This window comes from Schistocerca americana, chromosome 3, assembly GCF_021461395.2.
Source record: "Schistocerca americana isolate TAMUIC-IGC-003095 chromosome 3, iqSchAmer2.1, whole genome shotgun sequence".
In the NCBI taxonomy this organism is placed as follows: Eukaryota; Metazoa; Arthropoda; class Insecta; order Orthoptera; family Acrididae; genus Schistocerca; species Schistocerca americana.
The window spans coordinates 748,917,811-748,989,899 of NC_060121.1; the positions used below are offsets into that span (position 1 = coordinate 748,917,811).

General features: G+C 42.3%; 1 protein-coding gene across 1 annotated transcript; it reads right to left on the reverse strand.

Moving 5' to 3' along the window:
- Positions 1-16,479: 16,479 nt before the first annotated feature.
- On the reverse strand, positions 16,480-33,129 carry LOC124607228. The gene is made up of 3 exons (XM_047139499.1): positions 32,646-33,129; positions 24,928-25,341; positions 16,480-17,534 (listed from the first exon to the last, which is right to left on the reverse strand). The coding sequence occupies exons 1-2, from the start codon at positions 33,115-33,117 to the stop codon at positions 24,932-24,934; spliced, it is 882 nt and encodes a 293-aa protein (XP_046995455.1). The 5' UTR covers positions 33,118-33,129; the 3' UTR covers positions 16,480-17,534; positions 24,928-24,931.
- Between the last annotated feature and the right edge of the window lie 38,960 nt (positions 33,130-72,089).

Here is a 72,089-nt window from a genome sequence, read left to right on the forward strand (position 1 = left end):
ATAATCCCTTTCTCTACTTTCCCTTTGTTGGATAGTGCATTCGCCACTCTTACTTTCATAATTTTCCCCCACTAATGGAATTCCAGTCTCACTCAACTCATTTGCTTCAGTACTACAGGGATCACAACACTCTTTCTCTTGGTTAGATACACTTTCTCTAATTTCTCTAAAAGAATCTTCATCACAGTCATGTACTCTTGCTGTCACTAGGTACACATCATAATCGGTATGGCTCTCTAACACTGTCATATTCGGGTCCAAATTAATCACTTGAGTGGAAGATCTTTCTAATTGTGCTGGCTGGCTTTTGAGCTGACGTACATATTCTGCATACGAGGTAATTTCTAAATCGGCATGCGTCTCTGCACTATGCCCCTTTTTCTTATCCACCCTTTCCTCTTTAATTACTTCTCGATGCGATTCGTCGACTATTCGTACGAACCTTTTACCATAAGTCACATCACTCCTACCTTGCCCCTGCCTCTCTGCACAGTTGCCATCCCTACCGACAAACAACGCCTTCTCTGACTCTTCCTTCATCAATTCGTCACTCTGACCTCGAATTGTACTTATTTCATTCACGTGAGCCTTCACATCCGACCGATATTCTTTTCCTACTTCATTTCCCTTAATAATTCCTCCCTGCTCTCTCTCCTCTGTTTGTATCCCTGCATTATACTTCGCAAAGTTTCGTTTATGTAACTGCTCTTCAGGCGAACGACGCACTATCCTACTATAGTACTGACTACTCCGATCTTCTCTATATTTGGGCCATTTCTTTCTTTCCGCGCGCGTTAGGCCCTTGACCTGCGCGGTATTTAGTTTTCCTGATTTTGATAATGCATCCCGTTTCCCTGATAGTGTCCTCTCCCTCGCTGAGAGTTACCTCCTCGACCTCTTCCTCTCATCATGTTAATTTGCGGTTCATTCCTACCACCTTTTACTATTCCATTCTGATTTCTGAAACCTCGAAACTCTCTAGTTTCCCGCCACCTATCTTCATTCTCAATCTTTTCTAAAAATTCATCGAATGTTCGATGAGTGCCTCCTACATAACGCTTTGAATCGTCAGGTAGCTTTTTCCACAACTCCCACACTATCTCCGATTCTGATCTACGATCTTTAAGATACTCCAAACGCTTGAACCATCCTTCACAGTATTCTTTCATGAGCCCACGCCCATGTTCTGGCATTCTGGCGACAACGAATTCTCTCCACAACCTATCCCTCTGTTGTGTGCCCCAGAATTCCTCAAGGAACTTTTCTTTGAAGTCTGTAAACTTCAAATTGTCGGTATCCAAATTCAATCCCCAACGTTTAGCATGACCTGCTAAAGCGTCTATTACTAAATTAATTTTTTCTTTATCCGACATGTCTGTTGGTAAGACACGTTCACAATTTTTTATAAAATCCATTGGATGCCATCCACCTTGTTTCTTTTGAGGATCGTATTTTTCCTCCCTACTCAGTATTTCCGATTTTTGCATTACCAATGGGATACCACTACGGTTAAGAAACGTCTGATTCTGAACTTGCTGACTTAACAATTTTATCTCATTACGCAGTGTATTTTCCTGCTCCTGCACACATGCATCAAAACTCAACATGGTATTGCGCAGTGTTTCAATATCAGCTGCTGTTTCTTTAACAATCTCTTTCTTTACAACTGGTACTATCACCTGTAATTTACTTTCAATTATCGGTTCTAATTTTTCACTAACCAAAGGTTCCACTGATTTCTCTATTCTCTGAATTTCGGTATCAAATCTTTTCTCTATTTCTGTGACTTTTCTCTGAACATTTGTTATTTCAGCCCTAATGCTATTTACTGATTTGTTTACCTCTGTGATACGCTGGCTTTGCGTATTCAAAATATCTAAATTGGCTTTTATTTTACCAGATAGGTTTTCATCCAATTGGGATATATGACTAGCCATTTCTGCTTTCAAACTAGCATTCCCTTCTCGAATTTGCGCCATCATACTATTTAACAAACTTGTTAATTCCATATCCTCTCCCTTGTGACTTGCTTCCACAGATACATTGGGTTCACTTTTCACTAGCTTTGGTTTCACTTCCTGTTCCTCCTGTTTTGTGGGTGTGGATTCATCTATAGGATTTTCCAACCCTACAACAGTATCTATGGTCCCTAATTCTGGGTCTGACCTTGTAATGTTTTCGTCTTGCTTGTTACTATTCGACTCCATCTTATGCTGCTGTATTTCGTGCCTAATAGAAATGTTTATTAAACCAAGTATTACTTGTTTAACTCCTACTATTGGACTTTCTGTTGCTGCTTTGCAGGTTGTCGTCTTGAACTTACCAATTGTGGTATATTTGTCTACAACAGAATTTTAAATTTAAAATTTTCCTCAAACTAAAAGTTTATATAAAACACTTTTATTGCAGCCATTATTCTACAAACTTGGTAAGTCCTGTCACGGTCGCCACATGCGACCGCACCGCCGAATCTTTCCATCAGTAAACGGGGTATGTTCTCAACTGGCTCGGTTGTTTTAACCCCCTCCACTGACAGAATGACCCGCTTCCTACTTCCGTATGTATTAAGCCAATACGGACTTGTAGCTGTCACGCCTTTGCGCTTACTGCTACGTATTTTAACCGTAAATAGCTCAGCCCTAATGGCAAGAGGTAGTAGTGAGTTCACGTTATTAATCTTTGAAGACAGCACAGCTGCCACAAGCTCAGCTCACTTTTACTCCACTCCTACCCTCGCCATTACACCACATTAACTAGGTGCTACATAGACCTTGCTAAATTTACTTGCGTATACATTTCTGACCGTTACTCGCCAGTATTTACCTATTGGATTAGCACACTCCTAACCGGACTATTTCTCAAAGAGCTGTGATGATTGAACGGGTTCGATCCACGGCCTACAGTGCCCTACAGTTCACACGGTAACACTGCCTACCTGACCCACTTAACTTGGTAGTGAGCTTATGTATCCAATCACCACTGCTAGCAGCAGTAGATAATCCTATCAGCACGACGAGAGCAGCAGACTTACCGTCGAATCCTCCTGAAAATACTTATAACTACGGTCGCCAGCTCTGAAGGAGCAAAAGAATAAATCAATTTTTTGGCTCGTTTCAAAGTGAAACGGCTTGAGTTGAATTTTAAACTTAATTCTGAATATTACTATTTCTGATCATTCTAGGTGATTCTACAAAGCAAATACTCTCTCAATTTCTGTGAGTTGGCTTGGTAGTTACCACCAAGACAATTTAAGCAACTTAGGTTAACAAACTTCTACCCTTCAACTTATTTAATGGTTTTGGGATATTACTCTTTGGACAATTGCTATAGATTTAGTTAAGTGACTTTACTTGAAAGGTTACTCAGAAATATTTAAGTAACTATAAATAGGCGACTCATTCTGGTGTGCCCATTGCTCTTTTCTGGTTCTTATACGCTAAAGTATTCTACACCCAAAAGAATTGTAAATGGAAGAGGCGATGGTGGCCTCAGTCTGATTTCACTACACTATGTTTCAGGTTACTACACTTTACAATGAACAACATGCGTCGTAATTTTGCTCATTACTATATTCTGTCCTCTGCACTTGCACAAAATAAAACTGGTATTCTCCTTTTACATGTATAGAAAGTTCGACTTAACAATTTCAAGCAGTCTTGCCTTGGGTAGACGTGTCGGTGCTGGTGGTGGGATGCATGTGGCTAACGCAGCTCTTCCTCTTCACGCCTCGTGCCCTTAATGGCGGCTGGAACTACGAGCTGTAGCACTCGTATAAGCTACTGCGCGTCCGCCATAAAATCTGGGCGCAGGAACTCTTACACTCAGCCCCAGTGGCATAGAGACGGCTTCGACAACCATTCGTCGCGTTCCACTCCACAAACGGCGACGATATTCTCCTTTTCGCTGTTGCACAGACACTTTTGCGTGAGCACAGTTATGCACGTCCGCTCACGTCAACACTCCCCAGGCCATTTCATTGTTCAGTCCCTGTGTCTCCAGCTACCTCTAGCTACGCTCGTATCACCAAGAGTGGGGGCGTTCCCCTACCACCTTTTCACCGAAATCATTTAGTATTTAAGGATATTTATATTTATTACCCTGGAGTTCATACCAGTCATAATAATTTACTACTAGCGCCTTATAACATTAAATCATACAGTAATAACTTATAATTACCATCAAAAGGAATACATTTGACTCCGAGAGTTCAGCGCATTGTCTGAGACAGCGCTAATTCCCAGTTTCGCCAATAGATGGCATCAGGGTGCACTCCCTGGCAGTCTCACACCAGCGCGCCCGTTTCCGACGCGCGGGCTCCAAATTACTGTCAGCCCACCATCATTTCAGTTCCGTTACAAACTCTGGACGATGAACAGAATCGGCCGAATAATTCGCAAAATCACCGTAAAGGCTATTTACAAACCCACTAAGAAGATAAAAGAGGTTTCATTCATTTATTTATCTTTTTTTTAAGGTAATATCTCTTCAGTTCTAAGTCCTTTATATATAGACGCGAACGGTTTCGCAGCATTTTGTACACAAAATTTCATGTAAGGCAAGAAAAGATAAAAAAAATGAAAAGATGAACTGGATGAACATATTCACAAAATCAGGTCATGTTCCGAGCGAGAAAAGAAAATGGGATAACCCAGTGTTCACAGTAAGCATTTTTCGCTAAGTAGCGGATGTCAAACAAAAAACAGAAAAAAATAACATAGAACTCTCGTGATACGCTCCCATGATACCCAGAAAGGACGAAAACTAAAAAGAGGGAATTCCTAACAAAAAAAGCCTATCAGACAGGTAAAATACTAATAGACTCCATTCACCATAGTATCTGTATATAGTAAGTGGAATTTATTAGATAAAAGGGTGTCTCAGAACGGGAAACAACGAAGTCAGAAATATAATGTACGCCGTGCTCATGTAGAAAGATCTGCGTTGGAATGACTGGACTAGCTATCAACGCCAGGATAACTTAAATGGCATTGCACCTTGGAACAGGTTGAGAAATCGGCCGGGCAACAGAACACCAGCTTCTCGTTGCGGAGAAGAGCTCGCATGCTCATTGAAGTCATAAAACATCACTAACATCACAACAATTTTAACACGAAAGAAGAGAGCCTCAAGGTAAACGGTTCGTGAATTCTCGTGCTGCAGCGAACGATCCTTACAGGCAACCAGAGGAGGAACAGTGTGGTAATGACCTGGAAAAGCCCCTCAACATTGGCGCGATAACGCATATGATGTAGATTACAGTCCGCCACCAGCAATGAAGGAAGAACTTTTGACGATGTCAGGCATTCGTGTTGGCGAAACGTCAGAAAAATCGTTAAATTCAAGGAATAAAATGTAACTTGCGGAGTCCCGTCAGATCTATTGCTTTGGCATGGGAAAACAGGAAAGGTAGAAAGTCTAAATCTGCATCATGCTCTGCTAGTAAACTAAAGATCTGTGGCGGAGCTTACTTCTGGTACCGCTGTATGATGCCTCCTTCCCTGTTCCATTGGTGAATGTCGCATCGGATGCCTCTATATTAGCTCTAACTTTTCGAATGTTCTCATCGTGGTCATTTCGTGAGATGTATTTCGAAATATGTAATATGTTGTCAGAATCTTCCCGGAAAATGCTCACTAGAAATTTCAATAGTAGGCCTCTCTTGATGCACAACGCCTCTCTTGTAGAGTCTTGAGATTGTTGAGCATCTCTGTAACGTTATCGCGCTGACTAAAAGAACTCTTGACTAAATGTACCGCTCTTCCTTGGATCTCTCTACCTCTTCTATCAGTCCTACCTGGCAAGGGTCCCATACTGATAAACAAGACTCAAAAATCGGTCGAACAGGTGGCTCTTAAGCCAGTTCCTTCGTAGATTAGTTACATTTACTGTAGATACTGTTTACAGCTATTTGTCATCAATAGCGTAATCGTACAATAGTGAATTACTTTTCTTATGTATGCGCGACATGTTACATTTATTTGCATTCAGGGTCAACTGCCAGAGCCTGCAACATCAGTCATCCGCGGGTCATTTTGCAAACCGACACCGTCTTCTGGGGTTGCTACTTTGTTTTAGACAACCGCATCATCTGAAAACGCTTTCTAACACATCATTTATATACCCTGTTAGCAGTAACGGTCCTATCACACCTCTTTGGGATGCTCCGGAAGTTACCTTTACTTTTGTCGATCTTGTTGCAGTAAGTGCGATGAGCTGAGCTGTGTTGAGTTGTTTCTGAAAGGAAGTCTTGAAGCCAATCACTAATCTGGTTCATTACATGGTAAGTTTTTCTTTTTCGCTACTACCACATCTCAACAAGAACTCCCTACTGCCACATCTCGACAAGCACTCTTCACTAAGACATCTCAGCAAGCACTGACTACTACGAGGTCTCAACAAGCACTGACTACCACGAGTTCTGAACAAGCACTGCACTCCGCTACTTCTCAATAATCACTGCCTGTGGAGGCGGCGAAACAAAACTCTCTGGCGCTGTGGCTCAGTGTAGCCACCTTTCATAACTGTTGATCCAGATAGTTAACGGCGATTCGGCGTAAATGCCTCAGAGAGGTTGGTGGGTGACAATCTATCCCAGGTATGTCCGATAGGGTTCATGTCTGGATAACATGCTGGCCACTCTAGTCGAGCGATGTCGTTATCCCGAAGAAAGTCATTCACAAGATGTGCACCTCGGGAGCGCGAATTGTCGTCCATGAAGACGAATGCTTCGCCAATATGCTGCCGATATGGTTGCACTATCGGTCGGAGGATGACATTCATGTATCGTATAGCCGTTATGGCGCTTCCATGACCACCAGCGGCGTACGTCGGCGCAACATAATGCCAGCCCAAAACATCAGGGAACCTCCTCCCTGCTACACTCGCTGGACAGTGTCTTAGGCGGTCTTCCTGACCAGGTTGCCTACAAACAAGTCTCCGACGATTGTCTGGTTAAAGGCATATGCGACACTCATCGGTGACGAGAACGTAATGCCAATCCTGAGCGGTCCATCCGGCATGTTATTGTGCCCATTTGTACCGCGCTGTATGGTGTCGTGGTTGCAAAGATGGACCTCGCCATGGACGTCGGGAGTCAAGTTACGCATCATGCAGTCTATTGCGCGCAGTTTCAGTCGTAACACGACGTCCTCTGGCAGCACAAAACATGGTGGCGTTCCCGTCAGGATTCCTCCGAGCCATAATCCCTAGATAGCGGTCAGCCTCTGCAATAGTAGCCCTTGCGCAGCCTGAGCGAGGCATGTCTTCGACTGTTCCTGTCTCTCTGTGTCTACTCGATGTCCGAACAACATCGCTTTGGTTCATTCCGAGAGTTCTGGGAACCGGAGTTCAAAATGGCTCTGAGCACTATGGGACTTAACATCTGTGGTCATCAGTCCCCTAGAACTTAGAGCTACTTAAACCTAACTAACCTAAGGACATCACACACATCCATGCCCCAGGCAGGATTCTAACCTGCGACCGTAGCGGTCACGCAGTTTCCAGACTGAAGCGCCTAGAACCGCACGGCCGCACAGGCCGGCGGAAACGGAGTGATGCAAAACTTTTTTTTGATGTGTGTATTTGTTCGTGTGTTTCTTCTCTCCGTTTGTAATGGATCTTTCAGATGACAGCCGCTACTCAAAAAATGGTTCAAATGGCTCTGAACACTATGGGACTTAACTTCTGAGGTCATCAGTCCCCTAGGACTTAGAACTACTTAAACCTAAATAACCTAAGAACATCACACATATCCATGCCCGAGGCAGGATTCGTACCTGCGACCGTAGCAGCAGCGTGGTTCCGGACTGTAGCGCCTAGAACCGCTCGGCCACGCCGCTACTCACACTCAAGGCCTACGGGTCGGGTAGATGGGGCGTAGTGCACTACAAAAGTTGTACAAAAAATATTGCGCAACAGAAAATGATTCTTTTGGCAGATTTTGAGTAGGGAGTCATAAAATTTCTAAGGCAAGGAACTTCAGCAAGAGCTTGTTGCGATAACATGTAACATACACAGAATACAGGGAGCGAAAGGCTGTACACATTTCGTACAGAAACAAGACGGCAGTAATAAGAGTCTAGGGGCACGAAAGCAGTAAAGAAACATTTGGAATAGTAATTAAAGTTCAGGTAGAAGAAACAAAAACTTTGATGTTTGCTGATGACATTGTAATTCTGTCAGAGACAGAAAGGATTTGGAAGAGCAGCTGAACGAAATGGACAGTGTCTTGAAAGGAGGGTATAAGATGAACATAAAAAAGTGAAATAGGGATAAATATAGTCAAATTAAATCAGATGATGCTGAGGGAATTAGATTAGGAAACGAGACACTAAGAGTAATAGTTGAGTTTTCCTATTTTGGGCGGCAAAATAACTGACGATGGCTGAAGTAAAGAGGACATAAAATGTAGACTGGCAATGGAAAGAAGAGCGTTTCTGAAGAAGGAGATTTGCTAATATCGAATAGAGACTTAAGAGTTAAAAATCTTTTCTAAGATGGAAGTAAACATGGACGATAAACAGTTTAGACAAGAAGAGAACAGAAGCTTTTGATATATGGTGCTACAGAAGAATACTGAAGATTACATCACGTAACTAATGAGGAAGTACTGACTGTTATTGGGAGAAAAGAAACTTGTGGCACAACTTGACTAAAAGAAGGGGTTGGTTGACAGGATACATTCTGATACATCGAGGGATCAACAATTTAGTACCGGAGGGAAGTGTGGGTGATAAACGCCGTAGAGGGAGACCAACAGATGAAAACAGCGAGCAGATTCAGACGGATGTGGCTTGCAATATTTATTTGGAGATTAATAGGCTTCATGGATCAGAGTATCATGGAGAGGTGCATCAAACCAGTCTTCGGACTGAAGACTACAGGAACAACAATGTGTGTAGTTAATATCTAATTGCTGCGTTTGTTAACATCAACTGAAAATGAGTTACAAATGTGATAACGTTAGTGTACAGCCTGGTATTCGACCTACATGTTTCAGTAAAAGACATTAAACTCTGAGGTAATAATAACGTTGTAGCACGTGACTCCATAGCTTAACTATTCGTTGTAAAAGGTTTCGTTAGATTGTCTTCATTGCGTCCATATCTAATAACGCTACATTAATACTTCGTCAACCGCAATTTCTTTTCCCACTCATATTATGTCAATGATCGTCTCACTGCTGGCAAAATTACACTGGAGAACACATAGCTTCCTTGCGCCCCGTAGTGTTAAGTAGGTAGCGTTGCTACATTTATAACCCGCATTTCAGATACTTTCTTCACCCTTTGTGGCATTTGTCAAATGGAGAATTTTCCATGCCACGAGGTTACAAGATGACCCGTTGGTTTGAAGGGTGCAGTGAAGGTACCTGGTCGTTTTCCTGTCATCCGAATTCACTGTACATTACAGCTATGGAGTTCTCCCAGTGATTTGAAGTTACCCATCGTCACATACCAAGGGCTGGTAAGGTGTCGGGTCAAGCTTACATTACAGCTTTTTAGAATTATAGTTAGTTTATAAAATACGGGAACAGTTTAGCACTGTGTTCTTCACACGGAAAGTGGAAACCCCCAAACATGGAGCATACAGTTCAATAACACTCGAAGCATGGATAAACGTACACTGAGGCGAAAAATGTCATACGATAGTGTAGCATCTGGAGGTGGCATTAACTTAACATGTCTTTGGAAGCTCCCTGCAGAAATACTGAGCGAAAGTGTTGCTGCTGCACTATTTTGTGAACCAACTGACCTTTCGATTATGTCTCATAAATGTTCGATTGGTGGCGAGATCATCGGCTCGATTGTCCAGACTGTTCTTCAAATCAATCGCTAGCAATTACGATCAGGACAAACAGCCACGTTGTCATCCATTAAATTTCCATCTGTGTTTGGGAACATGAAGTCCATGTATGGTTGAAAATGGTCTCCAAGTAGCTGGATATAACCAATCCCAGTAGTGATCGGTTCGCCTGGACCAGAGGACACAATCTATCCCATGTAAACCCAGTCCAAAGCATTACGGAGCCACCACCAGCCTGCACAGTTCCTTGCTGACTGCTTGGGTCCATAACTTCGTAAGGTCAGCGCCACATTCGAACCCTACCACCAGCTCTTACCAAGTGAACTCTGGGCTCACTCAGACCACGGTTTTTCATTCGTCTAGGGTCCCACCGGTGTGGTCACAAGCCCAGGAGACGCGCTGCAGGCGACGTTGCGCTGTTAGCGAAAGCACTCGCGTCAAAGTCAGCCGCCACAGTCCATGAACATCAAATTTCGCCACGCTGTGGTAACAGATACGTCCGTCGTACGTGTTCCACACTGATTTCTGCGGTTATTCCACACAGGTTGCACATCTGCTAATACTGCCAACTCTACGCAAACGCCGCTGCTCTCGGTCGTTAAGTGAATGCCATTGGCCGCTGCGTTGTTCGTGGTGAGAGGTAATGGCTGAAACCTGGTATTCTCGGAATATCTTAACGCTGCGGGTCTCAGAATACTGAATTCCCTGACGATTTCCGAAATGGAATGTCCCATGAGTCTAGCTCCAGCTACCATTTCGCGTTCGAAGTGTGTTAAATCGTGCGGCCATAATCACCTCAGAAACTTTTTCACATGAATCACCTGAGTACAAATGACAGCTCCACCAATGCACTGCCCTTTTATACCTTGTGTTCGCGATACTACCGCCATCTATATATGTGTACATCGCTGTCCCACGACTTCCATCACTTCAATGTATTGTACTCCTATTATGTTGCAGTTGACCAAATTCGCATTTCACTAAATATCGTCTTTGAAATACTTACCATAGTGGCTAACCAAATGGTGTATCTGGCTGCCACATTGGTGATCCCTCGCACTAGCAGCAGTTGTCATATCTGGGAGATATGGGGAAGAATCGAGTCGAATACATAGGGACAACTGAATACCCACTCCGGCTCAGATGAGCCGACACTGATGGATACATAACATATGTGTTGCAAAGATTCTCTTTAATAAATATAAAGCATCGTCCGTTATAGTGCATGTAATGGTCACCTGAACCTGATTGTTTCTTTCTTCCACTCAGTTATTTTGTTGTTAAATTTTAAGATTATTAAATTCTTGACTTCCTCATTTCAAAATACGCAACCATTCTGGAGAACACTGATCCATTTGCCAGAAATTTCCAGTTAGTGGGATGGTTTATAAAGGTTACATCGTGTCGCTCATCAGTGCGAACTGCAAAATGTTGCTCGCTTAAGTACGAACCCATCATAAATTGGAGACAAAATCATGGAAACAGAAATAACTCAAGAGAAACACAATTGATATGGAAATTGGACATTCCATTACCAGAATAATTGTACGCAGTACTTCTCATTGTAGACCAGTCACGCTGCAGTCTGCTCCAGCGATCAGTAAGATTGCAGACAAGGAGGTGTTTAAAAGTAGGGCGTCTGTTGCTGTCAGAGAGAAAAAGTAGCCATATTAATCATCGCTACATCATTTACCGCACAGCCTGCGACACAGGCCGTTGGCTAGCCAAAGGTGGGTCCGACAGGGAAGGAGTTTGCGCGTGGTTCATATCCGTCGTTTTATTTTTCATAATATTCAGCCGTTAAATATTTAGTGCAAGAAATCACCTAATACAACTACAAGCAATCGCTGGTGACCAGCAACGTTTGGTGAATTCATCGCATGTCCCAGAGGGAAAAATTGTTGACGTCACACCAAAATACAGGTTGTACGAAAATACTGAGAACGCTTTTCCTCACCGCCAAATCCCCAGCTCTCTGAAAGCGACAAAAAATTCATCTTTATATACCGAGGAACCAAAATCCGTTATTAAATAAGGATAATATGCTGCCGGATGAAAAAAATGGTTCAAATGGCTCTGAGCACTATGGGACTTAACATCTATGGTCATCAGTCCCCTAGAACTTAGAACTACTTAAACCTAACTAACCTAAGGACATCACACAAACACCCAGCCATCACGAGGCAGAGAAAATCCCTGACCCCGCTGGGAATCGAACCCGGGAACCCGGGCGTGGGAAGCGAGAACGACTGCCGGATGAAAGCGTGTCAACGTCAAGCAATGCTTACACTGGCAAACAGACCTGGTATCATTTATGCTTATGCTGGCGCAGTTGTGTAAAAGAGAACAACAAGGAGGAGAAGGAGATCAATGTCCCGTCGGCAATGAGTTCACAGAGACGGGGCACAAGCTCGGATTAGGGAAAGATGGGGAAGGAAATCGGCCGTGCCCTTTCGAAGGAACCATCCTAGCATTTGCCTGAAGTGATTTAGGGAAATCACAGAAATACTAAGTTAGGACGGATTACTCCCGAATGAGAGACCAGTGTGCTAACCAGTGCGCCACCTCGCTTGGTGAAAATAACGACGGAGTGGATCCGTCTCCCATTCTCAAGCAGAAAATAACTGAAGGAATGCAGTTGACAGTTCGGTAGCCTGTTGAGAGCCCTCGAGCAATGTTGGTAGGCTGTGGGGTGGGAAGCTGTACTGACATTGCTCCTGCACAGACCCTTGATGTTGACAGAAACTTTGGAAGAGTAGTTTTAGCTATAAGGTTACACTGCATACGAACCTCACCAATACAATTATTAAAATGCCGAGCTTTACTACACGTACAGTAATAGTAAAGCGGGTTTATTACACGCCCTACTGATGTTATTTTCGCTATGTCGGACCAACACAACCATTTTGCATATTTTAGACGTGCTCTAAGTTCGAACATAAATTGTTTGTCAGGAATTGTGATGTAGCAAACACATTACAGATTGCGTCTACTAGCCTGGCGTTAGATGCCTACCTATGATTGCCAATGCTTTAATACACTTGCATTAGAAGAAGAAAATCTGACACAATCTGCCAGTAGCACAGTCCAACAACCCGTCGACTATACTTCCTTTCAGCCACAAAATTAGTAGAAATCATCGGGGTAATAAATTCCTTCGGAGTTATTATAGAGCTACGTACAGCTAACTTCTTCGTCTTTCAACATCCACCTTCACATGTCTCCTTTAAATATTTTGCTCGGTTTGCTAAATTATCCTTTTTCGACTTAAGACAGCGATGCGACATAGTGGTTAAGATGCTCTAAACGTGTTTTAGAAAAGCGCGTTTCACATCACCGTAGTGGCATTCAGATATATGTTTTCAGTGTTTTCTTAAGCCAATTTCGATATGATTCCTTGGCATACACATTTTTTTTCTCATCTTTTTTCACTCCGAACTCATTTCCCATCTCTCATGAAGTCGTGGTCGACGGGAGGTTTAGCACTAATCGCCCTTTCATCTTTTTAGAAAATCTAGGTGTCATTCTTCGCTGGTAGACTCAAAGTTTCTTGTTAACATCTATTTCATATCGTCTATTATTCTTTAGTATGAATCATGTGTGTCAACATAAATGAAAATTTAAGAAAATTAGTCGACACGTATACATCTAAATGTTTTCAAAGACAGTCATAAAGTTTGATGCAGCACTCCAAGCTAGTATAGCCGGTGTACGTCTCTTCGTTCCAGATTCGTACTGCCACTTACATCCATGTGAACCTGCTAAGTGCATTCAATCCCTAGTCTCCGTCTACAATTTTACCACCACACTTACTTCCATTATCAAATGAGTTGACGAAGTGTAGGGAAATGGCAGATACGTTTGCTTGCTTGTAGACCGCTATAGTTTAGGACACATAGCGGGGCTACAGAACTATTAACCTTCCGTGTAAAAGTCTTAAGGTAACAGTCTTAACCAAACAGTAACAGTAATAGAGCCGTCTGATGCAGACGTGTAAAATATATTTTTCCTTGACGCTGCGACTTTTTCAAACTTTTTCACGAAGTTGGATGATCCGGTTAGGGGTATGAAATGTATTTCGAAACAATGATTCTGTGTGGAAGCATCTATAGAAAACGTTGTTTCAGTCACGTTCCGTTTATGAAAAGTTATGTCACCCACCCAGACTGCAGTAACATAGTTCTAGAAAATATCAGATGATTCTTGCACCACATAATCTTTTTCCGCTATGAAAATCTTCGTGACCTATGTCATCATTTGATTTTCAGCAGTCATGTTACGTTTTCCTTAATGCGCCTAAACATGTTTATTTTATTCGGTTCCATGTAGTGCAGTACTAATGCAATTCTTATGAAAGATAGTTGTGTTGTGACGGGCCTGTCCGACTCAGGTTTTATGTGTACCTGTACATGTACATATATTTTTTAAATTTTCATTATTTATGTATTGTTTTTCTCTATATTACGTATTTCTTGTGTTGTGATAATTTTGTGTAATCTATGTGTATTTTACATGTTTATGTAATTTCACTGTAATTCTAGACCTCCGTCCGACAGGAAATTAATATCATTGCTTAATGTTAACAATGCAGGAAAAGAGACAGTTGAAGGGCGGTGTAGGGAGTCCAGTGAAGGAATAAGATTATATACTACGGAAAAATATCGCCAAATTTATCAGAAGAGAACTTTTTATCGGTAAGAGAAGAAGGAAATTTTTGATCAGTGCGGTTTGTTGTAGATATTAGACGAGGACAGTGATACTGAGAGATAAGGTGCCATATATGTTCCCGATATATTTATTCTGTGGCTTGTAATGACCAATAATTTACAGAGGAAGGCGTTTACGCAAGAGGAGAAAATCGCAAGTGCAGGAAGAGGCAGAAGAAAGAAGATTTGTAAAAGTGAAGTGATTGGAGATATTTATCGTAGAAGACGACACAGTATACTCTGAAGGTACTAGATCCTCAGAACGTGTCAGGAACAGCCGATGGTAACCTGTAATAATTCAGTTCTGTCACAGATCATCCCGAAGTATACAGAACCCTATATATGAGTGTAATTTGTATTCGAAAACAGCCTCTGAGCCGTGTTATGCCGCCGAGACAAGTTCAGTGAACTATTGTCGTTGGTTAGATGCAGTCATGATTGGTACTGTCTCTACGGGTCGAGCGTCGAATACTGTTTGACTTTGAGAAGTACGAATGAGTGGGCGAGCTGTATTATAAAGAGTATATTAGTTTGTTGGTCGAGGTTAATATTGAGTGGTGTTTTCTATGATCAGAGGTCGGTTGCGTATTATCACGTATTACGCTAGAGCAGAGAAAATTGGTATTATTAGGCTCTGGAATCGGTCCATTGTGTGTATGGAATGCAGCATCGGTGCATTATCTCAAGACTAGCGAACAACGATACAATGAAGCGTCGTCACCAAAGATATCACAGCAGTCGACACAGATAAGGGGCAGCTACAAACACATCTACGCAATCACACCGTACGATATTAACTGGCATTTGTCAACACAAAATTCCCGAGTATAAACATTTAAAGTGTGTCACGTGAATTCACGTCAGTTTTCGATTCATCTCTTTTATAATTCTCTCGCAGTAACTCAGCAGATTAAAATTACATACGAGTATGGACTGTAAATGACCAGTTCAGTGCAAGAACTTTATATAATTTCTCACGTAACAAAGTGGTTGACAAAGGGATTGACGTCGAAGACTGTAGCCTTACTAGTTTGTTGCTCTGAAAACAGTACGAAACTGAGACGTAAAGAACGGTTTTTACAAAATTATTGGGCAGGCTGCTTCCTCACTACTTGGGAACATTGCCTGCGCACATTCCCAAGGACATGGATTATCACATCTCCACTTACTCTCAGATACTAGTACACAATCTATCTACTTCTGTGAATAACTTATATGCATTCATTTTGTTTATGGTATTTGTGTTTTGTGTCCGTAACCTAGATCAAACGAGTTGAAGTGTAGAGAAATTACAGATACGTTTGCTTGCTTGTAGACCCCTGTAGTATAGCACACATAGCGGGGCTACAAAACTATTAATCTTCCATGTAACAGTCTTAACGTAATAGTTTTAACCAAACAGTAACAGTAATAGAGTCGTCTGATGCAGAAAACCATCGCCAGCAATAAAGATTGCTTCAAAGACGCAAGAACCACAGGTCCCCTTCATCAGCTGATGTGTTGATGGAAAGTCTTAAGTTTGCCTAATATGTCGTCTGACTGATCGCTTTAACTTGTATTTTTATAGAACCGATTCCCAAGAGATAAAAGAAGTGAACTATCTGCTTACCTTTGTTCATTCAACATGGAATGCAGCTTTCATGTGATGCTAAGAAAAAATCTGTCAGCTGCCACACGTTTAGAACTGATATAAAATCTGTTTCTTTAAATACTCATTGCGCCTAGATTATTTATGCTCTGAGCACGAGCATTAAGCAACTTGAAGAGGTTGAGGGGAAAGTTTTATCCAAACCAGCTGCTCAAAGTATCTTATGTATATTTCCAGTGGGTTACGTTATTATGTTGCCATCGGAATTATTATTCTGCTCCATTAATCTAGAAGTATTTTAAAATTATCTAGCACAGTAAAATATAAACAAACGTGTGACATAGCTTTAACGGTATCATTTAATTTACGTTTACAGTAACTGCATTACATTCTAAATGTTAAGTGGCGCACTATAACAACACGTTCATTTCTCTTTGACAGAGTCACATATACACACATAATACGGACACGGGATTAAGTATATCAGTTAATAGTAAGTGTATCTCTAGATTTTCGCTACATACATAATAAAAACTTTCACAACTATGTTGTACTAACTAAAAGTGTATAAACATAAGCTGCAGCACTAATCACAGTGACTAAGTTAATTAATTGTAAGTCGGACGTTCGTCTTGTTCAGTCCTTGTCTCACAGTAATCCCTGAATACACAAACATCAACTACATCGAAAATACCTTTTGATGGTATATCACAACAGCCATGTGTCGATATTGCAGGACTAGAAACAGATACATATCGGGTAATGAAATTTTATGTAAGCTACTTTTCCCAATTCGAAACTACCAGAAGCACAATTGTATGTCAGCTCTCATCAGTAGCACACTAAATAATATTGACAGACATCAATTGAGCTAATTTCAAGCCACCGTCTTGACGTGAACTTCCAACTGATCAGCATAGCAAGGGAATCCTTGTATTGGTATTCTCGACACTGAACTGGGCAAATAGGGTCCTTTAATGAGATCAGAGTACCACTGTGTGCAATCCCAGTGCGGCACTTTCATCAGAGTGCCAATGTGTGCTATCCCAGTGCGGCACTATCTGGGTGAACACGAAGTTATGAAAAGGTATAACTTTTGTTGGTTAAAATGAGGCGTTTCTCGCATTTGTCAATTAAGACGTGTGTGTAGGATTCGGCCGACAAATGTTGCATTCATAATACCTCAGTGATATTGACATAATTACAGTCAGTTTGGTCAAACGTCTTCGTCAAGTCGAAAATTATTGCTAAATGGATTACGATAAACATGCATTTGTACAGTGTGGATTTATATACACAGTCAAAACCTGCTATGTTCTGGCTGTCATCGCAGATAATTCACGAAATAAATAAATAACACATTTGTTGAGTGGATGCGGTGGTTTCGACTCTCCTTTAGCTAGAGGGCCATCTTCTGCTGCGACGTTGACGTGCGCCTGAAACAGATCAAGAGTGCAACAGTGTTTATAGACTCGAAACACTACTAAAGTAAACATCTTTCTGAGAAAATCTAAATCTGCTTTCTTTTTTATCAACTAATAGCTTGTGAATCTCATAACTCACTGTGTTTACATCCTCTAACATCTATCTGAAAAATTGGCTATGACATAGCATTACGAAATCATAAAACACCATGTGACAATATTAGAGCAATTTAGTTTTGTCTTAACAATAGAACATTATGTGAAACGTTATGTGATCCTGAGTTATAACAAAGACGACGTTCTTGCCAGGAGTAGAAATTATTGTGGTATGCTGGGAAAATAAGAATCATTAAATCGGTACTATCGTTTAATTTCTTTATGATTGGTGCAATCCCGAGCTGCAGTGTAATCAGAAAGGCAGTACTGGTGGCGTTACTATAAGCAGTGGTTTGAAAAAGAAATACCATAACAAACTGAATGTCCGTAATATGAGGCTGTGTGATTCTTACTGGAGTATGAACCTGATTAACGCAGATGCAATGGGATCAATAGTTCAAATAGGAAATTTTTTGCCTCATATTTGAAGGTCAGTGAATTGTCAACTTTCTGCGCAAATCTAAAAAAGTTGGTACCCAACTTTACAACCTCCAAAAATGCGGCTTATGGAACTGTCATATTGTTAGCAGAAACCGAACGGTGGTTTTCCATCTATTGCAAGTCGGATCGGTGATAGTGATGAATAAGGGTGCTCTGAGCGCCTCTCTGACGACTGCACGGTCACGTTCTTTCGTTCCTCTAGGTAGACCGCATGTTTCACCCACCCCCGCCAATATTGTCGAGTCCTAGCATCGCTCCTATCCAAATGTAGAGCGATTCGGCGATTACTCCAACCGGCTTCTTTGAGCCCAACTACAAGTCCTCTCTCAAATGCTGAAATGTGTGTATATTGTTCACGCTCCTGTCTGCCAGGCATAGTTACTGTCGAACTGAGCATACGGAATGAAATTCGCTAAGATTCTATGCCCTGGTATCGGCGTGTCCTCTGTCTGCTATCCTTGCCAGCTGCAGGGTGACATCGCGCTGCAGCGTCACGTTCATCCATCGGCCACCAAAGTTAACAATTTTGTATTTTCCGTCGAGACCTGCATGAATATAAATGTAGGACCAGATTGAATGACTCATTGGTGGTGTGTTTTCTCGCTACTTAGAGTCTATTCGCAGTTTTTAAGTGAGTTAGTATTTAACGACGTTTTATAGCTGGAGCTGTCAACTGTCGACCACATTGAAGAGCCTGTTCCAAGTATAACATGCTGCCAAAATCTATTTGACTTTATTGGACTATTTGTTTCCACTATCAGTTGCTGAAATACTTTTCGTCTCAGATGTACCAACATCTGAAGGCGCCCAGAGGCTTAATTTAACGCCCTCTATAACAGAAGCAGCCCACCTAGATGTTATGGAACTTCAGTTCTATCAATATAACTCAAGCAATGCATTACACCAAATTAGTGTTCTAGATTGGAAAGTGATCAGTCCTATTCCGTCAAACATATTGACATCCACTTGGCAACAAATACTGTGGAGATATGGTAAATTGTTCCATCCACTGCACCCCACTCTACACCTGCAAGCTTTTCCTGAATTGCATAGATTTATGCAGTCTACCAATTACATAACTAACGGCGAGAGAGTGCGGTAGCTTTCTTGTCATTCATTAATTAACCATCAAGTGACTCCAATGCGGTTACATGTCTTGCTATGGTCCCCCTCCCAGCAGCAAGAAGCCGCATTTATTAATTCAATCCCTTTCCCACCAATACTGCATAGATCACTGACAAAATCATAGTTACAAATTGATCACTTCACAGCCATTGTCTGTAGGAAGGTATTTTACACAAAAGCTCACTTAAGAACTGGAAATAAGAAGTTACGTAATAAACAGAAAGAACCCCACTATATTAATATGAGAGAACTGGAATGGTAATGCTGGGGAGGTGTACTCTGTAAATTGAAAAGCGAGCAGCACCCGTAGTGGGGAAGTTGCCTTTCCCTGAGGGACGCTACAGACGCCATAGAGCATGACTAAGAATCAGTTTCCCCTCCAGCAGTGTAGACGAGTATCCCGTAATTACGTATCTGTCCATATGCTTTTCTTTCGTTAGTACTATAACTCGACTTAACAACTCATCTTTATTCAGCTAACACACTTCGTTGCAAATAAACACTCCTACCCCTCCTCCCCCTCCGCGAGAGTGTTTGCGTATTTCATCTCAGTAATTAATAAGGTGTACTGCGGAAAGATAACTACAACTCTGAGAAACACCCAGCAGTGGCTTTTGGTGTCGCAGTGAGGCTGATATAGAGCGGTATCGCCAGCTCGCTCTTCAGATCCCAGATGAACAAATGAGGGATGTGCATGACTGTAGTCTTCCAACCTCAAACGTGTACTCTACATTCAACCTCCCCCGCCCCCCTAACCTAAGGCCTTTCCTGCCTGTCACACTCCCAAAACACATTTTATCACATAACACGATTCTACTACACTTAGATTTGGTACACACATACAAATGAGTTATGTGCATGACTATAGTCTTCCAACCTCAAACGTGTACTCTCCATTCAACCTCCCCCGCCTCCCTAACCCCCGGCCTTTCCTGCCTGTCACACTCCCAGAACACATTTTATCCCATAATACGACTCTACTGCACTTAGATTTGGTACACACATTTAATATTTGTTCTTAGGCCACATCATTTAACAATAAACGTCAATTTTATACCATGAACACACAACGGGTAAGAATCTGCCACTTCCCACGACTTCGAGCGCTAAAACTCTTAGTCCTAGAAAAAAACGAATAGGCCCCTCTTTGTAGAAAATTCAGTGCAGTTTAATTTTGTACTGGGGAACATTTATACTAGAAGTCGCAATTTTCGAGATATTCGGTAAAAACGTGAAAAACTGATCTGTAGCGGCCGTCCCCCACACAACTCTCAACCGCATGCCCCACTCGTCAGAATTTTTATTATATTGTTCACGACACTTCCCCTCACCGCTTCACAAAAATTTCGGACCACATGTACTTTTTCCCCCGTACTTGAATTCCCCGCCCCCCCCCCCCCCTCCCAAGCCTTCGTTGACTTGGCTAGTAATGCAGTATATACGGTGCTGTGGGATATGTTGATTAAAATATCACAAATATGTGAGCTTTCAGTATTCTGAGTACAAGAAGTGTGCCCAATGTTACAGGAACTTTCCACGGGAAGGGTGCAACACAGCATGCTCAGAGGACGAGAACGTTCATCTTACTGCTAGACTTCAGACTTCCAGGGATGAGGAAACATCACACAGGCAGATTATACAGACAATTTGCCGTAGTTCACTGACTGCAAGCTTAGAGATGACAAGATGGACTCGGGACAACACAGTAGCAAGAAGAATAGGCACGAGTCTTTCCAATAGGATAACAACAGGAGAATACGCAGAATTGTTCCCCTGAATGTGACAAATATCTGGATGGCAAACGCTGGAATCCGAGCAGATGTCAAGGCTGATTGTCACCTCTAGCTGAGGGAAACAGATTACTGGAAGCTCAGTAGAGATCTCGAGTTGCATTACTCCGTTTTCTGTTGACACTATACCACAGGCAACAGAGTTGCACGTTGTACAGCCAGAGTCAACCGGAACAATGAAAGGCATTCTGTGGTGTTCCGCAACGGGTCCCGCTTCTGTTTCTTTCTTTCTCTTTTTTTTCATCCAAAGTTTTCCAGACATTGGAATCAATAATGGGGAGTCTCAGATCTGACCACAGAACTAATTTTGTAATTGTGGAAAGGGAGGATGAATGCTCACCATTATGTCTGATGTTGTTCCCACCTGGGCACAGGTGGCAAAGGCTAGAACGTTTAATTTCGATTTTGACTTGAGCATACCTGCTCTAAATTCTGACCACTGCTTTTTAGCAATGTTATTTTATGATTTAGTAAAAATTTCATTCGCATGAAGACACCCCTAGTAGGTCAGCGTACCTACCATTTATGTGAAACCGGTTGACGGTGTAATCCTATGTTGAGATTATGTTTCTAGAAGGCTAAAATCTGTTGTCAGACCCTTCATGACAAGGAAGACAATGCAAGACCCCACAGTGTAATTCAAACCTCAATGTATGGATCCTCGACTCAGCTACCCACTCCCTTCATTTGATGTCCACATACCATATCTAGGACGCGATGGGAAGAAGTATACTTTCATACCAGCCTCCAGACATCAGTTTGCATGGATGCTGAACCCTCTCCATTCTTGGGGAATGAATGGATCCTTGACTTGCCTACCCAGGCTCCTGATTTTCTGTCCAGAGACGATATTACAGGATGCTATGGATAGATGTGTACTTTCACAGCAACCTCAAGCCATCGATATGCTAGGACATTTCATGCACTGCTTCCGTGAGGAATGTACAGATCCTTGACTTGCCTACCCAGTCTCCTGATTTAGCGTCTACATCAACTATCGCTCATTAATTTCATACATAAACTATCGCTCATTAATTACAATACACCCCGGTATTTCAGATTTAAAACACAAATCAAACGTAATTTGTCACAAAATATAATTATATTAACTTCCACATATATAATACAGTCACAACAATTATATTTTACTTTCATAAAAGTATTCTCCTTTGGATTTAATGACTGCCTCAAAAACTCGAAGCATGTGGTCAATCAGTTTTTGTAGGTATCGTGAATCTATATGATTCCACACATCCTTAACAATATTTCAGAGACGTACCTTGCTGAATATATTAACTTCCCTGATACGTCTGTCCACTTCGTCCCAGCCATTTCAGTGGGATTACAATCGGGGCATACCATATCATTCAGTACTTTCTGTTTTTACTTTGATGCAACGCAGTTCGTACAGTATGCGGATCGATGTTTTGGGTCATTATACTATTGTAAGGTGAACCCTTTGTCTATAAAACGCATTCCACATCGTATTGCATGATACTGAAGTATGGGGTGGTACTGCTTCTGATACATACATCCTACTGTTTTCACAATGCCGCCAACACTATCTCTGGCAAAACATTCCCAAACCATAATAGTACCTCCACTGTATTTAACCGTAGGCAGAAAAAACTGCTGGGCTACCCTTTCCCCTACAAATCGGCGAACAAATAGTCTCTTTCTGGTTCCAAAAATCTCGAAATTTGATTCATCGGTGAATAACACCTTCGCCCACTCTTCCGGTGTCGAAGTACGATGTTTTCTAGCCCATTCAGGTCTCTTCTGTTTATTTATGGTCCATAGAAGGGGTTTCCTTGGTGTGACACATCCTGTCAATCCGGCTTCAGTCGAGTCCTTTTTACTGTTGCAACAGATATTGTAGGCGTGTTAATTTCTACCAATTCTGCATGAATTTGGGGCCGCGCTGGGTAGCCTTGCGGTCTGAGGCGCCTTGCCAGGGTTCGCGCGGCTCCCCTCTGTCGGAGGTTCGAGTCCTCCCTCGGGCATGGGTGTGTGTGTTGTTCTTGGCGTAAGTTAGTTTAAGTTACATTAAGTAGTGTGTGAGCCTAGTGATCCATGACGTCAGCAGTTTGTTCCCATGGAAACTTACCACAAATTTCCAATTTTCCACGAATTTGGGGCGCTGGTTTGAATTTATTTCTCTTACTGGTAATTCTGATATATTTATCATCACTTCTAGTTGTTTTACGAGGTCGTCCTGGTCGTGGTATGTCCTTATTGTTACCTGTTGTCTACTAGCGGTGAAAGGTGTATTGCACTTCCCCTATAGACACACTACACCGTTTCGCAATTTGGCGAATGGATAAAACTGCTTGGCTAAGTGCTACAATTACAGCACGTCTTTCCATATACACCTCCACTCATGGAGCATTCCTACCGACGCGCCCACTTCAGTGTCACGAAAGAACTGACGTACAGGAACCACATGTTATGTATCGTAGCAATGTTTGCCGTTCACTGTGGTCATTACATCACTACAGGGAACAACACACGCGCACCAAATGCGGCGTCTGTCGGAAAATAGGTAAACAAACATATCAAGTACATAACGTTTATGTACACAACATTGTTTCTTGGATACTATTGAGCACAAACAAAAATCATGACATGTGTACAACTGTTTTACTATTCCTTTGCTTCCTCAACCGTACCCACGGTATTATCTTTTTCTACAGATAACTAGATGTCATTTATTGGATGTATAGAAATTAATGAGCGGTACTGTATCATATGTAGGACCACCGATTGGCTTGGACATTGGACTCATTACATTCTCGAGGAATGTACGGATTTTCGACTTGCCTACTCCGTCCCCTGATTTACCGTCTTTCATACCAGCCTCCAGTCATAGATCTGCATGGACATTGCACTCACTGCATTCTTGAAAAGTGTACACATCACTGACTTGGCTAACCAGTCCATTGGTTTTCTGTCCACAGGTGGCCGGGGTGGCCGAGCGGTTCTAGGCGCTACAGTCTGAAACTGCGCGACCGCTACGGTTCGAATCCTGCCTCGGGCATGGATGTGTGTGATGTCCTTAAGTTAGTTAGGTTTAAGTAGTTCTAAGTTCTAGGAGACTGATGACCTCAGAAGTGAAGTCCCATAGTGCTCAGAGCCAATCTTTTGCTCAGAGCCATTTGAACCATTTGAATTTCTGTCCACAGACCACATGTAAGATGCAATGGGCAGATGCGTACTTTCACACCACCATCCACCCATCGATTTGGATGGAAATTGCATGCATTGCTTTCTTGAAGAATGTTCGGATCCTTGACTTGTCTACCCAGTGCCCTGATTTACCGTCTACGTACCATATCTAAGATGCAATGGAAAGATGTGTACTTTCATAGAGCCTCCAGTTATCGATCTGAATGAACATAGCACTCACTGCACTCTTGAGGACTTTATGCATCCTTCACTTGCCTGATTTGCTGTCCAGAGGCCACATCTAGGATGCGATGAGGAGATATGTACTTTCAGTCCAACTTCAAGTCATCAATCTGCATGGATTATGCACCTGTTTCAGGTATGGCAAGAGATTCTTCAAAATGATGTTATAAGCTTGTTTGCTTCCATGCCACATGGAAAGTTGGAGTGTATTCGTTTCATTGGAGGTCACTCGGTTGATGAGGGTCATCAGTTCCGAGTTGTATAACCTTTATGTGACGAACACCTCCACAAAGTTCAGTAAGCATCAAACTGGTGCTTCATGCTATAAAATTTTTCGTTTCCGTGAGAGTGTACTTGGATATCGACGCAACGTTATGTTCAGATAGTATTCAGATATTTCTATCCAACGCCGCTAGAAGGAAACCTCCCCTCGAAGAAAGAACAAATGTAACAGAGCAGTGTGTAGGCATCGGAGTGCCTCTTACCTGCCTACCTCCGCACAGGTTTGTGGGCGCTGTAGGCGAGCGAGTGCGCCGCGACGGGCGCCGGGTGCGCGCTGAACTCGCCGTGGCTGTAGCCGGTGCTTTCGTAGGCGACGCCGCCGCCCACCGGGTAGCCACCGCCGCCCACGGTGCCGTAGCTGTAAGGCCCGCCGACGACGGCGGCGACAGGCACCGGCCGCGCCTCGTGCACCTCGTGCTGCGGGTGGCTGCTCTGCGACACCAGCTTGAGCACGACTAGCGCGCCCGAGACCAGCAGCGCCAGCGTCGACACCAGCAGCGCCTTCTTGGCCAGCAGCGCCAGGCCCAGCACGGACAGCGCCACCGCGCCCGCCGCCTTCACTCCCGCCACCAGCAGGATCGGCAGCAGCACCTTCAGCGCCTTCTTCTTCCCTCGCCCTGCAACAAACCCGTTCCTTTACGCGTCTGGACTCTAGACAGACAGTAATCTAGAGTGCTTCCATTTTCGGTTCCCTTGAACTATCCTCAGATCTAGCCCGCCCGGTTGGCCGTGCGGTGTAACGCACGGCTTTCCGGGCGGGAAGGAGCGCCTGGTCTCCGGCACGAATCCGCCCGGTGGATTTGTGTCGAGGTCCGGTGAACCGCCCAGCCTGTGGATAGTTTTTAGGCGGTTTTCCATCTGCCCCGGCGAATGCGGGCTGGTTCCCCTTATTCCGCCTCAGTTACACTATGTCGGCGATTGCTGTGCAAACAAGTTCTCCACGTACACGTACACCACTTTTAGTCTACCACACAAACATAGGGGTTACACTCGTCTGGTGTGAAACGTTCCCTGGTGGGGTGAGGGGGGGAGGGGGGGGGCACCGGGGGCTGAACCACGCAATAACCCTGAGTTCGGTGTGGGGCTGCGGAGGGGTGAAGTGGACTGCGGTGGTCGTCGTGGGGTTGTGGACCACTGCGGCTGCGGCGGGGGCGGAGCCTCTCCGTCGATTCTAGGTCCCCGGTTAACATACAATACAATTCAAACAAATCCTCAGATCTGTTCGTATGCGTTACAAGAGTAACCAGGCAAATTTTTCACTAAAAATTAATGTTACTCTAAACGTCTGTGGTGGAAGCCCGTGACTAGACTATTGATCTAACTGAAGGCAACCTTTGTTCGCTGCGGCACTGGGAGCGGCAGGATAGCGGGCCCATCGCCCCGTCCGCCCTTCACCTCCGGAAGAGATGCCCGGTACTCAACTGATACCAGACTGAGTCGATCTGGAACCTTCCTGGAGGGACTGGAACGAGGCAAAATCCCCGCCTCTAACCGGGTCTGAAGTTTGAACTTCCAGAACCGAATCCTACTGCACTACCGGCCAGACCACCATGGTCACAAAAATTTACATACGAGGGGCGTTCAACAAGTAATATAGCACATTTTTTTCTGAAATCAGCTTGGTTTTATTCACCACTTTATACGCCACCCCTTTGGCTACAAAACACTTTTTTTCACCATAACCACCGTTCTGTGCGGTGGCCTTACGCCACCTTACTGACCTGTGCGTCTACATGGTCCACTGTAATGGTCGACATCGGAGCCAACGTCTTGCTGCATCAATAACCTCCACATCATCCACGTACGGCTTCCTGCGCAGCGCATTCTTCAATGGGCCAAACAGATGGAAGTCGGAAGGAGCGAGATCCGGACTGTAGGGTGGATGAGGAAGAACAGTCCACTGAAGTCTTACGAGCTCCGCTCGAGTGCACATACTTGTGTGAGGCCTTGCATTGTCATGGAGAAGGAGAAGCTAGTTTGCATTTTTGTGATGGTCAACTCGAATGACTGCGTCCGCACTTTCCAACACTCCAGGAGTCACAGCTGTGTACGGCACGTGAAACTTGGACAGGTTTGCGTTACCTCGTTGCGATGATGACAGATGCCTCGCCCAACGATTCACCGTGCTTTTGTTGACTGTCATTTCTCTGTAGACATCTGCAAACGCCTATGACTATCTGCAGCGCTCTGGGTTTCCTCCAAACGAAACTCAAGGACGTCTCTTTGCTTGCAACGCACCTCCGTTACAGACGCTTTTTTGAAGGCTACGTATAGTGCCGCTACCGAACTAAATTTCATGAAACTACAAGGGCTGAAGCGGGAATAACCCACGATATCCAGCCGGCCGGGTGGCCGAGTGGTTCTAGGCGCTACAGTCTGGAACCGCGTGACCGCTACGTTCGCAGGTTCGAATCCTGCCTGTGGCATGGATGTGTGTGATGTCCTTAGGTTAGTTAGGTTTAAGTAGTTCTAAGTTCTAGGGGCTCATGACCTCAGCGGTTAAGTCTCATAGTGCTCAGAGCCATTTCAACCATTCTTGTAATCACGTGTTTGCTTGTGTCTCCTTAGCCGAATGCCTCCTCATTTCACAGATCACAATGGCCCACTGGTCGAGTGGCGTGAGCACAATGTTCCGCAGCAAAGTAAACCAGTTCCAAGACAGAACACTGAAGAGCGGCAGCGTAGGAACACCACGAAGTGCACCATACTTTCTGTAAAATGTAATTTCTAGTTACGAGGCTGATGGCTGTGGTAGTTATTTTCCATATCGATTGTAGGGCCGGATCTTGTTCACGTAGTTCATACAGAGTTCTCCATTAGCTATGCAGTTGTTTAAACGGAAGGAAAAGGTTTACAGCTTACTGTCACTCGACTGGAGCCTCGAGAAGTCTTTCCTAGTAATTCCCAGTATCTAACAGGTAGTTTTACATTAGATTTACTATCCATCCACGTCGGAAATTTATACTTCTTCAAAACCGGATTCGGCTCTGAAAAACCATCGTCAGATATGCATTTCATTTCTAACAGAAATAACCAACACATGCAATGGCATGTATTTTTAGCTTAGACGTCACGAAAGGGATATTGATTAAATACTCATAACACTGAAATTGACGTGCTACGAGTGTAACTAACGCAATTCAGTCATGAAAGCCCTCATCAAGGAATGTAAAGAAGGAAAGAGGTTGATGAAGACGGTGCATAAGCTCTCATTCGGAAAGCATGGGTAAGGAAATCGGCATCTGGCCTGGAGTAATTCAGGGAAATCGCGGAACACCTAAATCTGGATGGCCGGACGCGGATTTGAGCCGTCATCCTCGAGAATGTGAGCCAGAATCACTGTGCCATCTCGCTCGGTATGAAGGAATGTAAGTTTGCCGTTAGGTGAATAATAGATTTTTTGCGAAAGTGTAATAAATATGTATTGTAGTTTCCAAGAAAGTGTCAAATTTTATACATACAGGCATTCCTCGTAAGTCTAGTAAAAATCAAGTATGCTTTGTGATATGGTGCTGGTTAATCACAAGTATAAGGAAGTAAAAATGTACTTCCTACACTTATCAGATATAAAAGGCCTTCAGTGATACTATTATTTTTATCCAAGTCTACATCTGCACTCTACTAACTCTGTATTTCATTCTTTCATCCTGCATGAGATAAACGACTGTCGGTAAGTATCGGTTTCCGTTTAGATCGAATCTCTCTCTCTCTCTCTCTCTGATTATAGACTTACAATCATCATCCAAGGTATATGAGAGCGGCGATAACATGGACTCATTTTGGATTGTCTGTTGGGAAACATTTTGTTGCTTGCCTCTGTGTTCGGCCAGTATTATGTTTTTCGACTTAGTCCGTTCATTGACACCTTTCTGCTGCTTTAGATTTTATCTCTTATTCATCCCATCAGAAATGCGTATCTTCTTTCCACTTCAGTCCTACTGTGTCCTCACTGAGCCTTTGCATTTCCTTATACCAATTTTACAGATGCTCAATCTCATTCAGATATCCGTCATTCAGCGCCCTGACTAACAGAATGTTTCCGTTTCCCTGACACTGCCATTTTTTTTTCTCACAGTCATCAACACCTTGCCGCTCTCCTCCAGGAGATTCGATTGGGGGACTAATCCGGAATATTCTGACAAAGGAGAGATCAGAATTAAAGGCCACATTCCTGTAGCTACACATTATGTGTCCCCAGAACAGCGAAATTAATTCAGTCCTTCAACCCCAAGCCGTTGATGGTTGGCTATTCTTATGATTTTCAGAGCAGTTACCCAATCATCTCCGCTGGGCTTGACAACGCCATTGGCAGAAGTGTTTGCTTGCCATTGCCTATAACCATTATTCCGATTCCAATCAACAGCTCCGATAATACTTGTGATTTAGAGCATTTCCGTTTTCTGCCAAGGTTGGCCCTTCCAAATCACAGTGTGAACATTGATGTTGTTTAAATCTATGAGCACGTATAAATTTGAAAGCACGCTTTCAGTGGCCACGGCTGTTCTCAAGAGAGCTATCTTACTGCTTCAGTAAGCTCTCGTACACTGCAATTTACTCAAAAGTTCTGCATCACCTGTAATAGAAATAATGGCACAAGAATGATAGTCATCTCTTAGGAATTGTTTCGATTCTTTCGATTTGAGTGAAATTTAGAATACATAACAATGTGCAGCCAAAAATACGTTATCCGTTGTGTCCTGCAGGTACGTTGCAGGCAATCACAGCTGAGAAAAGAGAAAATTTATGCAGTCAGCTGTCATGGCGCTCATTGGCAGTGATTATAATTGAATTTATTAAACGAGGATCCTGACGTAGATGTCGTATCATTTCGTAAGCTTTACATTGTTTCAGGTGAGTATCGGGGCTACATTATAACGTATGGTTTAGCTCACTGGCTATTAAGTTTTTTCTGTATAGGCTATTTCCACGAATTTAAAGTGATTACATAAATCCACGCCAGACATACACCAGGTAATTTAAATGTGCATCAATATAAAGACGACAGGTATGTTCAAGAAATATTTGACACAATGCGTATAACTACGTCAAGTGGAAAATGCACGTTGAAAACTTCAAAGCTACAAAAGCACACAAAAACATGAAGCACATGCCATTCTATACAGTCGTTTTCAGACAAAGACGATACATTTTTACAATTTAGTCATAAGAGCTGTAGCTGATTTGAACCAGTTCAACGATTCAAGTTATCCTGTTATGACATCAGAATATTTAAACTTTGGTGTTTAGGGAATCAATGCCAACTATTCATTAACACATTAGTGTCTATGACACATATTGATAAACTACGATGGTCAATTGCTGATAAAGAAAAGCAACTTATGTTCTATACCTAAGCAACAAACCGAATATTATTCTGATGGCAATTATCGGATTAAATAGACATGTTTATTGTATTGCTACAAGTATACCTGAAATCAATTTCCATTCTCAAGTAGCATATAATTTCCATTTTATCACATTTATCACTTTAATATGGGTGATTTAGTACATTAAAATTACGCTGAGTTCTACCTTCTGCTATTAGCATCTATTGCGTATCTACTGTTTCGACTGTTTTCTTTTTCCACATCATCAGTCGTTTAACGTCAGCACTACTATCAGCAGTAGACTACTACTAAAAATACTTCCATTACATCAAAGCAGACCACAATCAGCATTCTTATATTATTGTTAATTCACCTACTGGCCACCGTATGCTGCTAGAGGCTATGTATTTCATCTCATTCAAGTTTGTTCGTCACGTCTAGACTCATCTTGACATTATCCCAGCCAACAACCGCATGCTACAGCTAGGAACTTGGGTTTTTGTTCCTCCTGACATTGTTATTGTAGGACATAATACTGTCGAGAAACGAACAGATGGGTATTTTAGTAATGATGAGATTACATGTAAACTTTGCAGCGATTTCAGGAATCGGAACTTCACAAAAAATTTCGATTATAATACAGTAGAAGAAATAAATATTATACCCTAGCGTTAAAGGTTTCAACTTGCTACTGTTACAAGTTTTCATTATCTTCTTGCAGTATCTACACAGATGATACATCTCCGGCTAAGTATTTCATGCATAATAGGCCATTGCATGAAACGATGCTGATTATAAGGAAAATTTTCGAGGACTCTTTAGTTGATCAAAAACCTGTCATTTTCTGGAAAAAGCAGTACTGTGACTCTGTTTTAAACAGAATGAATACTTGAGGAGGTGACGTGCAAAGACGGACATGTTCCCTAAATGCAGTTTTTTACAATCAAAATGTTCAAATGTGTGTGAATTCCTAAGGGACCAAATTGCTGAGGTAATTAGTTCCTAGACTTACGCACTACTTAAACTAACTTATGCTAAGAACAACACACACACCCACGTACGAGGGAGTACTGGAACCTCCGGCGGGAGGGGTCGTGCAATCCGTGACATGGGGCCTCAAATCGCGCGGCCATTACGCGCGGCTTTTACAATCGACTTAAAGCTTATTTCAGGCATACATATGAATGAAAATGACACAATGCAATGCAAACGACTGTAGTTTACAGCTGTAAATTAAACCTAGAACGGAAATATTCTTTTAAAAGTATAAATATGGACATGTTCTCATTAGCAGGAACCATTTTGAGGTGTTCAGCGTTGAATGATTTCTATAAGCAAATACCTTTTTTTTTCAAAGTTACTGTTGATTGTATAATACTTCCAATACTGTAACGTATTACATAATTCTAACAATTTAGTGTGTTATATCACGGAAAGAATTATAATCTGGCAAATGTGACATTGATATTCAGTGTACTACCGAATGTTCTGATTTCATTGTTGATTCACAATTATTTAAAATATTCCAAATCAGCGTAAGAGAATACAATGATATAACGATAGCATTATCTGTTAATAGAAAGGTCCTTTGAGGTAATTTTTACATTTAAACATATAAACCAGAAGCATCTTCTAAACAGTGTTGAATAAGGCGGATATATCGTCAAAGGTGGGTGTGTACCAATTTAAGTTTCCTAGAATTTGCCACTCTTCACAGAAAATAGTTTGCAGTAAAGTATAACCATCTTTCTTACTGACATCTGAAATTAAATGGCTGAGAAATACTTCCGGTCATGGTTAAGAAAGGAGTTTTGTGATGGTCCATCCGCGTTTTTGAGGAGACTTCGACTGTTGTACATCTTTCTGGGGCCTCTAGAGCGCAGATGCCTTCATATCAGCATGAATGTTTCCCGTAGTTTCGTACTTGTATAAGAAAATTCATTCATTTCCTTTATGTAGTCTAATTTTCGTAGATAGGAATTTCACGTCTGTCACTCTCCAGTCTACATCGAGGTTTATTACTTAACCCACTGACTGGTAGACCACACTAGATTCCTCTTTTGTTCCATTTGTCGTCCTTTTTCGTAGAGATCTCTTCACTTTTTGAAAATGTGGTGAGTAGGTAGTGTCCTCGTAATAAAAACTATTAATATTAGGGCTATGGAATATTATTACGAACTGATGCTAACAGCTGCTCGGCGTGGGAACGTCTGACCGTCACTGGAATTGAAATCACGTGACTGAATTCAGCGTCTTCTATAGGCCGTAATGGACTAGTTCTTCTTTGCACTGAATGTATATGTGGACACGTTCGTGTTTACTCTGAACCGTGTATTTTCACAGGTTTCCGCGATTGCACACGTTCGATTTCCCTTGTGCTGAATGATATTTTAGATTCTGCTTATCGTATATGTACCGTTCCATTCCGTATCTAATTTTTTTTTATTTTGGGAACATGTTAAGCTTTGCGTATCACCTCCTCAATTGATAGTTAGCTTGGGCCTCAACGATGGAGTATTCGGCACCTTGTTGCTGGAGGGTAATTTGTATTAATTGAGTGCGAAGACCAATGGAAGAGTGAAAACTGGACTCACCTTCAGTGATGAGCTCGGAGATCTTGGTACGCACATCCGTGGGCAGGCGGTCCGCGATGGCCCTGGCGGTGGCCCTCGCCAGCTGCGGCAGGTCGACTCGCAGGCTGCGCTCTCGGACAAAGGCTGCCGCCTCGCCCAGAGCGAACTGCTCTAGGGCCTGTTCACGCGACGACACGTCTTGCGCTTCTTCCACCTGGCGACCCAACTCTCGTGCTGCTGACGTCGACGACACAGCAGACCCTACTTCAGCCTCGCGCACCAGTGACAGCCCAGTCACCAGTGGGATACTGTCCCGGTCGAAGAAAGCTCTAATGTTGCGGTACGCCACTAGCTGCATACACTGTATCGAGTCTTTCTTCAAGCAGCTGTCCCAGGTCGAGGCGGCATCGCCAGTAGAGGTTTCGGCCGCGACAGCCTTACACTCTGCCCGTTGCATCAGCAACGCCGTTAAAATCAGTAACGCCGATTTCATTGTGGTTATAGTCCGCTCTACACTTGAGGCGAAGAAAGATGCAAAAAAAAAAAATGAAGAACTGGCCGATTCACTTTCACTGACGCTGCGCGTTCGAGATGAGCATACGGCACTCTTAGCGATGGAAAACGGTGTGATCAGCTGCCGACCCAACGCTCCGCTTTTAAAGTCTCTCTCTCTCTGTCTCTGTTCACGCCCTTAGACGGCCCGGGTGACGCCGCACTGGAATCTCCAGCAGCCAGATGGCGCCCTGCGGCCGACTCAGTTGCGTTCCAGGGACCAGTCAGGTCGTCCTATTACTCCCCTCCCTCTCTTACCGGCCCACCCGTTACCCCACATGAGGACACGGGCGGTGGTCGCCACCTGCCCGGGAAAGATCCGAGCATAGGTAGCGGCGAGACCGTCTGGGCGGGGACGCAAAAAGAGAACGGAGAAGCCGGTACTGGACTAGCAGAGACCCCAATTTGTCCCCCTGTGCTCCCGCGCCGGATGCGCCGCCGCCGTATCGACATCGGCGGGACGAGCCGGACATCCTGTCCCTCTGCCGGCTACTTTGCGCTGTCTGACCACCAGCCCAGTTAGCCGTGCGGTAGTTACAGCCGTGTCGGTCGGCTCGAGCCACGTGATCGGGGAGGGCTTCTCTCTTCCTGTTGTTGTAGCGACAGGTTGCCCGCTACAACGGAGACGCATACCGGGCGCTACGGGTCAAGGCCAGCGGGGCGGCTGCACTTGTTGATCTGGGAAAGAAGCGGGGCACGGGCTGTCACACTCACGCACACACACGTACGCAGCATCCGGCTCGAGCAGAGGCGTAGAAATGCAGTCCTTCCAGTTTCGGGCCCCGCGGTAAAAGCTCGCCGAACCGGATCGCCGGACTGGAGCGCGCTCCGTGCGTACAGTGACGGACGACGCGGCGCTGCTCGCCTCCGCCACGCCCCTCCTGCCGCGCTGCCGCTCTCTTTGTTGCCAGTGGACCGGCTTCACACCCGTGCTGTGAGGCGAGGTCAGTTCTGCGTTCTAACCGCACAATTTAACACATACCTAATTTGTACAAACAACCTAGCTGTTTCACTACTGTTCCTGCAGATATTTTTTGTTTTCCTGCTTCTAAATCATTGATCGTTATAGTGACTGTGTATATACAGTCTCCGTGTCTCATCAAGACAGTGTCACTCAGACACGTATGCATTTCTCAGGAAACAGGACCTGTCAGCGACGATTACAGCTGTTTTGCAAAAACAGACATAATGTCTATTGGGTAGCAGCAATCAGTGACTGTATAATGTGACTTATTATCCGTCTTGATTGCAAAATATTTTATTCATATGACCGGATTATAAGCAACAGATTACATCTGTGGTTAACTTTACGAAATAGCTTCGCATTGCGCGACACATTAAAATTTGTGCCGGACTCCGACTCCCGCATTTCCCACTTGTCGTGAGCGATCGTCTTAACCATTTCGACTCTCCGAGCAATCCAACACTATCGCCCCAGACTTCCGTATGTCTCGTGGTCACGACCCATATGTCGCACAATTCGTGATTTCCGCACAGGGAGACAAATTTTATGTATGGAAAAAATCATGTTTTGTTTCAACAGCTGTACAATTTTATTTATTCTCTGTCGGTTACGGTACTGGCTACCATCTCCAAATGATGTAATAATATACATCAGCTGATATAACGGTACTTTGCGGGCAGGCGTGTCATTTAGCATCATAGTAATAAAAATTGGGGATAAATAGACTTTCTTTTGCAAGAATTAAAAAGGGGAAAGTAATACGAAACTTTAATAACTGCAAGTTAATGAAAAGTAATAAAAAGCAAAGTAGCAAAGACCAAGCGGGACAGAAAGATATTGGGGCGCGTTTGTTTTTTAATACATATAAAAGAACATGTAACACATTATCGAGCTCTCTACCTTCAGTTATCGTGATCGGGCTAGTCGATGAAAACGTGGTACGCGACTGCGAAATTCGTTAAGGAGATTATTCTCTTCAAGCACGTTTAAAATACATTACGTGTGACGAAGTGATCAGAGACGTTTATTGTCGGGTGAAGTGAAAATGATTCCGGCAACATAATTCGAACTTTGTGTTAGCTGGGAAAAATTCTCTTGGGAAACTATTATGGTTGTGCAACCCACGAAAGTTGTACGCAGCGGAAAGCTATAGTTTACGTAATTCTGCATTTTATAAAATTGTGAAACGCGTGTGCGCGGAACATTAGGAGAATCTTATCCTTGGACGGTTGCTGGGGTAACTGATACAAACAATGCACCAACATAAAAATAGTTCGCTTATTAACTACCAGATATTAATTAACGGGGATCTAAAATACTAAAAACAATGCATACACCGTTAAATTGAACCCTGCGTGTAAAAGACAATCACATCGAACTTTTCGAGAGCGAAGAATAGACATTTAAGTGCCTAATTGGGAGCCTGGGTGGTGTAGATATTTGGACATTATATGACACGCGTTATTCAGAACACGATATCGACCATTCTAATACTGAAAAGAAGGATAGGATCATCACTTCCAATCCCGATTCATATTTCATATTTAGTTAGTGAAAAGAAATGTATTAATAAACAAAATACATTTCAATTTTATCCACGATTTTGGCTTCATTACGTAGTCTTGACTACATAAACAATATCTGTGGAAGTTGTATGCAACGTATCGTCATAATATTTAGCCAACCAATATTGTGGGACACCAAAAATGTAAATGCATGAAATTGTTCTTACAGCCTACGTATAATATGTGAGTGCGACGAACTATATTGAGAAACTGAACATCCATTACGTACTTGCGTGTTTATCTGCGAAAATGGTCCTTGTCGATACATCAGCATAGAGTTCGAATAGAATCGCTGGAACATTGCAAACCATTCAGATTAACCGAACATCTAAATACCCATAATGCTGGTATCACCAGGATGTGTTCTTTCTCCCCACCCCCGTGGCAGTAATTGAATTAAGAGTCAGCCGCGAATAACATTTAAATCAATTGACGACCATTGAGCTAGCGTCACAAATTTTTAAACGTCCACTGCCATGTATGAAGGCGAGTGACACCACGAGTGCTAACGTCGATCGAGGGGTGTCGTCGTGCTCGTATTGAATGACATTGAGCCGTCACACTGATCAAAAATATCTCCAGTCAAGATGGTACCCATACCGAAACTGGCAGAGACTAGACAAAATTGTACAGATGTTGGCATAAAATTGATTTTTTTCCAAATAATTATGAGCTGTACAGAAGCACTCGAAGAACGCTTTATAAATTTTATATCGTCATTTTAGAACGTCGAGGCGTGGATTCATCGTTCATGGCTACGGATTCGAGCCCTGGTCCGGTCGAAATGCATACATGCGTGTCTAGACATGGTTTTATCAAGATATAGACACTATTTAAACACATACATTGCAGCTATCAATGATTTGTCCATGCGTGGACGGATCAAAATGACGATATAAAATTTGTCTCTCTGTGCAGGAATCACGATCGGGTGTGAGCATAAGGGTTTTGACTACGTGACATATGGCAGTTTATGTTGTGCTTGGAGGTGTGCTCAGATAGCCGAAATGGTTAAGGCATCCGCCCGCAATAAGCGTGAAATATAGGTTCGAGTCCCAGTCCAGCACAAATTTTCATGTGTTCCAACCAGTTGACATCAACGGATAATCACTGAATAAGAAACTGTTTCGTAAGGATCTTGGTTTCACCCGACATCTCCGGGTATTCAGACACGTCCGTCCTCATCGGAAATTTATAATACGTTTATGTAGGCGCCTCCCATAGAATGCAATATCTCCTCACCAAAGAAAAACAGTCACGTACAAGTACGTTGTGTCAGCCTGCACTGGCTATGCTTTTTAAATTAGAGGCCTTACTAGTAAACAAAGCTCCATCCGTTACACAACATTATGTGGCTCATGTTGGTTAAACACCATATAGATGGTAGGAGATCTCTATTCGTCATGAGATCCAGAGAGCTGAAGACAAAGGCGCCCAAGTTGACACCCTTCCTTGATTAAGGCGCTTAGGGTGCCCAACACCGAAGTTATTGACGTCCTTTGATTAAAGGAAGCGATTTGATACAGTTGCGAACTATTAACAACTGAACACAATTGAAGTTTTTCGAGTCTCAAACCAGATTTAGGATGGAACACAACACGTTGTTCGTAACGGAACGAAACCGGCAGATGTAAAAGACAACCGGTAGTACTCCCAAAGAAGGTTGCAACGACAGACGACTGCAATGAGATCTAGGAAGACTTACGTCGGATCGATGTTGGTGCAACGACTAGGAGTTAACCCTGAACGTACCGAGTGGTTATAATGGAGGTGCAGGTACTCGCGAAGGTCTAGTGTGGGCTGTAATTATCGTATAGCAGCGAAACTTGGTAGGTATGCTAATGCGTTGATGCGCAACTGAATTACGTTGGGAAAAAATTAGTTCCAATTTTGGTCACCAGGTACAAACCTGACATTCTGCAACATCTCGTCGACGTCTCCAGTGCTCATACTGAATAAACTGTGTAAACGGCGGTTATAATAAAATCAATAGTTTGCGTGTCTGACTTCTTTAACTTTTACAAGTTACGTCCTGTTCCTAATCCGTTACATATCGAAATATTTCTACACGTCTTTCTTGCATTCCCAGGGCCAGATGTGCATTTAGTGACTAAAACTGACCACCTTGTGGCCGGCCGAATTGGCCGTGCGGTTAAAGGCGCTGCAGTCTGGAACCGCAAGTCCGCTACGGTCGCAGGTTCGAATCCTGCCTCGGGCATGGATGTTTGTGATGTCTTTAGGTTAGTTAGGTTTAACTAGTTCTAAGTTCTAGGGGACTAATGACCTCAGCAGTTGAGTCCCATAGTGCTCAGAGCCATTTTTTTGACCACCTTGTGCATAAGTGTATATACTACGCATGCGTAGGCAAATATATCCATTACTTTTCGATTCTGCTAGTGGACAAATCACTGGAAAGGAAACCTATCTAAGGATACCTAGCAGAAACCTGCCGAAGCGATCTAAAGTGGAACAACCATAAAAAATTAATTTCAGGAAAGGTAGATTCTAGGCTGAGAGTTAGTGGAAAAATCTTAACGAAATGTTATTCATCCACAAAATAAGTGGCTAGCAAAACATTTGTAAGACTGATTCTTGAGTATCTCTTATCGATCTGGTACCCATACAACACCTACATCTATATCTGCATGATTACTCTGCAATTCACAGTCAAACTATTTCTCTACCTTTCTACTCACTAAGTCTTTACGGGGTTGCTTTGATTTTTCTTATTTTGGTGATTAAGATTATTCTTCCGTATGTAGGTGGGCACCAACAAAATATTTTCGCATTTGGAAGAGAAAATTGGTGATCGAAATCTCATGAGAAGACCCTGTAGCAACGAGAAACGCCTTTACTTTAATGACTGTGTAGCCTCCCCCTCACTTATCGCCCTTAATGACAGTGAAAAATTAAACCGCGTGTACCTAATGGAAATTTGGGAAACGCAATCGCCACCGAAGTTAATCTGTCGGTAAAGAGGGAGGAAAGGGTTACATCTGAATGAAAGGAAAAATGCAAATGAAACTGGTGGAAATTAATTTTGAAAAGGGGTAAAGTTAATAAAGAGTAAATGTGCGGCCGTTACGTTAACAATTAACTAGCGGTAATTAGATATTTGAGATTTGGGGGAAATTACGGTCGCCAGTCCCAAGGACAATTACTATAGTAACTGAAAAAGAAAGGTTATTACACATATAATTAGCACTAGAAGGGTAGCAACTGAAGGTTGACACGTGTTGTGTGAAAGCTGAATGTTTGTCAAAAGTAATAAATTTCGCTACACTCTGACTTAATTTAGCAAAAGAATTAATAAAACCGGAAAATCGAAAGTTAATTTGGTGACTGAAGTTAATAGTGAGCTTTCTTTCTGAAGCACATCGAAATTCAGTAAAATACGGTTAGTCTTGGACTACCTCAACAATCATTTCAAAAGCTACTTGAATCTACGCAATTTAGAAATAAGAGATTTAACTTTGATCTTGAATTAAATGATTCTGAACAATTAACAATAGTAAAATTTAGTACGTACCAAGCTGAGCTGCAGTCACAGGTAAGCTAAAATACGGTAACAAAACTCGCACTCTTAATTTGTGATTGTGTAATCTAAATATTGTAGCCAGCTATGAATACCTTAACTTAACTCTGAAATTAAAGCAGTGAAATCGAATGATGCTGGCGTTTGAATTTCAACGACACTCGGGTTCATTTCGGAAAAGGAAGGGACCCTGCTTGGTAATGCAACTGGGACAATGAGCAATAAAGGTTCATGCTACGTTGCTGTAATTTAGTTATGAAAATGGATCAGTTTGAAAAGCTGAGTTCTGCCATACAGTTCTAAAACTTTACGTGCTTCCAGTCTTCCTTGTTGGTTGATTGAAGGTTTGAAGCCGTCGATCGAGGAGATGGCGACAGTCACTCATTGTCGGCCGTCGCTGTTGCAGAAGCTGGATGTTGGCGCGCCTTCTTCTCGACACTGTCACCAGGCGAAACGGGCTCTTGATGTGCGCCAGCTAATGCTTCTTGTCCGCGACACCGTGTCAGAAACTATCATAGCAAGTCGAGCACAATTACATGCTGCCAAACCCCGAAAGCGCGGCAACTCGCGGGAGCGTTACAGAACACACCTGCTCCACTCGCTACTCCAGGCAGACTCTCCCTCTTCCCGCGCTCCACGCGACAGATTTAACACTACCAAAGATCCTAAACACTTTTGTTCTCCACACGACCTATCGATGTATTCATTCGATAGCATAGTTTTCCCTAGGCCAGACCCAGCGTATAAATACAAATAATATTCACAAAACAAATCAACATAAATGCATAAATATATATAAATACAAACAGTAAAACAATTACAATATATAAAGACACAGAAATGTCATATCTTGAGGTAACAAATAAAGGAAAAGAATTTATAGTACAATAGATGGAAATAGGAGGATATGCATTTCCGGCGTTACAACTGCCACCCCAATCGCGTGTCATATCCTTCGTACAGTCTCCCCTATATCGCGATAATGCCAAATGAGCTGCGCTTCTTTGGACTTCTATGTCGTCTGTCAGTCCTATCTGATGCCGATACCATGTCGCACAGCAATACTGCAGAAGAGGACGGGCAAGAGTAGTGTAGGCTGTCTCTTCAGTAGACCTATTGCATTTTCTACGTGTTCTGCCAATAAATCGCCGTGTTGGTTCACTTTCCCAACAACATTATCTGTGTTATCGTCGATATCTAAGTTATGTATATAGTTGAATTCACCGCTTTTAGATTTGTGCGATTTATAATGCGACCAAAATTTAGCGGATTAGGTCACCCAATCCGCTAAATTTTTTCATCGTTTGGAGTCAGTTGTCACTTTTCACATCATACAGATATCCTATTAAAATCGTTTTGCGATTGGTGTTCATCATCTGATGATTTTACAGAACGTTAAATGATAGCATCATCTGCAAACAATCTGAGAGGGCTGTTCAGATTGTCTCCTAAATCGTTTATGTAGATCAGTAACAGCAGAGAGCCTACAAATCTTCTTTGGGGAACACCAGACACTATTTCTGTTATATTTGATGCCTTTTCGACATTTATTATGATTTGTGACCCTTTTGACAAGAAGTCATGGATCCCGTGGCACAACTGGGCCGATACTCTGTAGACACGCAATTTGATTAGAAGTAGCTAGTGAAGAAAGGTTTCAAAAGCCTTCTGGAAATTTAGGAATATGGAATCAATTTGTTGTCCCCTGTTGATAGCACTCATGAAATCGTGAAAGTGGTTGTGTTTCACAAGAACGTTATTTTCTATCTGTCAATAAATCGCTTTCTTCGAAGTAATTCATAATGTTCGTCCACAGTACATGCTCCAAAATCCTACTGAAAATAAACGTTATTGATATGGCTCTGTAACTAGTAGTTTACTCTTATTTCCTTTCTTGAGTATTGGCGTCACCTGTGCAGCATCTTTCGACGAGCGAGCAGTTGTATATGATTTGCTAAGTATGGGGCTGTTGTATCAAACACTGTGAAAGGAACCTAGCTAGTATTCAATCTGGACTGGATGCCTTGCCTTTCTTAAGTGATTTAATCACCTTCGCTACATCAGTGATATCTCATTCTCAGTTACTCTTGTTGGCAGCTGTTCTTGATTCGAATTTTGGAATATTTACTTCGACTTCTGTGGTGAAGGAACTGTGAAAAACCGTGTTTAGTAATTCTGCTTTAGTGGCACTGTCACATTGAGATTACCATTCTTATAGTGCATTGGAGGTACTGATTGCGTCTTGCCCCTGTGTTCTTCACATTGATCAGGTTTGGAGACAAAGTTTCGCTGTGGGAACTATTAAAAGCATCTGTCATTCAAGATCGCGCTAAATTTCAAGCTTCTGTAAAACTTCAATAATATTCGGGATTTTTTATTACTAGGTTGGATTTATATAAGAGATAAAGATAGGGTGAAGAGCGAAAAGAGTTGTCACGGGATCGTTTAGCAATCACGCGAGCGTAACGGAGATGCTCAACAAATTTCATTGGCAGACGGTAAACGTGACATGTCCCATCACGGAGAGATTTGCTGTTGTAATCCGATCACTTTACAGCTCAGCAAAACTATGCTGATGTCTACATTGGCATAAACGGCTGATTTAATTGATCTCCAAATATGTACATCTCCTCGTTCCTCGTTTGGATAATAATACTTTCAGCTTTCTGTAACAGCGGACAAATCGTAGGAGTTACGTATCAACACCATTCCAAGTGTTTTCGGCTCCAGCTTCAGTTTACAAACTTATCTCAACTCCAGAATGAGATTTTCACTCTGCAGCGGAGTGTGCGCTGATATGAAACTTCCTGGCAGATTAAAACTGTGTGCCCGACCGAGACTCGAACTCGGGACCTTTGCCTTTCACGGCCAAGTGCTCTACCATCTGAGCTACCGAAGCACGACTCAGGCCCCGTCCTCACAGCTTTACTTCTTTCCTCAACTCGTCTTCACGATCTTTCTGCTCAGCTTCCGACGGCTCATATACTTTTGCAGTACACTTCAGTAGAGTTATTCCGTCTTACTGAATCAGTCCAATACGTTTTACCTTTCCTGCACTCCACTCTCGCTCTTGCGGCATGTACCGTGGGATTGGAAAAACCGACTGGTTAAACCTGATACTGTTAGTTTTTGTATGTACTCGGTCATAAGACGCTTTTCCCCATTTTCACTAATAACTATGTAAAAATGAGAGACACAGTTATTTTCTATAGCAGCAGTACAAAAATTTTTTGTTTTTCAATAGAACTTTTTTCAGAAACTGAGTAGTATTTATTCGTAAAATTTCCAGTGCTTTGAAATATTGGGTTATTATAAAATTGGAAAAAAGGTCAGCAAAATGCCTACAATTATAAACTGGAAACAAACACGTGTCATGAGAAGTGGTAGAACATCGTAGAACATTGCAGAGACAATATTGTACCTGTTGCTGTGTGGAATGACCTATCAGCTGGTATGCGAGTAGGTGCAGTGTGCAAGACTTGTCTGACCTGATGTATACTGAAATTCCTCGCTGTCGTCCTCGGACTTTAGTACACCGGTTCATCAGTTGAATTGCGTAATGGAACTGTCCCTAGTTTGGAAGTATTCCATGAACTGCGGTAAGAATGAAGTACAGTGCTCCGTTTGCCTTAGGATAATAATTGAACCCATAATCTTGCGGTTGCTACCATCCAAAAGTGGCGACGCAGAGAAGTCATCAACTTATGATCTTTCAAACCTGCTGTCACTGCGCCCAACTTCTTCACAATCACCATCTTTGCTGCCGACAATGAGACCGATTTCTGCCGCAGCCTCAGTCGTATATCGATCGTGGTCGCTTAGTCCATCACCTTCATCAGAACTTTTCAATCTTTATTCGAGGTCTACGTTTATTACTGGAAGTACTAGGAATGAAAAACCGAAAATCGGTTATTTCAGAAAACGGTTATTTTCAGCAGTTTTAACAGTCACGTTAAACTACAGGCGAAAAGAACCGGTGTAACCGAAAGCTGGTGGTTTCAGTGACAACAGCCATCCCATTCTACCACTGCTATTCACATTTATTTGGAACCCTGCACATTATTGACCTCCTGTCAACAATGCTCATAGTAATGCGAACATTACAGACGCAGTAACACAGGAAGTGTCATCAACACAGTTATTCTATATATATGGAGTGGTACCATCATATTGGCCAAAATATTATCAGACTTTCAGCATCGTTAAGTGTTGCAATATGTAGATTTGTAGGGCATTTAATTATAATTGCCGTCCGATGTTGGTGTGCATGGGAAAGTGAGGGCATACATATTGATCGTGTCTTAAAGTTTTCCGTAGCCCACATCTGACCGCCACAAGGGAAGATCGCTGTATTGTGCACCAAGGTCATAGTAACCTTATCTCATCTGCGCATGCCGTCCGAGAACAAGCAAAGGTCTCTCTGCCACAATATGCATCATCCCGCGCCTTTGATCGCATAATAGCAGCAGCCGCCGACTCATTCGTAGGGGAAATACTGACTCATTCGTAGGCTGCCTTCAACAACACAACAGAGACGGTAGCATTTGGAGTGGTACGGTGACCGGGAAGCACGAACCGAAGCTGAATAGCGTCGTATTGTGCCTATCGCTGAATGACCGTCCTACGCTACCCGACTGACCATCGACGGCGAGCACGGCGGCGACTTGGAGAGAGATCCAGTTGTTTCCATATTTTGGAGAGGCACAGTAATGCTACTCCTCGCGTGAAGATGTGGGGAGCCATAGGGTATGACGTCAGTTGACGGCTGGTAGTGGTAGAGGGAACTCTGGTGCCACAACTGTACGTCAATGACATCCTGCTTCCTCATGTGTTACTTCCCATGCAACTGTAGCATGGTTTTATTTTTCAACAGGACAATGCTTGTCCATACATAGCGCGTGTCTCTTTAAACTACCTGCGTGATGATAGGTCCGTGGTCAGCGAGATGCCCATATCTGTCTCCGATGAATCATGTGCGAGACCAACTCGGACTTCATCCCAGTGACAGTATCCAGGATATTAGGGTCCGATGAAAACTGTTCCGGGGCAGCTTGCTTCAGGAGAGCGTACAGCGGCTTTATGGGGCTCTTCCCAACCTGGTCAATTCGTGCATCGAGGCTGTAAGCCAAGTATTCCGCGGGCTATGTTGTGCACAGTAGAGCAGTAAGTACAGGAACGCGATCGAGACTATCTGTGATCCATTTTTAAAGTTCTTTTAGGCAGACCGCTGCTTCTCCACGGGAAATGTTCTAAAAAAGTTAGTTCTCAAAATTACCTTTTGAGATACTATCATGAAGTATTCTAGGATGGCTGTGTGTGTTATGTTATAGGATCATGACATCATAGTATCCAAACGTGTACATTGATCAGTAAATGGACTAGGCACCAGTGACGCAACGATTGTAGGCATCTACCTTTGCATTACAAAATATTATTTTTAAATACTGTATTTTGCAGTTGTTTTATGATTTCTTTTGAGTCATCAGTCTTCTAATTGGTTTGAGGCGGCCCTCAACGAATTGCTCTCCTGTGCCAACTTTTTCATCTCAGAGGAGGACTTGCAACCAACATCCTCAATTATTTGCTGGATGTATTCCAGCCCCTGTCTTCCTCTGCAGTTGTTACCCTCTATAACTCTCTCTAGTACCATGGAAGTCATTCCCTGATGTACTAACAGACGTCCCATCATCCTGTCCCTTCTGCTTGTCAGTGTTTTCCCTATGTTTCTTTCCTCGCCGGTTATCCATTGATCCTCCTCCTCTCCTTATGATATGGCTGACAAACCCGGCATTGTCCGGGCATTCATATTGCCAATTTTCTATTAGATACGAAAGCAAAACTGAAATGTGCTTGCAATTTAATACAGAAGAAATTTTATTTCCATGTATTCGTGAAAATACCTTTGAAATTATGAAACAATCGTACAAAAAATGTGCATAATGTACAAATGTACAGCAATCCGGACCATCTCCATAGCGGACTCAGTTTCTACATGTGTATACAACGTGATTTTGTAAACTTCTCAACAGCAGCCCCTCTTCGTAGCTCAGTAGATGGCTATTACTGTCACCCACAGCTGATTGCTCTTCGCAGTTGAATGCTGTCAACAGCGCTGCCAACTCTCAGGGCTTTCCGTAAGCTGATTTGATTGTATGATTGTCCTAGTATTAAAGCTGAAATGTTTTACAACTTTATGCATGATGAGGCATTTTTAACCCATCTCAATTTTTATTATGTCTTCACTCTTGGACTGTGTATCGTACAATGATACATTTACGTAACTACAGTCAGCAGCATCTGTGTATAGTGTTTATGAAATATGTTGTGGATAGAGATCGTAGCAAAGAGGTAATAAATTTAAACGTCATGCATGATGTGGCAGTCTTTCGTCCACTTCATTGTATGTCATCATATCCCCTAAACTATGGTAGTAGGTGGTTCTTGCAACCAAAGGAATTGATGGCTGACAGTAATGGATAAGTGTACCATGTTTGGTTCAAATCGATCCACTGGCTTACAGCGAGATGTCGAACATACGCATACATACCTCCATTTTCATAATATGGCTTGATTGTTGCATCTGCTATTAAAAAAATTTGTACTGGAAAATCGTTTTTGTCTGAAACCGAATGAACAATTAAAAATCCACAACAAATTCACGTGCAGTAATACATCATTTCTAAGATTATTTTAAGCGATTGTTTTAATGGTGCTCCTCCGTTTGGTCAGCTGATTCGAATGATATTTTGCACATTCTGTTGAGTATTGTTCTATGGTAAACCACTTTGTGGTTATCTTCGTGACATTTTGTTTTGTTGCTTGTGAATTTGCAGGTTCACTTCCTAGCGTCTTAGGTAGGGCAACAGAATGTGTTCAATATTATTCTGGATGTAAGCAAACATTATTCAGTTTTCTTGCAGTAAACAAGAAAATAGTACGGGTAATACAGTCTGTGCTCCATCTTCGTTAGCACGAAGACAGAAGCAGACAATACGCAGCATTGCTCATTTCTCTCAGATAACTGTCGCTCTCTCTGGCGACCTCTCATAAGCAGTCGTCACTGATGCCAAGGTATAACCTGGTCTCGTTATCATGAAACGCAATTTATAGCCACTTCATCCTCTTCAATATCTTACTTCACTGTTTTCGAGGTGTGAGCACGGTGAGTTGAGTTTTGAGAGGAGATTAGCCAGCAGCACTGCTGCTTGTATCACAGCTACCAGCAAGTGGAGCCTCGTAATGTTAACTAATGCTCTTAACTGAAACATTAATTTGCGTTACCGTCGCAACGCAGAAACAGATGGTTGTTCATTTGATACAGTGATCGAAGCCTGAAACTGTATTCCTCACCGTCTGGAACTGAAAAAGTATCATGATCGGCATAAGCTTTCGGATTAATCCCCTCATTCGGATCATAGGGAATGTCAAGGAAGAGATGACCATGAGAAAAGGTGGTATAACCAACGGAGGGATAAAATTGTATGAGTCGGAGCATAGAGTGTCAGATTTGAACATATTAGGAGTCGTGGAAAGTCTCAAAAGGGAATGCAAAGGCTCAATATAGGTATAGTGGGTGCCAGTGAGGTGGACAGACGAGCGTGGTTAATATCGAGAGGAGAGTACGATTCTTTAAGAACAGGAAAGCACGGCGGAAAGTGAGCTACGGATAACAGAAAGTGATAAGAGTTGTTCTCATCAGTATCGACAGCAAACCAAAATGTGGAGGTAAGTGGGATACTGAAGTACTGAGGAAAGATCAGACGCATCTGAAGTTCGCTAAGGATGTGGATAGTGCCAAATGGCTCTGAGCACTATGGGATTTAACTTCTGAGGTCATCAGTCGCCTAGAACTTAGAATACTTAAACCTAACTAATCTAAGGACACCACACACATCCTAGCCCGAGGCAGGATTCGAATCTGCGACCGTAGCGGTCGCGCGGCTCCAGACTGTAGCGCCTAGAGCCGCTCGTCCACCCCGGCCGGCGATGGTGCCCTAAGGCAGGAAAAATGCGAAGATAGAAAGAAATGATCGTCGGAAGGACAGAATTAACATATCCGAAAGTCAGAATAATCTTCGGTGGAATTGAAAACAAGAGTGGTAACGTTAAAAGTGCTATGATAGTTCCCCTGCTAAACGCAGAAGAAAGAGGGGGTAGATCGAAAGGGTTCGGTGAAGGCCTCTTTGGAGATAGAGGACCTGTCTGATGACAAGATATAAGACGAAACTGGATTCAATACGGAAGAGATAGGGGATCCACTATTAGAGTCAAAATTTAAAAGAGGTTCGGAAGCCTTGATATGGAATAAAACTGAGCGGAAAGATAACATTTCATCGGAATTTATAAAATCAGTGGGGAAGTGGCAACCAAACTGCATTTGTGAGACTCGATACGTCCATCAGACTTTCAGAAAAATATGGCTCACACAGTTCCGAAGATAGCAAGGGCAGATAGGTGGGAAAAATATCTCACGGTCAGCTTAACATCTCCAAACTGCTGACAAGAATATTATACAAAAGAATGGAAATCAAATTTCAATTCGTGTTAGATGATAATCACCTTCGCCTTAAAAACGATAAACGCACCAAAGAGGCAGTTCTGGCTTTGCAAGACTGAACAGAATATTGATACGCTCATCGGATTTGTCGATCTACAAAAAACCTTCTACATTGTGCAAGATGTTCGAATTTCTGAGTAGAATAGGAGAAAACCATAGCAAAAGATTAGTAATATGCAATATGTACAAGAACCAAGAGCTATCAGTAAGAATTAAAGACCAAGAATGGACTGCTCCGATGAAAAGGGTGTAAGGCAGAGATATAGTCTTCACGTGCTGTTCAACATCGATGAAGCAGTGAGAAAATAAAAGAAAGGTTCAAGAATGGGATTAAGATTCAGGGTCAAATAATATCAGTGATAACATTACTGACGACATTGCTATCCTCAGTAAAAGTGAAGAAGAATTAATGGATCTGTTGAATGGAATCAACAGTCTAGTAAGTACAGAATGTGGGTGGAGAGTAAACTGAAAAACACTGAAGTAATGGGGAGTAGCAGAAATAAGAACAGCGAGAATCTTAACATCAAAACTGGTGGTCATGGTCGCGAAGTAGACAAAGTAGAAGAAGGGGTTCTATTAGTTTGGAAGCAAAATTACCCACGACGGACGAAGTACGGACATAAGAGCAGTATAGGGTAGGCAGAGAGGGCATTCCTGAACACGAGAAATCTACTGATATCAAACATAGGTCTCAATTTGAAGACGAATATTCTGAGAATGTACGTTTGGAGCACAGAATTCTATGGCAGTGACTCACTGACAGGGGAAAAACCAGAGCACAAGAAAATCGAAGCTTTTGAGATGTTATGTTACAGAAGAATGTCGAAAATCATTTGGACTGATACGGTAAGTAATAAGGAGGTTCTACGCAGATTCGGCGAAAAAAGCAAAATAGGAAGATCACTGACAAGAAGAAGGAACAGGCTGATAGGACATGTGGTGAGGCATGAGGGAATAACCTCCGTGGTACTAGAGGAAACTGAAGAGGGTAAAAACTGTAGGGGAAGACAGAGATTGTAATTACTTACAGCAAATAGCTCTGAAATTAGGTGTAGTCCTAATATTCTGCAATTACATCTTCTTGATATGTGTACAGTGGTTATTTCACTATTTAAATGTTATAGCTTAGAGACCAGTAATTTAGCAGTTATATACTATGAGATCAAAAGCATCCGGACACTCCCAAAGTGCTGTACCAACTGCCAAGTACTCCATATCAGCAACCTCAGTAGTCATTAGAAATCATGAGAAAGCAGGATGGGGCACTCCGCGGAACTCATGTACTTAGAGCGTGGTCAGATGATTCGTTGTCACTTCTGTCATGCTTCTGCATGCGAGATTTCCACACTCTGAAACATCCCCAGGTCCACTGTTTCCGATGTGATAGTGAAGTGGAAACGTGAAGGGACACGTACAGCATTAAAGCTTACAGGCCGACCTTATGTGTTGACTGACAAAGACCGCCGACAGTTGAAGAGGGTAGTAATGTGTTTTAGGCAGACATCTATCCAGACCATCACACACGAATTCCAGACTGTATTAGGATCCACTGCAAGTACTATGACATTTAGGTGGGAGGCGAAAAAACTTGGATTTCTTGTTCAAGCGACTGCTGATAAGCCACAAAACACGCTGGTAAATGCCAAACGACGCCTCGCTTGGTGAAAGGAGCGTAAACATTGGACGATTGAACAGTGGAGAAACGTTTTAAGGAGTGACGAATCACGGTACACAATGTGGCGATCCAATGGCGTGGTGTGGGTATGGCGAATGCTCGGTGAACGTCATCTGCCAACGTGTGTAGTGCCAACAGTAAAATTCGGAAGCGGTGGTGTTATGGTGTGGTCGTGTTTTTCATGGAGGGGGCTTGCACCCTTATTGTTTTGCGTGCCATTGTCACAGCATAGCACTACATTTATGTTTCAAGCACCATCTTGCTTCCACTGTTGAAGGGCAATTCGGGAATGGCGATTGCATCTATCAACATAATCGAGCACCTGTTCTCAATGCACGGCCTGTGGCGGAGTGGCTACACGACAATAACATCCATGTAGTGGACTGGCCTGCACAGAGTCCTGACCTAAATCCTAGAGAACACCTCTGGAAAGTTTTGGAATGCCGACTTCGTGCCAGGCCTCACCGACCGACATCGATACCTCTCCCCAATGCAGCACCCCGTGAAGAATGGGCTGCCATTCCACAAGAAATCTTTCAGTACCTGATTGAACGTATGTCTGTTAGAGTGGATGCTGTCATCGAGGTTAATGGTGGCCCAACACTTACTGAAATCCAGCATTACCGATGGAGGGCGCCACGAGCCTGTAAGTCATTTTCAGGCAGGCGTCCGGATATTTTGATCACATAGTGTACTATGAACAGCGTACTCAACACGTTATAATACACAACATAGATATAAAATCAAGACCCATCATAACAGTACAGTTAAATAGGCCAACTAGCTCTAAAGAGGAAACTAGAGATTAAAAAACTCTATTACGAGATAAATGAATTTTTTCAAATATCTAATAGAGAGGAAGATTTCAGCTGTGGGACTGGAATTAGAAAGCAGAAAAACAATAAAAAGAAAAAATAGTGTAAGAACTCGGAATAGTGTGAAGAATGCTAGGGGATGTCATCTGGTAGAGTTTTGCACCGGGCATTAATTAATGTTTGGTAACGTAAAGATTAAAAAACCATGAAAGAATGTTGGATACCTGGGCGAAACCTGGACACACTGGTATGCAAAGTATCCTCCACCACACGCACGCGTGATTTGTGGCTCATGAGTAGCCGCTCGACCATGAAATCCAAGTTTTCTCACCTCCCGCCCAACTGTCATAGTACTTGCAATGGATTCTCATGCGGGTTGGAGTTTCTGTGTGATGGTCTGGATAGATATCTGCCTATTACACATTACGACCCCCTTCAAATGTCGGCGGTCTCCGTCAGTAAACTGACGAGGTTGGGCTGTACGCTTTTGTGCTGTACGTGTCCCTTCAAGTTTCCACTTCACTATCACATCGGAGACAGTGGACCTAGGGATGTTTAGGATTGCGGAATTCTCGCGTACAGACGTATCACACAAGTGACACCCAAAGCAGCTGACCACGTTCGAAATCCGTGAGTTCCGCGGAGCGCCCCATTCTGCTCTCTCACGATGTCTGACTATTGTGGTAGCTGATATGGAGTACCTGGCAGTAGGTGGCAGCGCAATGCACCTAATATGAAAAAGTATGTTTTGGGTGGTGTCCGCTTACTTTTCTACATCTACATCTACATTTATACTCCGCAAGCCACCCAACGGTGTATGGCGGAGGGCACTTTACGTGCAACTGTCATTACCTCCCTTTTCTGTCCCAGTCGCGTATTGTTCGCGGGAAGAACGACTGCTGGAAAGTCTCCGTGCGCGCTCGAATCTCTTTAATTTTACATTCGTGATCTCCTCGGGAGGTATAAGTAGGGGGAAGCAATAAATTCGATACCTCATTGAGAAACGCACCCTCTCGAAACCTGGACAGCAGGCTACACCGCTACGCAGAGAGCCTCTCTTGCAGAGTCTGCCACTTGAGTTTGCTAAACATCTCCCTAACGATATCACGCTTACCAAATAACCCTGTGACGAAACGCGCCGTTCTCCTTTGGATCTTCTCTATCTCCTGTGTCAACCTGACCTGGTACGGATCCCACACTGATGAGCAATACTCAAGTATAGGTCGAACGAGTGTTTTGTAAGCCACCTCATTTGTTGATGGACTGCATTTTCTAAGGACTCTCCCAATGAATCTCAACCTGGCACCCGCCTTACCAACAATTAATTTTATATGATCATTCCACTTCAAATCGTTCCGTACACATACTCCCAGATATTTTACAGAACGGAAGTAACTGGTACCAGTGTTTGTTCCGCTATCATATAATCATACAATAATGGATCGTTCTTTCTTTTGATCACATGGTGCAGCTTACACGCATTCATATTTTCATATTCATTTTGCATTCTACTCCTGCATTACCCCTATTTGATGTTTTGTTGATAAACATATACTGACCACATGGTCTTCTTCCTCCTTTTTCTGCACTTCAATAATTCCCACTATATCTGACTTCAATCTAGCAATTGCCTTATTAAATTTCCTAAGTCACCAACATGATTAACGGATCTAACATTGTCTGCTCCATCCTGTAGAATAGTAGTTTCCTTCTCCTGGAGGCAAAATTGCTTCTAGCTGTAATACTGGAGCTAGTGCAGAGCAAGCACAATCCAGTAACGTGTAATATTCAAACAGCTACAGTCCACAGTCGCATAGGCCTATTATTCTCTTCGTCGTTAGTTTGTCTCTACCAATGTGAGCATCTTCAGATAGTCAATACCGTGATGGCAAAACGCAGGAAGTTCACAACTACGTTGAGCACTATTGTCAAACACAAAGATGATGTGTCGCCTGAAGACGGTGCCAGTAATGTTTTCCCGCCTGTGCAAGACCCATCAGTCAACAAGAGCTCCATTATAAAACACTTTCTCACGGTGCACTACCGGTCTGTCCATCCGTGATTACTGTACAAGGATAAAACGTGATGACTATGCCTCAAGGTGTCTTCTGCAATCCTTCTTTGCTGTAGTATCGATTCTCTCGTTTCACATCTCATAGAACCTGCCACTCAAACAAGAAAGATAGACTCATTTGAATACTTAAGCCTTATATTTAGGATTTCTATAGTTAACCGTATCTGCGTAACTGTATTCAGCGTTGCACGAAGGTCGACGTTGGAGGTACTCATTGTAGTTTCCTGCAGTAGTGCTCATTCAAAGCAAACTTATTACAGTCCTAAAGAGTAAATAAACATTATTAGTTTCTTCGCTATCATTAATGCTCTCTTCCAACGCAAGCATAAATTCTTGATTTTAAATCTGAAAAATACTTGATGGTTTCTGATACAAGAAATCGTCACAGTCACAGTTATCGAAGTATAGGAAAAGTGTCTTAAAAGAAACGTGGATATCTCAGAACGCAAGACTGGAAAACCATCTCAGAATAAACATCCTGAATAACTGCTTTCGCTGCACGGATGCCTGCATTACCAGTTTGCAGCTGCAATTGCTGCATTCTTCTCTGATTTCTCCTTCAGTTATAGAGCTAAGACGTCTGATTTGTTGGTACTAAACGCCAGAACTTTAGGCTACATTCTTGGTAAGGTATTCGTAGTATCCTATACGACTCATTGTTTCGTTCACCGGACACGTACAAAGGTGCTAAAGCTTTTGTAAGGTGCGTTGTTTACATTTTGCTGTTCAGCCATTTCATGTTGACATAAAGCAACAGAGTCGCGCCGTGACGCATAACCATGCACTCCGAAGAGCAGTGTTGTTCATGAGCTTCCATCTAAGAAGAAGGTAGGTACAGGATGATTTTGTGGTGTTTCACTTGAAGTGTATGGTATCTACAGGCCACAGACTATTGTCTTTGGATTCCTTACCACAAAGTCCTGACTGCAGCTCAGTTATCATGGGTAAAAGTATTCAGTATGTGCCCATTACAGCTCTTCCACTGTATCTAAAGTGCTGAACCACACATAGCGCCCACATTCTGAAAGTAATATGATGATCTCTCCTTTGGCAAAAGATTCCTTATTGGTCCCACTTTCAGATATCCGGGAGGGACGGGCAAGTGGGAGGTGACCATGAGAAAACGATTCAATGACAAATGGAAGTGTAAGATCCTATGATTCAGGACCTAGAGTGTCAGAGGGATAAACCTGGTAGGCAAACCAGAAAATGTGAAAAGGAAGTGCTATGGCACAGTCAAGATACAGAGGGTGGTCAATGAACTGTAATGTAAAGATGAAAATCATATCTTGTTACGCGAATATGGTGTAATATCAACAGCAGTAGAAAATGGTTTAACACTAGTAGGACTCGTTATGCTTAAGCAGGTAGGGCGGAGGGTGACTTAGTGTGAACGGTTCAGTGATAGGGTTGTTCTCATTAGGTTCGACAACAAACCAACGCCGCTTGCATTAGTTCAGGTATACATGCCGACGTCAGTCAGAAGGTGAAGAGGTAGAAAAAATTTTGAACGGGTAACTCAGTATTTAAAGGGAGTCGAAACACGAATAATCATGGGGAATTTGAGTGCGCTTCCAGGGGAAGAAGTATAAGAAAGGGTTATTGGAGAATATGGGCCTGGTAGTAGGAATGAAAGAGGAGAAAGACCAACTAGATTCTGCAATACATCTCAGATGGTAGTAGCGAATGTTTTGATCGAGAATCACAAGAGGGGGAGACAGGAATGTAGCAATATCAATCACTTAGTAGTGAACTAAACACGAAGTTGCGGATAAGCTAATGTGAAATGGCTACAGGAAAAAGATGAAGAAAACTATATTGATAACACAGAAAAATCAGAACAATCTTATGTGGAATCATAAGCAAAGGCGGCAAAATTAAAAATGCTATGGTAATTCCACTGCTAAACGCAGAGGAGAGAATCGATATGTGGAAAAGATACATTGAAGGCCTCTATGAGGATGAGGAAATATCCGATGACGTTATGGGAGAAGAAATTGGAGTCTATAAGGAATAGATGGGGCACCCAGTATTACAGACAGTTTAAAGGAGGTATGGACGACTTGTGATCATATAAGAGTAGATAAGATCCACAGGAATTTCTAAAATCAGGGTGGCGGGAGTGGCAACCAGATGAATATTCAAGTTGGTATGTACTATCTATGAGACTGGCGATAAATACCAGACTTTTGGAAAAATATAATCCATACAGTCCGAATATAGTAAGACCAGATGAGGGCGAGAACTATCGCACAATCAGCTTAAGGGCGAGAACTATCACACAATCAGCTTAACAGCTTGTGTATACAGATGACTCACAAGAATAATATACAGAAGAAGGGAAATGAAAATGAGGATCTGTTAGATGATGATCTGCTTGCCTGTACGAAAGGTGAAGACACCAGAGAGGCAATACTGGCGCCACGCTTCTTAGTGTAAGAAAGGCTAAAGAAAAATCAATACATACTGTAGGATTTGTATAACTAGAAAAAGCGTTCGGCAATAGGAAATGTTGAAGATGTTCGAAATTCTGAGAATAATAGGAGTAAGCTATGGGGAAAGACGAGTGATATACAGTATGTAATACCAGACACAAGAAGGAGCAATAAGACTGGAAGATAAAGAATGATGTGCTCATATACAAAAGTGTGTAAAACGCGACTGTAGGCCATTGCCCCTACTGTTCAATCCATACATCGAAGCAGCAATGGCGGAAATAAAAATAAGATTCAAGAGTGGGATTAAAATTCAGGGTGAGAGGTTATCAGTGATAGGATTTGCTGTTCTTATTGCTACGATCAGTGAAAGTGAAGAAGAATGAAAGAATCAGATGAATGGAATGAACAGACATAGAATATGAAATGCAAGTAAACCGAAGAAGAAAGAAATTACCAAGAAGTAAAAGAAAACAGAATAACCGGAAGCTTAATAACAGAACTGATGATCATGAGGTAGCAAGCAAAATAACCCATTCCGGAGGAAGCAAGGAATATATAAAAAGCAGACGACCACAGGCAAAGGTGGCATTCCTGGTCAAATGAAGTTTACTAGTATCAAACATAGGTCTTAATTTGAGGAACAAATTTATGAGAATGTACGTTTGGAGCACTGCATTGCATGGTAGTGAATCATGGACTACACAGGAGAACTGGAACAATAGAGAATGGAAGCGTTTGAGAATGTTGAAAATTTGGTGAACTGAAGAGGCAAGGAATGAGGAGGTTCCCAACGGTTCCCAACCCGGTGAAGGAAAGAATGTATGGGAAGCACCGACAAGAAAATGGGACCCGACAATAAGACGTTGTCAAGGCGTGAGGATACAACTTACGTTGTACTAGAAGGAGCTGTAGAGGGTAAAATCTGTAGAGGAAGACAAGGATCGAAATACATCCAGTAAATAATTAAGGACGCAGAGACACGGTGCAAGTGCTACTCTGAAGAGGTTGGCACGGTAGGAATTTGTGATAGGCCAGTCAGAAGACTGATGACTCGAAAAGGAAGGAAGTGCAACTAAGGAAGTGCAGCTGAAATTTGGCTCTCAACTCTAGAAAGAAAACTTTATTCGTCTATTGCTGCTGTCATACTACGTTATCTATTGCCTACGCGTGCATTTGCAGTCACGTTAACATTTGAAAAATTACGTTAGTATTTTTCGTGACATATTCCATTTTTAGTATGAGAGCGAACACATTACGTGTCTTTTTTCTTTCTTTTATTTTAAAAAATGCTGTCATTGCTCCTCTAGTTAATTACAGATAGTGTCAGTTGTTAATGTAATAACAGTAACACGTTCTACATTTATCCACACATTATAGTATCACCAAAACTAAATATTAAAGTGATGGAAGAAACGTGCAGCAAGAAAATTATGCAAATCGCCCGAATTCAGTCATCTAATGCAAGAATATGTGACGTAGTTATGGACAAATGATGGCCGTTTAACACAATGTCTTTCTCAGGCCTTGTTTCTTGTAGCCGCCACTATCTCTTCTCCAGCGCCAAGCTCTAACTTTCACCAAGCGTGCTCTATTATTAGTTGAATAAATACCAATCTATATTTTTCCCAATAGTTTTTCTACTATAAGGCTCCTCACTTCTTATCAGTACTCTTAATTTGGATCATCCTTCTGCAAAACATCGTAAGCGCTTCGATTATCATCTTTTCTGACCTCCGCAGATTCCACGATGCAATTTAACACAATATTGCGCTCCAGAGGTATATTCTCGGAACTGTGTATGTCAAATTAAGCCGTATGTTTTATATTACTGATTTCTTTTAGCGAGGAACCTATAAACCCCTAACTCTTTGAGGAACAGAACTCCTGTGTGTAAAACAGGTTCTTTACAAATGAGATAATGTTAAATGTTCGACGCTAAACACGTAATCGAGAGAAAATTTTGAGAGGATGGAAATTATGCTTAACGTTTGTTAAAAGTCGCTAAGTGCTCTTGTTATAAAACCTAGATGACTATATTCTGGGTATTTTGTGCTCCGTTTGATGAAAAAGCAAGTTTCTTTGAGCATTTTAGTGTTTATGACGTCACTCGCCTTCATTATATGTCGTACAATGATGTAGTTTTGCAGGTAAATTCAGTGGTACATGTGGATGCTGTCTGAAAACTGTGTTGCGAATAGGCGGTAGAGAAGAACTAACATATAAAAACATGACATCTGTTGCTGACGTTTCTCTGCTTGAATAGCTATATGTAATAAGCGATAAAAGTATTTCCTTTCATGATTTTGTGGGGGTATCAGTAAAATCACGTTTCATAAAAGTCTGAAATTATGTGTTAAGTGTTTTGAAACCGATTAAGTGGTCTCATTCCCTAATAATGGTATGAATACATTTCGGATATTTTGTGAATAGCCTGTTTCAATTTTGGCAGTGCTATAGACTGTCTTAATATCGCTGACAGCGCTCTGCGCCCTCGGCAAGAGATTCTGTTGTTGGACGGACTAGCAGTTAGCGAGTGGATAGATAAGTTTATGGGCATGTTTTTCTTCGTGGAGACTCTGTGTTGGTAGGTCATGCATTGTAAACTGAGACGCAAGGAAATGTATGATGATGGATGTTGTTGATAATATTTGGGCATTGGAATGATTGACAACCACATAATTTTTGGAACTGGATGTCACATGAATAACGTAAAATTTTCTAAATACATTGTTTGCTCTTCAACAAATCTCTATTTTGCCAACCATATGCCTCCTAGTAGTTAGAGTCTAAAGTAATTGCAATATTTTTATTTAGCTGGCCTTAGTTGCTGCTTGCTGTAATTCGTGTTATGAAGATTTTCTGTGAGGTAAGTGACTTATGAAAAAGTATGGCTTATCGTTAGGATTTCTTGCAATACGGGGCTATTCTTTTGTGTTAATTATTGGACGTCATATGAACAGGTTAAGTATGAATTGTCTTTTTCACGGAGAATTCTGTAGGTCAGTGTTTAAATGAAAAATGAGTAAAGACACAGTTTCAACTTGTGCGTTGTCCGTTAGGCTACCTCTAGAGAAATAGTTTCTAATTGTAATACTGATCTTCCTGTGTTAAACTGATAAACTTTTGTAAATTCGGTCAATAACTACGCAAAATATTGAACATCAAATTTTTTGTTCACTCTGAAGCCACTAGATAGGCAACCTGCAACAGGCATTGGGTCCCGAGATAATCATTCAGTAATATATGTGAACCGTTTTCCTTTGCTGGTCTTCTACTTATATATCCTTGCTTTGGCCGTCACGCGTTTTTTGATTCCCTTGCGGTATTTTGCTTCCCTTGCAGCACAATTCCGTCACTTCGTCTAGTCCATGATCCCTAATTTTGACGTTACGTTTATTCCTAACCGATGGAAAAAGATCCATGTCACTTGGTCTTGATTTTCACTTATTTTATGAGAACTTTACAGAGCAAAAAAAGGTGTAAATGTAAATCTGAAGTACCCTTAAGCCCACTTCACTGTTCAACAATATTCTAATATGAAATAAAATACCGAGGACATTCCAGAACATTCTCGGATACTCCAAAACGTTCATAAATATTCGAGAACGTTAAAGAAAATTGGAATTTCCTGCAACATTTCTGGACCTTATGAAATATTGAAGCACATTCAAAAGTGTGAAAGAGCATTTCTGGATAATGTAGAACCGTCTGGAGTATGCTGGAACATTCGAAAATATTTTAGAACATTCGATAACACTCTTGAATATCTGTAAAAGATCATGAACTTTAGAGATAAATCTCGGGCTCTTGCCATTGAAATATACATACACCGACGCGAAAGATATAGGTGTTTTGGTCACCACCACATGTGATAGCGAATACTTCAAGCAGTCATACGTCCACAATCACGACAAGTACAACCGAACTACGAATATGCTGGTACCGAGAATAGTAGCACACACAAAAACCAGTGATCGGCGGAGGGTGGGTTTGGAGCTTGCTCAAAGCCAGCCAGATACCGTCAAATGTGAATTAAGAAAATGAACCTCTAAAAAGAAAAATAAAGCTAAACTACGTCATAGACTAAGTTCTAATGTTTTTAATTTTGTGAAAGAAAACTCTGCTTTGTTTTCACTGTATTTCATACTTAATTAACTTATTCTGTTAAAATACCTGTTTGTTGAGTAGATACATAAATCTTCGGATTTCTCATTCTAGAGAAAAGCATCAGTGCCATAAATTAGTGCCACAATCTCTTAACTTCTGTTCTTGTGTCTTATTTATAACAGCACTAAATTTTTGTCATACTGGAAATTGTAGTACTTTGAACCGATGTGGCATTTCTGTAGAAATGAGCGGAATCGTCGGAATAAGTACTGTTTTTTTCCGTATCTTTTCCTGACATTATTTTTGCTTCATTTATATTGCCTGTAACTGTTTCAGTGTCATTCGTTTTCCATTACATCATCTCATGAGTTAAATTTCTCAGTATGTAGTAGGTGATACTCTTTTTAATCTTAAGCCATGTACAGGCTTTCCTGGTATTTGGATCACCTTCTAAAACCACTTTGATTCGCATAACTTATTGAATCGATCGATTTATATACTCTTTCCTCCCCATAATTATTCGACAATGTTTGGATAAAATATTATTTGCCAATTGAGGCACTGAGAACCTTAAAAGCCCAAAGCACAGAAAAAAGTTTTGAGTAACATAGATGTTTGTAGAAATCAAATTTATAGACAAACCAGCAGTCACGTAAACCAGATTTATATTTTAACCAATTCTCAGCACCTTATACTTCCTATGATAAAATAATGTACACCATTTATTATATGAAATATTAATTAATATTTAAGATTATTTCCGTCATTAATGTAAATTCATAAAATTTACATACATACGCTAGCGACAGCGGTTTCTTTTAACAGTTGTAAAGACTATAATTAATGTGAAAATTGAAACAGAACATACATAACAGATACTAAATGCTTATCATACTGGAAACTGTAGCGACATAGTGTTTGTTTCTTCCCCGTGCTGTTCGAGAGTGTGATAACAGAGAATTATTGCGAAGGTAGTTTGATGAACCCTCTGCCAGGCACTTAAGTGTAATTTGTGGAGTATCCACGCACACTCTTATGACCTTTACCAACACTTCACGATCTTCGTTGTCATCATTTTTAGCAAGCATATTATGTGCCTTGAGCTGGAGATAAAAATGTCGATATAAGTCCAATTTTGAAGTATAACTGTTAGGTAGTTGCCATAGATGTTAATTTATGTTGTCAACCCTAGGTAACAATGAACCAGTGCAGAACAACAAAATAAATCTTTGTGTTTTGGGCTCTTGTGGAAATGATTAGCTCAGAAATCGGCGACATAGTTTGGATCAACATTTGTGGGGAGCACGTGTACATGCTATTATCTCAAAATCAAAGACTGTATGCTTTAGGCCCTTATAGTTACCAGCGCCTCAATTCAACTGGCATTTTACAGCAGCGTATAGCAACTTCTTGCAAATGTATTTCTTTGACAAAGAAAAATGGCTGTAATGTCGTATTCACAAGTGGTTCACTGCAAATTTCTCTGTAGTTTATTTTGTAAAATATACTGGTGGACCATTTGTTAAACGCCAAATGAAAAAGTTCTACTTCTCGGTAGAACTGCATCACTACAAGCTATATCTGCCCATTTGATACTGAAATATTTGATGTTTCTGGATTTGTCCTGTGTTTCCTCTGGTTATTGTCAGTGCAGTCTTAGCAAATTTACAAAAAATTTTAAATGATGTAACTGAGTTGCAGGGCTCGCGTTTTGTCCGCTTGAAACATTTACAGGAGAACCAGATTGTATGTCACCACTCATTAATTATTTACTGCTTTCCTTTGACCAGTTCGTATTCGTAAAACCACCATTTTACTGAGATGATCTTTTATAGTTCGGATATTCATATTGTCCTGTTTGTGACTCGTTTAAGTATTTTCTTGGATATCTTTTGTACAGTTGCCTTCATTCATTCATATTTTATTTTCCGCAGAAAACGTGGTTCATGTTTTCAACTACTATATACTATAATTCTGGATCCTCTTTTAGATCTCAAATTTATTTTGAATTATTGAGCCGTTTTATTTGGACGGTCTTTCTCATATAACTGTGTGAACGAGAGTCTCGTTTTTGCCATTCGACTGTGTGCTTCCAACATCTAACGCTTTCAAAGTATGAAATTATTTGATGTGATCCATTAAACTAGTTAGCTTCTGTAGAAAACTCGTGGTATTATATCATGACGGTCCATTGGTGCTTGTCCATAAATGATATCTTCTGCTATGACAAAGAAGGGAAGGCAGAAAGGTGGAAGGAGTATATAGAGGGTTTATACAAGGGCAATGTACTTGAGGACAATATTATGGAAATGGAAGAGGATGTAGATGAAGACGAAATGGGAGATAAGATACTGCGTGAAGAGTTTGACAGAGCACTGAAAGACCTGAGTCGAAACAAGGCCCCGGGAGTAGACAACATTCCATTAGAACTACTGATGGCCTTGGGAGAGCCAGTCATGACAAAACTCTACCATCTGGTGAGCAAGATGTATGAGACAGGCGAAATACCCTCAGACTTCAAGAAGAATATAATAATTGCAATCCCAAAGAAAGCAGGTGTTGACAGATGTGAAAATTACAGAACTATCAGTTTACTAAGTCACAGCTGCAAAATACTAACGCGAATTCTTTACAGACGAATGGAAAAACTGGTAGAAGCGGACCTCGGGGAAGATCAGTTTGGATTCCGTAGAAATGTTGGATCACGTGAGGCAATACTAACCTTACGACTTATCTTAGAAGAAAGAAGGCAAACCTACGTTTCTAGCATTTGTAGACTTAGAGAAAGCTTTCGACAATGTTAACTGGAATACTCTCTTTCAAATTCTGAAGGTGGCAGGGATAAAATACATGGAGCAAAAGGCTATTTGCAATTTGTACAGAAACCAGATGGCAGTTATAAGAGTCGAGGGGCATGAAAGGGAAGCAGTGGTTGGGAAAGGAGTGAGACAGGGCTGTATCCGCTCCCCGATGTTATTCAATCTGTATATTGAGCAAGCACTAAAGGAAACAAAAGAGAAATTCGGAGTAGGTATTAAAATTCATGGAGAAGAAGTAAAATCTTTGAGGTTCGCCGATGACATTGTAATTCTGTCAGAGACAGCAAAGGACTTGGAAGAGCTGTTGAACGGAATGGACAGTGTCTTGAAAGGAGGATATAAGATGAACATCAACAAAAGCAAAACGAGGATAATGGAATGTAGTCAAATTAAATCGGGTGATGCTGAGGGAATTAGATTAGGAAATGAGACACTTAAAGTAGTAAAGGAGTTTTGCTATTTAGGGAGTAAAATAACTGATGATGGTCGAAGTAGAGAGGATATAAAATGTAGACTGGCAATGGCAAGGAAATCGTTTCTGAAGAAGAGAAATTTGTTAACATCGAGTATAGATTTAAGTGTCAGGAAGTCGTTTCTGAAAGTATTTGTATGGAGTGTAGCCATGTATGGAAGTGAAACATGGACGATAACTAGTTTGGACAAGAAGAAAATAGAAGCTTTCGAAATGTGGTGCTACAGAAGAATGCTGAAGATAAGGTGGGTAGATCACGTAACTAATGAGGAGGTATTGAATAGGTTTGTGGCACAACTTGACTAGAAGAAGGGATCGGATGGTAGGACATGCTTTGAGGCATCAAGGAATCACAAATTTAGCATTGGAGGGCAGCGTGGAGGGTAAAAATCGTAGAGGGAGACCAAGAGATGAATACACTAAGCAGATTCAGAAGGATGTAGGTTGCAGTAAGTACTGGGAGATGAAGAAGCTTGCACAGGATAGAGTAGCATGGAGAGCTGCATCAAACCAGTCTCAGGACTGAAGACCACAACAACAACAACAACATGACATATTACAAGCGAATGTTGTGAAAGTATCACGGTGACCAAGATTTTTTATATACTTCGTGTATACTCGTGCATGTGTGGTAGGCTTCCTATGTAAGTTGATGGTAAAATCATTAGTCTGCAGTGCTGTCAACGTTGCCGTCATTCAATATTACGTCTCTCAAATGAATGTACTATTCTGCTCGCAATTTCCTTTGGTTCCGCCGCACAACTATCTTCCGTTCTGCCTCTACTTTTGCATACATATAACTTAAAAACAGTTGAAATAAATGGCTAGGCGGTATGCATAAAATTTCTTCGAAGTAACGTTCCTATTGGCTTCTGCATCTGTATTCGGGTTCAATTGTTTTAAATTGAAATAGTAATCATTGTCTCGTCTTCTAAAAATTAGTGGATACTGAATTGCATAGTATTTACGATGTGTTTTTACGTTAGGAGCTCGTCTCTTCTTCTTTGAAAAATCATTATATTACGCCTTGTTCATTTACCATCCACAGTGAAAACGGCTGATTCATACTCGTTGGATATCATCTGATCGATGGCCGTTCTGAACACATGAAACAGTTTATTCTACTTATTTAAAATACTCTGCATTTCTTTAATTGTTTCCCGTCTCAATCCGCTTATGTTTTCCCAATGTTGATCGGCTTCTGTTTGTTCGGTGCTAGTGAAATACACTTGCCAAAATTTACAAGATTCGTTTGGCAATAGCAATAATGATCCCACTGTATGGTACGCTCGTCCTTTAATTGAAAATACAGTACTTGATATTCTTTACTGCCCATGGAAGTAGCAACAAATTACGTCATTTGAAAGAGACTATTGTGTGTTTCATATCTCGTAGAAAATATTTCGATCCTGGAGTTTCTCCAGTCATGTAATCAAATAATTGTGGTGGAGATACTTGTAATGGAGCTAATAGAATTTTTATATTCATGAAACAAGTTACTGGCGTTTCTCTTCTGAATTTCTTGCCACCAAAGAACTGACACTGTAGATCCATTTTGCTAATAATGTCTTCGCGGATATTGCAGTCATTAGGGTAATTATAACAGAACTCTTCAGCTGCCGACCTGCAATCTCTATTTATTCTGCTTTGTACTTCTTATTCACTAATGTAACTTGATGCTTGGGATCATCGTCTTCCACGAACTTGGCTCATTGTAACTGCACTTAGTTCATTCCATAACGTTGTCCCTTCAGCAGTTTCTGTACGTCGTTGTTACTCAGCGTCTCACCTGATCCTCTTCTCTAACTTCATCTCGTTGTCCTAAGTTTCCTCTCAGTATATTCATTTTTTCCGTTGAGAAGCTAAACGTGCTTCTCGATTGTCATCTGCTTCGTTTCTTCGCTGTTCTTTCTGTTTCCTTCTTTCCGTTCCACCAATTCCAGATCTCCTCGTCTCAAATGTCAAATGTTAATATTATTCTAGACACAAAAATGACACCTAATACAGTGTTCACTACTTTAAGAAATTCACTTTAACATAAATTTATTTGAATTTCTTTCACATTCACATCACTAAAAATGTCCGGAGCATGAGTCATTTATGAATACAGGAAAACAGATGACAACCGTCTGTGATGTGTCCATGGTGAGGCTTACCACTGTCTAGTGTTCATTAACAGTTTTCGAATGTCAAACATTATGCATCACAGGAACTTCCTGACATGCATTTAATCGATGTTGCAGGAGCATGAAGTGCGCCGAAAGTCGAACGAATGCAAAGGGAGAGGCATCCTAATCGGAATAAATTTATCGTTGTGAACTGAAACGAATAATACATTGAGTCGTTCGAGTAAAAGAGAGAACACCAAGTTTCTCGACAAATAATTTTTTGCACAGTAGACTTTGAGGATACGATGGAATAACATGTAAAATCAAGTATACTTCAAATTGCCCATAGTAAGATACTCCAAAGGACACAATGTGGAGGCTACTGGCGAGGAAACAATACATCCGTGTCATAAACAACGGATAAGAGCAATAAGACCAAATTATTTTGAACCCATGCAGTTGGGGCAGGTGGCATGAGGATGACAATAAATTGTCTCCACAAGCTGTGAGTTGTCTTTGCCAATCAAACAATAATAGTCCCCAGTTTAGTTGATAAATATTGCCTCGGTACACGTAAATCATCGACTGCAAAATAATATAAGTATCGAATTTCGTGTATGAAGTTCTCTTACATTCCTGACAGTTTCTCCTTGAAAACTTGTGTGCAATCGCAAATTTTCTTTTGGATTTCGTTTTCGTGCTTTTTATGGAAACATTAACAAATACTACGTACTGACCATTATTTCTGTTTATTTGCAGCGTAAGTAACACAAAATTTGAAAATCATAAGGTTTTCGACTAAGTTCTCGATCCCACGACCTTCGGATTCGCCTTCTGTGTTCTTTCCAATGCAACAAACTTTGCTTGGGAACTACACTACTACAGATGGGTCATGCCTCACCAGAGCAGCGCCAAAAATACTATCTTTTCCTAACGCTTGGCCATCTCGAGCTCCCATTTCTGTCACGTGTATTTTTGACCAAGCTCTGCATGTACCATAAATTTGGGCGAAACTGGGGATGACAGGTAGGCGCTATCACCTTGTCCGTCAACCTTTTTACGTTCTTTCACGCATCGTCCTGAATATTTTTTTGATGTATATCTCTTTCTACTTTTTAAATTATTGATTACAGTCCATATAGAAAAAAGCGGAACATCTCAAATCGGTTTTGTATTACATCGCCTGCCACCCAAGATGGTGAGGAAAGTGCCACACGCCGTGGACAATGTACTAATGTCTTTCAATGTGTGTGCGTGTGTGTGTGTGTGTGTGTGTGTGTGTGTGTGTGCGTGTGTATGAATGATTCACCTGCCACTTTCTTACAGGCTTTATGCTGCTCTAACTGCATTCTTATTATCGTTACGTGAAAAGTAAAGTTGGAAATATGGACAACCATCAGCTGTATAACTGAATGACGGTAGTGAAAATTCCTGCCAGATCGGGACTCGAACCTGGATATACACTCCTGGAAATTGAAATAAGAACACCGTGAATTCATTGTCCCAGGAAGGGGAAACTTTATTGACACATTCCTGGGGTCAGATACATCACATGATCACACTGACAGAACCACACGCACATAGACACAGGCAACAGAGCATGCACAATGTCGGCACTAGTACAGTGTATATCCACCTTTCGCAGCAATGCAGGCTGCTATTCTCCCATGGAGACGATCGTAGAGATGCTGGATGTAGTCCTGTGGAACGGCTTGCCATGCCATTTCCACCTGGCGCCTCAGTTGGACCAGCGTTCGTGCTGGACGTGCAGACCGCGTGAGACAACGCTTCATCCAGTCCCAAACATGCTCAATGGGGGACAGATCCGGAGATCTTGCTGGCCAGGGTAGTTGACTTACACCTTCTAGAGCACGTTGGGTGGCACGGGATACATGCGGACGTGCATTGTCCTGTTGGAACAGCAAGTTCCCTTGCCGGTCTAGGAATGGTAGAACGATGGGTTTGATGACGGTTTGGATGTACCGTGCACTATTCAGTGTCCCCTCGACGATCACCAGTGGTGTACGGCCAGTGTAGAAGATCGCTCCCCACACCATGATGCCGGGTGTTGGCCCTGTGTGCCTTGGTCGTATGCAGTCCTGATTGTGGCGCTCACCTGCACGGCGCCAAACACGCATACGACCATCATTGGCACCAAGGCAGAAGCGACTCTCATCGCTGAAGACGACACGTCTCCATTCGTCCCTCCATTCACGCCTGTCGCGACACCACTGGAGGCGGGCTGCACGATGTTGGGGCGTGAGCGGAAGACGGCCTAACGGTGTGCGGGACCGTAGCCCAGCTTCATGGAGACGGTTGCGAATGGTCCTCGCCGATACCCCAGGAGCAACAGTGTCCCTAATTTGCTGGGAAGTGGCGGTGCGGTCCCCTACGGCACTGCGTAGGATCCTACGGTCTTGGCGTGCATCCATGCGTCGCTGGGGTCCGGTCCCAGGTCGACGGGCACGTGCACCTTCCGCCGACCACTGGCGACAACATCGATGTACTGTGGAGACCTCACGCCCCACGTGTTGAGCAATTCGGCGGTAAGTCCACCCGGCCTCCTGCATGCCCACTATACGCCCTCGCTCAAAGTCCGTCAACTGCACATACGGTTCACGTCCACGCTGTCGCGGCATGCTACCAGTGTTAAAGACTGCGATGGAGCTCCGTATGCCACGGCAAACTGGCTGACACTGACGGCGGCGGTGCACAAATGCTGCGCAGCTAGCGCCATTCGACGGCCAACACCGCGGTTCCTGGTGTGTCCGCTGTGCCGTGCGTGTGATCATTGCTTGTACAGCCCTCTCGCAGTGTCCGGAGCAAGTATGGTGGGTCTGACACACCGGTGTCAATGTGTTCTTTTTTCCATTTCCAGGAGTGTATTTTTATCGCGAGCGGTGGACTCACCTTATGGTATCTGAGCACGACTCACGGCCAGACACAAACTTTCATATGTCTTAAACCATGTGTCTACAACCTGCACTCGTTTCACTCTTTATGTATTTTCCCGTAACGGTGAGACCTTTTACTCGAAAGTCACTTTCTAGGTGTCGACGGACGAATAAACACGATATTACAGTGTCAGTGTTGTTCAGAATTACGATGCGTGGTTGAATGTCCGAAGGAATTTCGCACCGTACTTCTGTACAATACAGGCACTGGAATATCGTACTTATTATTGTTACCCTGGATTTTCCGTCTGCTAGAAGTCTAAGACATCTAATGTCTTTCATCTGGCAAACGTGTGTCAGCAGCTGTTTCGCATCTGATTTCTCACGTGGCCCACATTAATCACGTATACACATTACCTTAACGAATTACCTGCGTTAAAAAACTATGCTTCGATACAGTTTGTAAAACCATCGTAATTTTTAGGATGGTATTAGATATTTTATCCCATCTTTGTCCGCTTTTATTCTCGTTCTATTTGCGTTTTTATCTTCATTATTAGCATATTTACTAGTTATAACAACTAATTTCTCTGTCAGATAGACATCTACATATGACTTTATCGTCAATGTCGCGAGACATAAGAGGAATAAGTAATATGTCGGAAGGCCTGCTTTCATAATTTCAGACCTCTCAGCAATTCATAAAACCTTCTTGTATCGACTGCCACTGGAGATTGTTGAGCATCCCCGTAACGTTCTCATATTCGCTACACGAACCAGTGACGAAACGTGTTGTTTTTCACTGGATCTTCGTTACCTTTTCTATTTAACCTGCCTGCTAAGCATCCCAGAATCATAGAAATATTCATTCCGCTACAGGCCTAAGTGCCTTCCAGAAGTCAAGAAACGTACGAGAATCTGTAGAATGAGGCAAAATCAATTATTTGTAATTTTCAGGATGTGTATCAAGTATAGCAACATCGCTACTAGTCAGCGTATTGTAGACACCAGTTTGCCCTTCTGCTTACAAGGGGAGGCCGCCAATTGTGAAATTCAGATTCGATTCACACTGCGCATAATAGATGCTCATGGCCAGAGGTGTATTGTGGCAAAGCACCAAGATGCACTTCCCAGCCGTTGTCGAGAAAATCGACAGTTAAAAGAAGCCGTTGCGGTGAAATACTTTCTACGATTAATAGATTTCTGCAGCGTCGTGGCGCAGCGGTAAGCGCTCGGGTTCGTAATCCGAAGGTCGCCGGATCGAGTCTCGCGTCGTGCAATTTTTTTTTATTATTAGATTTTTGTAATAATATATATATATATATATATATATATATATATATATATATATATATCTACTATTAATGAATTGCTTATGCATGTTGGTGAAGGCGGATCGCTCTCCAATTGTACCGCCTCCATTTTTCCGTTTTTTTAACAGGGTGTACCAAAGCTCTCCCATCCGCACTGATTTTCGACGATGTTATAAGTTGCGCTAGGGACCGCATCTACCTTCTTTCGAATTTAGCAGGCAACTACGCTGTTATGCGGCGGCTCGTTTCGGCCCATTCAACATCTGTCTTTCAAGTGTAACGAGCGGGTAACGGAGTTTATATTTCATACCTGCCACAGCAAATTTGTGTTCGTGGGGTCTCTATTCTAATTCGAACGTTTGACTTACGCTATGCGTATTCGTTTCGGAATATCGTCTCTAGGTCTTCCGTTAACTAAACGTGGTTAACATTATGAAAACAATTAATAACATTTGTGAAATACAACTTTGTTTGCGGAAAACATAATGATGTTCGAAGTCGCCAGTTCTTCCACGACAAACGACTTTCAACAACTTATTATATGGATAATTGTTGCAACTGATTGCCGGGAATTATATATATATATATATATATGTATATACATATATATATATATATATATATATATATATATATATATGTATTTGAATTACAGAAAACAAATACTAAAAAAAAAAAAAAAAAGGTTGCATGGCGTGAGATTCGATCCGGCGACCTTCGGATTACAAACCCGAGCGCTTACCGCTGCGCCACGACGCCGTAGAAAGTCATTAATCGTAGAGAGTATTTCACCGCAACGGTTTCTTTTAATTGTCGATTTTCTCGACAACGGCTGAGAAGTGCATCTTGGTGCTTTGCCGCATTACACCTCTGGCCATGAGGTTTTTTTTATGCGCAGTATGAATCGAATCTGAATTTCACAATTGGCGGCCTCCCCTTGTTAGATAAAATTTCTTGTTTCATCCTAGTCGTTTGGTATATTTGTTATCTTATCTGTTAAGTAATTTCAGCCTGGCTCCACCAGTGATTATTAGAGGAATCACAGGTGTTTGCTGCATTGGCATGATTGTCACGCTCTAGTGGTGTTATGGTACTTCTGGCCGGTTCCGTAAACCCCTTTCCCTTGATGAGAAAGTAATCTGACTGTTTCTCGAATGTGTTAGTAGTGATGTGAAAGCAAGGTAACTTTCTTGAGAGGTGATGTTTTTTGAGACTTTTGTTGACGACCCGTGTCAAATACGTGAGTATATGTCTCGTAATACGACTAGTCACCTTGACATTATATTTGCTGTAGGCTAGGAGTGTAACATTGCTGACGCAGCACGCTAAGAGAGCTGGGCGACTGCAGTGGTGACGTGCATTACACCATGCCGTGGCCTGATGCCACACTGCTTCCCTGGTCTGCGCTGTTATAAAAAAACCGGATCGAGCACCTACCCCCCCATTCCCAGTCACGTGTGCAGGCAGCTACAGACCATACCGAGAAGTACTCCATGCCAGCTGTTGGCCCGAAGTTGGTCATCCCATCTCACCTACAACTAGGTGCTCCACCTACTGGTCGCGTGTGTATTCTTGACGCTGCTGGGTGAGTAACTGATGCCTCCCCGTTGTGGGCTACTGTTGACTATCAGCCGACATCAGGACGCCTTCTGAGGGTCCTTGGTTGGCAGTTAATACTTGGGCGCCTTCTCCTCCACGTTCACCGCTGTCTGCTGGCTGCTCGCTGGCTGGCTGCCGGCCTGGCGTCTTCGTGCCGGTGTCCGTCTCCTGCTGCCGCTGAGGCATGCAAACACCACCACACAGGCATAACACGCGCCAGTGGTTCGCTGATTACTGCGATTTTACGAATTTGTTAAGTAATTCCTGTTCTTATTTCCCTGCCTTTATGATTCCACAACGGCTGAGGGACTGATGCTTCATATCTGCTGCATTGTTATCATGGGAGGTTACGAGTACGGTGACACTGAGGGCCAACGTGACCCCCTTACAGGAAGCTCGAAAACATTAGAAATCGGTCGCTACATTAGATGAGCCATGGTTAAACACCTCACGTAAGGGAGGGAAGTATACAAGTGAATAGTACCCTGCGCAACAAAATTAAAGGATCAATCTTTCGGAACCACGTAATCATCTCCATTCCAACGCTGAAGTTTGAATTTGGCTCAAAGGTGCTTACAACCCTTCTCTGTAACGGTCCAAACGGATGGCATCCTGCGACGTCACCCTCGAGCTTGGTGACGCTTCAAACAGTAAGATGTCGACACATGGGAGGAAGAGGCCACAGCTCTGAAGCTCATGTGAAGTGTAAGGCGGGTACTGATGTTACATTGGTACCAAATTTCACATTAATTTCGTTCAGCATCTACCAGGAACAGTTCTGTCACGAGGCTGCTCTAGCGCCTGACGGTTAGGCAACTGCTTCGAAAACTTTAGGTGGAGTTTGCCGACATTCAGGTGCTAGACCAGCCCAACTGCTGGAGTTGGTGTCGAAGTTTCTTATAGGTACATTTTTAATGTGCTCAGTAAAACTGCTGTGTGTCACAGGGTGTTGCCGAACTGGGTGGTCTCGGTGGTCTTAGAGGAACACTTTGTCATTTTAGTCCCTAGTGTGTAGATGTCGAACCCTACCGTCACCACGACACACAGGGGTGGGGAAAAGAGGGCTGAAAAAGCATAAAAAACACATTGCTACTTCGGAACACGTCGAAAGGTTTTGAACGGGTCCTCATTGTTCCACCCTGTACGGCACGTCAAAAGTTGTTGTTACCCTACACTCCAAAGGGGTGCGATGACGTTCAGTTGAGTTCCATCCCCTAAATATCCACTGAGTATTGCTGCAATGCCCAGGGGTGGATCAAAGGTTAAATTTGTCAAGAACTTCGCCCTGTTACTCATCGTACTACAAACAACGTTTTCGATCGTCAAATGTGTGACAATCAACGCGCTAAGGTAAGGCTTGATTTCATTGAGTCCTTTATGGAATTCTCAGATCCTTTTGGTGTCAGTTCTGATTTTCTCTGTCACATATAAGAAAACTGCGTTATTTCAAAGTTGTGTGTCACGGTTAAAACCTCCATCACAGAGGCGTCAAAAAAGGGGGTGAAATGTGAGTGAGAGGGGGTGTGACGACCTACTCCACGGCGTGATACGTCCACGATGGCGTTGAGCAGAATTTTGATGAAATTTGGTGCCCATGTGACAGCATTAACTCACCTTACAGTTCACACGAACTGGCGTATGGCCTTTTTTCACATGTCTCGACACCTTCATTCTGAATCGTTGCAGAGTCGGAGGGTGGAGTCACAATTACCGATGGAGGTTTTAGGCATATTTGAGCCAAATTTCAATCTTATGCGTCGCAATACGAGACAATTCCGGGGTTTCGAAAAAATGATCCTTTAATTTTGTCACTCAGTGTAGGAAACTGTCGGCATTTCACACTGATGACGAGATTCCTGCTTTCTTGGCTGGAGCAGCTATACACTATTTTGACTGGCCCTAAAGCACTGCCATCGTCAGGGTCAACGACTATAACGGTTGATTTTCTGTCTATCCTCGACTTATCATTTTTTGT

What these genes read in the sequence shown, in the direction of transcription:
- LOC124607228 (XM_047139499.1), bottom strand. Translation starts at nt 33,117, where the DNA reads ATGAAATCGGCGTTACTGATTTTAACGGCGTTGCTGATGCAACGGGCA. An exon ending in CTCCGAGCTCATCACTGAAG is followed by an intron (nt 25,342 to 32,645) that starts GTGAGTCCAGTT and finishes GGTTTGTTGCAG; the next exon opens with GGCGAGGGAAGAAGAAGGCG.